This window comes from Lolium rigidum, chromosome 1 (genome assembly GCF_022539505.1).
Source record: "Lolium rigidum isolate FL_2022 chromosome 1, APGP_CSIRO_Lrig_0.1, whole genome shotgun sequence".
NCBI lineage: Eukaryota > Viridiplantae > Streptophyta > Magnoliopsida > Poales > Poaceae > Lolium > Lolium rigidum.
The window spans coordinates 233,610,859-233,682,947 of NC_061508.1; the positions used below are offsets into that span (position 1 = coordinate 233,610,859).

Sequence of the window (72,089 nt, forward strand, 5' to 3'; positions counted from 1 at the left end):
TTCACCTTCGTAATCGGCTAAAACGAGGCTGTCATCATTCTCATTCTTCTCTTCATCATCGGTGTCATCAAATCCGGCACCAAAAGCAATATCTTCCATGTATTGATCGTCCATTGCACTGCTTATCGCATCGATCTACCAATTCAGGAAACATCAACTCATCCTCATCATCTTGAGGAGACCGATCCTCAATGTCCGCATCGTCCTCCACATCGACCGTACGAACGATCCGGCTACCACTAGCACCGGGGGCAGATGGTGCTGCTGTGGACCTACAAGGAGCGCCACGGCGCACACTATTAGCAGAGGCAGCAGCAGTAGAGAGACATGATGCCCGACCACCTGATGATGCCCCAACACCAGATGATGCCTGGCCCCTGTCCACATGGATACGAATTTTACCGAACCGGCAAGAAGCATTCAAAGCAAAAAAGAATTCCCAGATCGTCTTCGGAAATTAGTGGAACAAATCTTCCCTCCGGGCTATTGAAATATTCGAAATGAACTGCATCGAAAGAGCTCCAGGTGTACTTATCGTAGATGTTAGCTTTGAAATCCCTTAACGAGATGGTGGTTGCAACCACCGCAGGGAAGTAAAACCCAGTCTTACAGCGTTTAGAATCACGCGTAAAGCTAGAATCCAGCCTAACCACCAGCCGAAAAGCCAGCGCTGGATCCATCCTATTCGAAAAGCAACGCAGTTAGTTGAGCAACAACGATTGGCGCTCAAAAACTGCCTACTGTTAATTCACATAGGCAGACGATGCTTACCCAGATGGAATCCATGCGTTAGATCCCTCCGATTCCCAATCTTCTCCACGGCTGGCAGGAATAGACGGCACACCAGACGGAATTACAAAGAGGACAGGGGTAGATCCGGATCCGGTGGAGGCGGTGCCCGGGGTGGTGGTGGGGGCGGGGCCGGCTCGGCGGCGGACGACGCCATAAGGTAGGTGGGCAGGATGGCGTGGCGGCGGAGGGGCGAGTGTGTGAGCTCCTCCGGTCTCGGGCGGAGGGGAAAGCTTTGGGTTAGCTCTTCCGATCAATAGTCAACACATTTCGAAAGCAACGGTCAAGTCAAAACCACCGCGGCTCCCTAGCCGTCACCGGTAACGGAAGGCCTCTGACCAGACGGCAACCCTCCCGTCCGAGCCTCTGCGAGGGGTTCAAACTAGAGGGAGGGGAAAACTGAGGAAAAGTTAAGAGGCTGGGAAAAACTGAGTACAACTAACGAACCAGGGGCACGAAAATAGAAATCCCTAGATATTTTATGCAAATCGAAGCTGGTACATTACATGCTTATGGCAGATGAACTTGTCAACTGAATTGACTAGCCCTTTCCTCGGTTCTGACTTATGACTGCATTTTCTTGTGCATGAAGCTTGACTATGAGTACCGTTACTAATTCTACCATCCAACAGGAAATCAGTGAGAAAAATAAATTCACCCGTGCTAAGGTCCTGATCCATCCGGCAACCGGATCACGCAGCTATGTCGCGCACTTGGAAAACGTGGTAAGTCACGAACTGTCACAACATAAAACTGTGTTGTGATGAGTATTTCAAGTTTGTTGGTTATATAATTTTTTTGTTGCGCTCAACACACGTGCTAGATGGTGTTCCCTGTTTTTCTTTAGGACGGATTGCATTTTATTTATTTCACAATAACATCATTTACAGAGCAACGTCAGTTGAATTGAATTCCAGCTATGGTAACTATAGTGCACATGGTCGCTAGCGGAACCTGTAGATTTTATGTACACCTGAAACCTTTAAGCTGATCACCTATATATGTTATTTTTTTCAGAAGGAAAAATACAACGGCAAAGAACTTAGTCCTCTGGATATGTTCAAAGAGTGTCACTTGAGCCGACATAACGGCTTCTCCACCCCGACAAAGGATGCAATTGTAAGCCATCTTTCAAAGAGTTGTCAGTAACGTTTATCTTATATCTTGCTGCATCTCCTAACCATGATTCTTCATTGTAAAATAAGGCTGAGATGGAATATGAGTTGTGTGTACCTACAGCAGACGGACAGCGCAGGACTGATGCCCAGGTTGTTTACGAGGTCCTCTCGAGGAAAATTTCAAAGCCTACATTTCTTCAGAATGTAGGGGTCACACATCACTCCTCTCGATCCAGAATGAGCAAGCTTGCTGCAAAACTGAAGAAGGAGAAGTTGGCAAGTGCGGAGCTCTCCAATGTTGCCAAGATCGAGAGGGATCAAATTAATCAGCTGACAACCAATGCAAAGGAAAGATTAGAAAAGCAGGCTGTGATGTCGGCAAAGATTGAAAGGTTTCTCATGCTTAAGTAAAGGTAGACTGCATAACCCCGATAACGTGGTTCACACAAGTCGTGGTATGCTCAACGCCGGAAATGTTTTTTGATGCTGCTCGGAGCTGTTCGGTCATGTTGAAGAGATATCTTGGTGCTACTCTGCATGTTGAACTCTGATATGATGTTATTGCATAACTGTAATTATCTTAGTATGTAAATTATATCCTGAATGTAATAATGTAGCATTTTCAGTTTTAGCATGCTCTTGTGGGCATATTGGTTATACGAAAATTACGAAATTGAAATTTAATGGGTTGCATAAGAGGAAATTTTAAACGGGCCGATCCATCAACTAACGGCCCCCGATGCCTATCAACTAACGGGCTCAAGGCCCACGATCAGAGGAATTCATGGCCCACCAAATATAGGGCCTAAAGGCTCACAAATAATGGGCCCGAAGGTCCATCAAATAATGGCCCAAGGCCCATAAGCTAACGGGTTCAAGACCGACCGACTAACGGGACGTAAGGCCCACCAACTAATCGGCATCCAAGGGCCATCAACCAACGGCCCTCAAGACCCATCAAAAATGGGCCTCAAGGCCCATCGCCTAACAGACCCCAAGGCCCATCGACTAATTGGCTTCAAGGCCCATAGACTAATGGGCCTAAATCCATTGCCTAACGAGCCTGAAGGCCCATCGCCTAATGGGCCTCAAGGCCCACCGACTAACAGGCCCATCGCCTAACGGGCCTCAAGGTCCATTGCCTAACGGGCCTCAAGGCCCATGTCCTATCGGGCCCACCTGCTGTATGCTGCCACGTGTCATGAATCTAGTGGCACATTTGTCGCAACGATGTTAGTTTATTTCACAGCAGATGCTGCCACGTGTCCTCTACGGGGCAAGCCACCGCATCGCTGAGAATATGCTAGGCGACAAAACAATATCACTCAACTGTAATAATGGCCCAATCATTGGCCTCACACATCGGTCGGGTACAGGGGGACCGCCCGACAAGGGGTAAGTTCGTCACAACGGTCCGGGCCGGCTGGGCTTGGGCTTGGACCTACCAATCATGGATCTGTGATGCACTTTCCTAACCGTCAGTCTGGCCATCTGTGACGCGAGATCCGCCACGGTCCTGCAAACTGTCAGGATGAGGCCTCTGTGACGGAGTTTGCACATTCGCTGATGAACTAAAATCGTTATAGACTAGCCAAATGTTACTAGTGAAGCATGGCCGCCTATGGCTTGGTGACGGGTGCGTCGACCTAGCGTGGCGCGCAACTGTGCTCCTGGGAAGCCAGTGGGCTTGCTGTATCTTTCTATGCCGTGGGCTTTGGGGTGAGGGCGCATGGCAAAGGGGGCGACAAGACAAAGGGAAGGCGCACGTTAACGTTTAGGCGCACGGCGAAGCGGGCAATGCACAGCAATGCCAGTGCGCACGACAAAGAAAGATAGCGCACGGAAAAGTCTCCCTGCACACCACAACTTGCGACACACGACAAAGTATTTGTCGTGCAGCAAATGCCAGGCGCACGACAAAGATTGCTTTGCCGTCGATGATGTTTCCTTGCGAATTTTGTTGTACGACGTCGCACGACAAAGCCTTTGCCATGCATATAGGCCCCTTTGCCGTGGAAATTATTGCACGGGACCCGTAGTGCATGTTAAGCAGTTGATGAAAATTTTGTTCGAATCTTAATCTCCAGATAGAATGTTTCTTAGCATCGACTTAGAAATGTCGTAGTTTTAATTTAAATCTAAATTAAACTATGACATTTATTATAGATAGAAGGGAGTAGAGTACTAGAAACAACAAAAACCTAAATCAATTTGTCTAGGTACCGTTGCAACTATTGGATAATTAGGCATAATTTCCATGATTAATTCCATAATATTAAGCATGACGACAGTAACTACTAATATGTTAAACTCGAACATACTAGATGCATTAATCAACATGAATAGTAGCAGGGCAAATGTTACAACATCCATCGCTAAGTAGATCGAGATATGTCGCACGTACCGATCTAGTGGAGGTGGCGGTGTAGCTGATGACATCGCAGCAGTAACGTTGTTTATGACAACGTTGTTGACGACGGGTCGAAGTAGACGGCGTTGAAGACGATGGTAGGCAGCACAACTCGACTTGGACGGAAGGCGACCCATAATGAAGAGCTTGAGCAGTCGCGCAAAGCGCTTCCCAAAAACCTAATTCGCCCTCTCCCGTACATGATCACAAAGGTGAGCGGTTCTGGAGACCTGCTCTCCCGTTCGCCGGCAAGCGGGATGGAGTAGGCTACGATAGCGTCGCACGCAGAGAGAGGTGGAAACCCTAACTAGTGTATTGGATGTGTTTCTATGGTAGTCGGGCAAGAAGTTATATAGGCTCAGGAAACCCTAGGTAACATGGGTCGCGCCCACGTCGCATGAATGTTTCGAGTTGGTTACAGATAGCCCACGATCCGGGAGCGACCCAAACCGACTAACTGTGACGCGTCCGTCTAGGACTCTGTTTGTTTTCCTGAACTGCAAAAAGAAAGAAAAGTCTCGGCTCGAGGCTCAATCCACTCACCATGATCGCGACGCGACGCGCGTCGTGACGTGTCGAGTCGAGTCGAGTCGAGACGAGCGAGGAGGAGGAGGAGCGCGCGTGTACCACTCCTATTCTCACTCACTTACTAGTGGTGGAACAACCCACCTTATAAGGTGGTCTAACTTCCTCCCAACTTTCCATGTGGGACTAAACTTCCCACCTCTTGCCACTCCCTAGTGAGCTGCCACCAACTTGGGCTCAAACTCACATGGGCTATCACAATGTGGGCTTTGAGATTTGTAGGGAAATCTGAAATCTAATGTGGGCCACTAAAAGTGGACCCAATATTTCAATAATCCCTCACCAGATCTCAAATGCCTATTTAGAGATTTACCAATACTCGTTGCTTGTTTATATACCAGTGTTTCAGCAGAGACTGTTAAGTTAAACTTCCGCCTAGAACCTTAAACTACATCCATTCACACTTGAACAATGGACTATGCCTTGAATTGCAAGTTTTACGTGAACAGGGTTTCACTCAAAGTCATAACCAGTACATGGCTGCCAGTAGCCTACTCCGCTGGTGAAGCATATGCGTCATACTTCGTGGTCTCTTCATGAGTTTGCTAGAGAACGTCCAAATCTCATAGATTTCGACGTTTAAAAATCAGACTCATATAGGTGTGTTATTTCAAGAATGCTCTATAGGACAACATCTTTTCTAAAATAGCCAACATAAACACATTAAGGCTTGTTGCCAACCTGCCTTACATCAGTTGAGAGTTGTGCATCTTCATATAGAAATGGTTACATAATAATTTCCTCAATTAAACCACTAGTTTGTTCTTCCCAGGTCCTAATTCACGGGATCTCCGATCACAAAGGTTGGGTTGCCACTATGGTGTAACATCAACGGGTCTCAAACCCATCTCCCTCGATGCACTTTCTATCACATTACGTGATAGTACCTTTGTAAAGGGATCTGCTAGGTTTTTGTCTGTTTGAATATATGTAACAGTTATTACTCCGAGTTTCACAATTTCCTGACAGAATTCAAATGTCTCTTTACATGTCTTGATGACTTCGCGTTATCCTTAGAATTGTTCACTTTGACAATTACAGTTTGATTGTCACAATTCAAAAAGATTACCGGAACAGGTTTTTCTACCATAGGCAAGTCCATCAAGAGCTCACACAACCATTCTGATTCAACAGTGGTTGTGTCTAAAGCAGTTAGTTCTGCTTCCATAGTTGACCTCGTCAATATGGTTCGTTTGCAAGATCTCCATGACATTGCGTCACCTCCAAAGGTAAATACATACCCACTTGTGGCGTACAGATCAGCTACATCAGAGATCCAATTCGAATCACTATATTCTTCAAGCACAGCTGGGTGCCCTGAATAGTGAATCCCATAATTCATTGTACCACATATGTAGCGCATGGCCCTATCAAGTGCATGCCAATGATCAGTACCCGGGTTTGACATGAACCTACTCAACTTGCTAACAACAAAAGAGATGTCTGGTCTAGTCGCGCTTGCTAAGTACATGAGTGAGCCAACGATCTGAAAATATCTCAATTGATCTATGGCAATCCTCTGGTTCTTGCGTAGTGTCACACTGGAATCATAAGGTGTTGGAGAAGACTTGCTATCAATATAGCCGAACCAGCTCAAAATCTTCTCAACATAATGGGATTGCGTTAGAGTAATCACACTCTCGTTCTTAATCAGCTTGATGTTCATAATCACATCAGCTTCTCCCAGATCTTTCATATCAATGCTCTTTGCAAAGAAAGACTTGACCTCGTGTATTACTTTCATGTTTGTACCAAAGATCAGAATATCATCCTCATACAAACATAGTATAACACTGATACGTCCAAATCGTATCTACTTTCCCGAACACTTTTGCTATTGTTTTGCCTCTAATTTGTGTATTTTGGATGCAACTAACACGGACTAACGCTGTTTTCAGCAGAACTGTTCTGGTGTCTCGTTTTTGTGCGTAAATCCAACTTTCGAGAAAAACCTCGGGATTTTGACGAAGGCCCTATTTTCCCTGAATACCGACGGAGCCAGAAGGACAAATCAAGTGGAGGCCCGAGGGCCCCACACCATAATAAGGCGGCGCGGCCTAGGGGGGGGCCGCGCGGCCCTATGGTGTGGCCCCCTCGGCCGGCCTCCGACGCCCTCCTTCGGACTATATATCGGCCTCGACCTAAAAACGCACGGGGAGAAGTCGAAGTCGCCAGAAACCCTCCAGAACGCCGCCACATCACGAAACTCCGTCTCGGGAGCCAGAAGTCTCCGTTCTGGCACTCCGCCGGGACGGGGAATTGGAGGAGATCATCGCCATCATCACCGCCAACGCCTCTCCATCGACCAGCCATGCTTCCCCCATCCATGTGTGAGTAATTCCCCCGCTGTAGGCTGAACGGGATGGTAGGGATTGGATGAGATTGGTCATGTAATAGCATAAGATTGTTAGGGCATAGTGCCTAGTGTCCGTAATTGGTACTTTGATGATATTGTTGCAACTTGTTATGCTTAATGCTTGTCACTAGGGCCCGAGTGCCATGATCTCAGATCTGAACATGTTATTGTTTCATCATGATATTCATTGTTTATGGTCTTACCTGCAAGTTGTATACACATGTCGCTGTCCGGAACCAATGGCCCCGAAGTGACGAAATCGGGACAACCGGAGGGAATGGTAGTGATGTGAGGATCACATGTGTTCACGGAGTGTTAATGCTTTGCTCCGGTACTCTATTAAAAGGAGTACCTTAATATCCAAGAAGTTTCCCTAGAGGCCCGGCTGCCACCGGCTGGTAGGACAAAAGATGTTGTGCAAGTTTCTCATTGCGAGCACGTACGACTATAATTGGAACACATGCCTATTGATTGCTTTGTACTTAGACACCGTTTTATTATTATCTGCAAATACCCTGCTATGATTGTTACATGAGTTTCTCTCATCCATGCAACGCCCGACATCCGTCCCCGTGCCTACAGTATTTTAATCCTGATGTTTACTAAAATCACTACTGCTGTCTTTGTTACTCTGCTGCTGTTATTTTACTACTGCTACTACTATAAAACTGCATTACTCGATAAACTCTTGCGAGTAAGTCTCGTTTCCAGTGTGCAGCTGAATTGACAACTCCGCTCGTTAAGGCTTTCAAGTATTCTTTGTCTCCCCTTGTGTCGAATCAATAAATTGGGTTTTACTTCCCTCGAAGATCGTTGCGATCCCCTATACTTGTGGGTCATCAAGACTATTTTCCGGCGCCGTTGCCGGGGAGCATAGCTTTATTTGGAAGTTCACTTGGATTGATATTGTTCGCTGCAAATTCTCCATCATGGGTAAACCTCGCGATACTAAGGTCGCCATATTACCATCCACTACAAGAAAAGGTACAACTCGAGTACCTCCGTCGCTCTTGATTCACCATCCGTGATAAGTAAACTTGTCTCACCACCACAAGCTTCAAATGCTCGGTACTTCGCTGAATCTGAAAATTCCTCTTATAATATTGATGATGCTTCAGCTGCGCTTGATGATAGTGGTTCATTGGGAACTTTTCTAGATGCTACAATTGCTAGGTCTAGACAAATTGAAAATACCGAAACTCCTGATGTTACTACACCCGTTAATTCACCCGAACTTGAATACTCTAGTGATGATCTTGATGAAGATTATGTGGAACTTGATGATGATTTTATTGAAAAATGCAATGCTACTACTGATGCAAGAAAAATTAAAAAGTTGCTTGCGTAACATGCTCGTTAGATATAAACCGTCTCCGATCCTAAATTTGCCACATCTCCTATAAACATTAAGGATAAAGATTATGATTTTTCTCTTGATCTATCTCATATAGCTATTGTTGAGAAAACACCTTTTTGTGGTACTGAAAAAGAAAGTGCTCGTTGAACACATGATTGAGTTATCTACTCGAGTAGCTTGTTTTCTCGATGATGTTAAGAAGCGTACTTACTTTGTTGCTAAAATCTTTCCATTCTCATTAAAGGATGACGCTAAAACTTGGTATAATAGTTTGCCACCTAATTCTATTAAAAGTCCAAAAGAATTGCTTGATGTTTTCTTCCGGAAATACTTTCCTGCTAGTGCTCAACATGTTGCTTTGCAGAGAATTTATAATTTTGACCGGGAAGATGGAGAGAAATTGCCTCGAGGCTTGGGCGAGATTTTGCTCTCTTATTAGAGCTCGACTCGACCATGATTTGGAAAAGCATGATTTACTTGATATATTTTATAGTGGACTAACCATTGAGTCTAGGGCATACCCGGATAGTTGTGCTGGTTGTGTTTTCGAGAAAAGAACTCCGGACGACGCTGAAGAATTATTGGCTAAAATAGGCCGGAATCATGATGATTGGACTACGCCAGAACCAACTCCAACGCCAATATTGAAGAAGAGGGGTTTAATTAAATTGAATGATGAAGATATGAGGGAAGCCAAGAAGTCTCTCAAGGAGAAAGGTATTAAATCTAAAGATGTGAAGAATCTTCCTCCCATAGAAGATATATGTGAGATAATTCCCCCTTCATCCATGATTGAGGTAAATTCCCTTCAACGCTTTACTAGAGAAGATATTCCGTATTCAAAACCTCCCGCACAATGCTTAGATGAGTTTGATAATTATATTGTTAAGCAAGAAAATTTTAATATGAGAGTAGAGAATCATCTAATGGAAAATTCTCAAGCTATTAGTGAATTGCATGATATTGTGGAGAGAACCTCCAATGATGTTAAGATGCTTGTTAAACATTTTCATATGGTTCAAACTCAAATTGATCAACTTACTAAAGTGCAAAATGACTTGTTGGGAAATAATTCTAAACAAAAACATGCTTATGAAGTAACAACTAGAGGTGGTGTTTCTACTCAGGATCCTCTATATCCTGAAGGACATCCCAAAAGAGTTGAACAAGATTCTCAACGAACTAAAACCAGTGCTCCATCTAAGAAAAAGAAAAAGAAACATAAGAATGTTGTAGAATCCTCTGAACCCGCTAATGATCCTAATAGTATTTCTATTTCTGATGCTGAAACTGAAAGTGGTAATGAACATGATAATGATAATTATAAAAATGATACTCCTGATAAAGAAGAGGTTGAAGAAGAACCTGAAAAGCATGCTAAAAATAAAAAGTATACTAAAGAAGATTTTATTGCTGAGAAACATGGTAATGAAAGAGAACCTTGGGTGCAAAAGAAAATGCCTTTTCCTGCTAAGAAACTAAAATCAAAGGAAGAAGAACACTATAATAAATTTTGTGATTGGATGAAACCTTTATTCTTGCAAATCCCTTTGACTCGATGCTATTAAATTGCCTCCTTATTCAAAGTATATGAAAGATATTGTTACTAACAAAAGGAAAATCCCCAATGAGGAAATTTCCACTATGCTTGCTAATTACTCTTTCAATGGCAAAGTTCCAAAGAAGTTGGGCGACCTGTATACCTACTATTCCTTGTTCTATTAAGAATAATTATGTTAAAACTGCTCTATGTGACTTGGGAGCCGGTGTTAGTGTTATGCCTTTTTCTCTTTATAAGAGACTTTACTTAGATAAGTTGTTACCTACCGATATATCTTTGCAAATGGCTGATAAATCTACCGCTATTCCCGTTGGTATATGTGAGGATGTTCCTGTTCAAGTTACTAATAACCGCTTGATATTAACCGATTTTGTTGTGTTGGAAATGCCCGAAGATGATAATATGTCTATTATTCTTGGGAGACCTTTTCTTAACACCGCAGGGGCTGTTATTGATTGCAATAAAGGAAAGGTTACTTTCAATGTTGATGATAAGGAGCACACCGTCTATTTCCCCAAGAGGATTGAAAAAGCGTGCGGAGTTAATACTATTTCTAATGTGAAAACTATCAAAGTTGGAACTATCGATTGTCCTATATATGAGCCTAAAGAAGAATATCAAACTCTTGTGATTGGATCCATATCAATACAATTCAAGGTAACATGATTGATTTGAGGTTTATATCTTCATATGCTATGTAAAATTTATTTGGTGGCAAGACTTGATCAACCTTGTTAACAAATACATTTTATATGCATAGAGGAGGTAAACAACATCTCTTTCTTCCTCCACTTGCTCTAGTTGCTGTAGCACTTTTATTTTTCAAAGTTCCTTAGTTAATTGGAGGTTTCAAAAATTTTCCTGGCCAGTAATAATAAACTTAATACCCAGAAATGTGCATTTTTCAAAGTTTTCAAAAATTCGCGAAAATTACACCGTTGGTCCTATTTTTCGACGAGGCACCTGGGAGTACCAGAGGATGACCTGTGGGGCACCACAGGGTGCCACACCACCAGCCGGCGCGGCCAAGGAGGTGGGCGCGCCACCCTGTGGTGTGGGCCCCTCCTTGCCCCACTATTTCATCTCTTTCTCCCAAAGATCTTCTCTCTCCCGAAAAACTCGAACCAGCTTTCTCTCACTCGCGTTTTTGCTCAAGAGCTCGAGATTTTTCGATCTCTTTGCTCAGCCCGCATTTCGTCTTGAAATTTGGCACATTTGCTCTCCGGTATGTGACTCTTCCGCCTATCCAAGTAGAATTTTGTTTGGTTGAGTATATCTTGAATATTTTGCTGCTGTAGGTAACATGTTTAGTGAGCTTGCATGCTTGTTCTAAGTGGTAGAAATTAGTTTTGATGCATGATTAGTACTCTAGCAAGTTCCTATGGTAGTTTCCCTCAATTATATGTCACCAAATCAAGTTTTATATTGTTTGTTGAAAAATTTCAGAAAATGGAAGGGAGTAGGCACCAACTTAACCAACAAGAATTAGAGGTGCAACAGGTCATGAGAGTTCACCGAGAAGAAGGAGTATATCCCACTTACTATCCGTGCGTGGATTTCATGAGAAGTGCAGTGGATCTTGCAGACGTTCAAAGTTTAATCTCTCGTGCAGTGGTTGGATGATTTTGTTGATGGGGAACCATGCCAATATGTAAAACTGATTATGTCGGTAGTGCAGGATTTTAAATTCAATTGGTCACGATCTAATCCCATGGTTCAAGTACAAAATTTATAATAAAACCGTCAACTTGCCATTCAATGATTTTTGTGCAGCAATCGTAGTGCCGCAGTGGGGATCATGCGAGAAGATAAAGGGATCACCGCAAGAGTTCTTGGACCTCTTCAAGATGATTTGTCATGGAAGAAGTTTCTCGGAGGATGGTGGTAAAATCAGTAGCATTCATTTCCCAGCTATTCGTTACTTTGCTTATTTCATTACCAAGTGCGTTCTAGCAAGAAAGAATGGAAGTAAAGTAACTATCCAGGATCTAGCCTTTCTAGCTGCTGCATTACAAGGTAATAGGACTTATAACTTGGGAGCTTTGATAGCCAACAGACTTGCTACTAACCGTGAGAGGGGAGGAATTTGTGGAGGTCTCATCGCCTCTCGCTTATTATCTATGCATAATGTAGGACCTCACCGTCTTGATATTCAGCTCCCCATAGAGAAACTTGACATAGCCTCCATGATTAAGCATGAATTTGTTTCTGATTCGTCTAATTTGAGAAACCTGTCTTACAGAATAACATTTTACAAGAAATCTTGGACAATGACTAAGAAAGTTGAAAATTAGTAGGATTGCCTGCACCTTCTCTGTTTAACCTTGATTCCAGGGAGGATTGGTCAGTCACGGAAAGTGCAGTTAAAGCATACATAGAGGGAGGAAGCCATCGTGCAAGAGATAATACGGATGAGGTCGAGGAACACCTCGACTCGTCGTCAGATGCAGCAAGCTCTTCGCATCAACACATTGGGCATGAGGAGCCTCCACGCTTTTCTTCTGCATCGGTACCTTATTATGACTACTCCATGTATGATCCACCGGCGTGGAACCCAGACCCTCGATGGGATTGAACTCCACTTAGGCCAAAAGCCTAAGCTTGGGGGAGGTATACCGGCATCACTCATTCTTTGCATATTATGGTTGCTGGATACTTGTACATACTTGTTTAGTCTCTTTGAGTGGTTTTCTAATGAGAGGGAGATGATATTTGGGGAAGTGCTGCCTGAAAACAGATTCTGGACTGTTACTAGAAAAATTCGTGCACACAGCCAGAACGTTATTTTGAGCTGCCAATTTTTGTGCAGGTTCCCCAGGTTGTTATCTAACTTTCATTAGTTGAACACTTTTCGAGCTGAGCAACGTAAGATTTTTGTAAAAATCGATTTCTGTACTGCTGTCAGGTTTTGGCAGATTTCTGCCATCTCGCTTTTCTGTGTTTTTTTTTTCATTTTCTTGTTCTTGCTTTGTTTCTTTCCTAAAACACAAAAAGACCAAAAATATTTCTGTTGTTTCTCTTCATCACTTGTTTATCTTGGTTTCTTGCATTTGTTTCGCTTTATTTGCTATTGCTAGTTTGCTATAAGAAAACTCAAAAAGATTTTGCTTTGTTTGCTTGTTTCCTTTTGTTCTTGTTCTCAAATTCGAAAACACCAAAAATATTTGCTGTTCTTTTTTGGTTTGTAAAGTTCATTATGAGTTCAATGGTCTTCGGTGGCTGGAGCGTGGTTTTCATTTTATATTATCCAAGCTACACAAGTGAAAGGCAATGATGATGATATTCGACAATCTGATTATGGTGAGAGGCTGGTATGAACTCTATTTGTTTTCATTTTTGTACATATACTCATCCATGTGAGCATGCTTAGTTGGTTCATGTGAGGTATATGTCATTTAAGAAAGTCTAGTAGTTCATGATCTCTCATGTTTAGCTCCAATTTATTAATATGAGTAGCATGTCATGGATGTTTGCTTGCATTGTTTTATTCATAGATAGGTATGATATTGTGGTATCCTCCTCCGAATAATTCATTTATATCGATTTGGCACATGCTCACGCATGCATATGACTGAACAAAAGTCAATTAAGCCTCCATGATTTACATTGCTTCAGAGTTCTTGTATCACTTTTATGCCTCGCTTAATTTATTTTGCCGCAAGCATGATTATGACAGCTTATTGCTCTCTTGATTTGTCGCTCCCTAGTCTTTTGCTAGCCTTCACTTGTACCGAGCGGGAACGCTGCTCGTGCCTCCCAACACATGAAAACCAAGTTATTCCAAAGTGTCCACCATAAATACCTATGCATGGCATTTCGAACCATTCCAAGTAAATTCTCATGCGCTACCTTTAAAACCTTCAAAATGCTTCTCAATTTGTGTTAATGTTTCATAGCTCATGAGGAAGTATGTGGTGTTTAGCTTTCAACCTTGTCATTTACTTTTGACGGACTCTCATATGGACTAGTGGCACATCCGCTTATCCAATAATTTTGCAAAAAGAGCTGGCAATGGGATTCCCGGTCCCGAATTAATTAACTTAAATAGACACTCCTCCATGGTTTGTGATTGTTGGACGGCACCCGAAGGATTCGGCTAGCCATGGCTTGTGTAAGCAAAGGTTGGGGGAGTGTCATCATCATAATAAAACTAAACTAAAAAGGCACTCCTTCATGGTATGTGATTGTTGGCAGTGCACCCGAGGATTCGGTTAGCCATGGTTTGTGTAAGAAAGGTTGGAAGGAGTGCCACATAAAAATGCAAATAATTCATGGGAGCCGCTCTTGAAAGTCCGGTTGGCAAGGTAGTTGGTGTACCCATTACCATTCGTTGACAACAACAAACACCTCTCAAAATAATTTTACTCCTGCTTTACAAATGAAAAGCTCTAGCGCATGTTAATCTCTGCTTCCCTCTGCGAAGGGTCAATCTTTTACTTTTATGTTGTGTCTCCATCCTTTCTTTGAGCACTTTCTTGAGAGCACAACTGTCATTCTTAGTATAATATGCTTGTCTCAAAATATGATTGATTGTGGTATAACTTTGATGCCTTTATCTTTGACAATCACTACTTCTAGTCTTTCTATGAACTCCGCAGGTGCCCGGGCATTTATGTTTTGCCGATCAAATACCAGCAAGCGAGATACCACTTTATCATACTCTCTTATGAACATTGTAATCCTGCTTATATACATGATTCATGATGCTTATTATTAATTGTTGGTACCTCTTCATGATTGACATAGCTGTTGGATGATCTTATTTGCATATATCTTATTATGAACTGCTTAAGTATTAGCCATATCATGAGAATATATACATCATATGAACAAATGTGTTCGTGAAAGTTCTTTTATCGCTCAGTTGTTAACTGAATTGCTTGAGGACAAGCAATAAGCTAAGCTTGGGGGAGTTGATACGTCCAAAACGTATCTACTTTCCCGAACACTTTTGCTATTGTTTTGCCTCTAATTTGTGTATTTTGGATGCAACTAACACGGACTAACGCTGTTTTCAGCAGAACTGTTCTGGTGTCTCGTTTTTGTTCAGAAATCCAACTTTCAGGAAAAACCTCGGGATTTTGACAGAAGGCCCTATTTTCCCAGAATACTGACGGAGCTAGAAGGACAAATCAAGTGGAGGCCCGAGGGCCCCACACCATAAGGCGGTGCGGCCTAGGGGGGGCCCGCGCAGCCCTATGGTGTGCCCCCCTCGGCCGGCCTCCGACGCCCTCCTTCGGACTATATATCGGCCTCGACCTAAAAACGCACGGGGAGAAGTCGAAGTCGCAAGAAACCCTCCAGAACGCCGCCACATCGCGAAACTCCGTCTCGGGAGCCAGAAGTCTCCGTTCTGGCACTCCGCCGGGACGGGGAATTGGAGGAGATCATCGCCATCATCACCGCCAACGCCTCTCCATCGACCAGCCATGCTTCCCCCATCCATGTGTGAGTAATTTCCCCGCTGTAGGCTGAAGGGGATGGTAGGGATTGGATGAGATTGGTCATGTAATAGCATAAGATTGTTAGGGCATAGTGCCTAGTGTCCGTAATTGGTACTTTGATGATATTGTTGCAACTTGTTATGCTTAATGCTTGTCACTAGGGCCCGAGTGCCATGATCTCAGATCTGAACATGTTATTGTTTCATCATGATATTCATTGTTTATGGTCTTACCCGCAAGTTGTATACACATGTCGCTGTCCGGAACCAATGACCCCGAAGTGACGAAATCGGGACAACCGGAGGGAATGGTAGTGATGTGAGGATCACATGTGTTCACGGAGTGTTAATGCTTTGCTCCGGTACTCTATTAAAAGGAGTACCTTAATATCCAGTAGTTTCCCTAGAGGCCCGGCTGCCACCGGCTGGTAGGACAAAAGATATTGTGCAAGTTTCTCATTGCGAGCACGTACGACTATAATTGGAACACATGCCTATTGATTGCTTTGTACTTAGACACCGTTTTATTATTATCTGCAAATGCCCTGCTATGATTGTTACATGAGTTTCTCTCATCCATGCAACGCCCGACATCCGTCCCCGTGCCTACAGTATTTTAATCCTGCTGTTTACTAAAATCACTACTGCTGTCTTTGTTACTCTGCTACTGTTATTTTACTACTGCTACTACTATAAAACTGTTACTACTGATAAACTCTTGCGAGCAAGTCTGCAGGTGCAGCTGAATTGACAACTCCGCTGTTAAGGCTTTCAAGTATTCTTTGTCTCCCCTTGTGTCGAATCAATAAATTGGGTTTTACTTCCCTCGAAGACTGTTGCGATCCCCTATACTTGTGGGTCATCAAACACCTTCGCCCCCACCATGGCAATAGTAAACTCACTTGTCAGCCTCATTAACAACAAAGCCTGCAGAAGTTAAAGTTCTGTCAAACTTCTCATGCCATTGCTTAGGTGCTTGTTTCAAGCCATATAAAGATTTCAGCAACTTGCACACCTTTCTTTCTTCACCTTTACTACGAACCCATCAGTCTGATCCATTTAGATTTCCTCTTTCAACTCTCCATTAAGGAAAGATGTCTTTACGTCCATTTGATGAACGATAAGACCATAGGAGGCAACCATGGACAGTAGTACTCGAATGGTGGTAAGTCTAGCGATAGGTGAATAGGTGTCGAAGTAATCTTCGCCTTTTCTATGTGTGTAGCCTTTCGCTACAAGCCGCGCCATGTACTTTTCAATAGTACCATCATGCCTTAGCTTCTTCTTGAACACCCATTTGCAGCCCACAGACTTGCATCCATGGGTTTGTTCTGATAGTTCCCAAGTTCAATTAGAAAGAATCGAGTCCATCTCATTATGGACAGCTTCTTTCCTGTCATCTGCATTTGGAGATGCATATGCCTCTGCAATGGACGTGGGAGTATCATGCACAATGTACACAATGAAATCATCACCAAAGGATTTTTCAATCCTTTGTCTCTTGCTCCGTATAAGAGCTTCATTGTCATCCTTCTCAGTAACATTATCATGTGATTGCTCAAAATACTCATTAGATGTACTGGATTCAGGAATTATCTCAGTAGAAATTCTAGCAATGCTACGCATATATTTCATAGGAAACATATTCTCAAAAAATGTTGCATCACGAGATTCCATAATAGTATCAACATGCATATCAGGTACCTCATATTGAACTACTAAAAATCTATAGCCTACACTCCGCGAAGCATAAACTAGAAAGATACAATCCACTGTCTTTGGTCCGAGTTTGCGTTTCTTAGTAATTGTAACATTGACTTTGGCAAACATCCCCATGTGCGCAAATACGAAAGTGATGGTTTTCTCCCAACCCACTCCTCGTAAGGGGTTTTATCTTTATTCTTGTTAGGAACTCTATTCAGGACATGACATGAAGTCAACAAAGCCTCCCCCACCGTGCCTTTGATAAACCAGCAGTGGCTAACATGGAATTCACCAAGTCAGTCAGTGTACGGTTTTTCCTCTCGGCAATCCCGCTTGATTGGGGTGAATAGGGAGGCGTCCTCTCATGAATAGTACCATGTTCCTCACAGAATTCATCAAAGATTTTCGGAAAATATTCACCACCATGATCCTACCTAAGAAGCTTGATCTTTCTCTCTAGCTGAATTTCAACTTCGGCCTTATAAATTTTAAAGTAGTCTAAAGCTTCATATTTAGTTCGCAACAAATAAACATAGAAAAATCTAGTCGCATCATCAATCAATGTCATGAAATATCTCTTTCCACCTTTTGTCAACACACCATTCATCTCGCATAGATCAGAATGTATGAGTTCTAGATGTGCCAAGTTTCTCTCCTCGGCCGCCTTTTGAGGCTTCCTAGGTTGCGTTGATTGCACACAACTATGGCACTTAGAACCTTTGGCAATGGTGAAATTCAGAATTAAACTCAAACTGGATAGCCGAGACATTAAACCAAAATTAATGTGACAGAAACGAGAATGCCAAACACTGGTATCATCACTAACATTGCCACATATGGGTCACAAACTTATTACTGAAATCAGAAAGCGAAAAGCGGAACAAGCCTCCGCACTCATAGCCTTTACCAATAAATTGTCCAAACTTGGAAACAACTACTTTATTCGACTCTAAAACAACCTTAAACCCATCTCTGCATAGAAGCTAGGGAGCCGCTAACGAGATTCTTGTTCATAGTAGGGACATGCTGCACGATCTTCCCCGAAGTGAACTTCAGATCTACCGTGCCAACACCACGAACAGAAGCATGTGACCCATTCCCAATCAAGACGGAAGAATCCTGGGCGACTTGGTAAGAAGTGAACATGGATATGTTAGCACACACATGAACATTAGCCCCCGTATCAATCCACCAACATGGAGATTGAAATACCGAAAGAACAGTAAAGAGATTACCGTACCCATCAGCATTGCTAGCGGCCACCATGTTGACTTTCTTGGCCTTTTTCTTGCGGTCTGCCCTCTCTGGACAGTCCTTAGAAAAGTGGCTAGCCTCCCCACAAGTAAAGCAGCTCAAATCTGTTCTTTTATCATCTTCTTCTTCTTGAAGGTTGTAGTCTTCATAGGTTTATTGAAGGATGACTTGTTGTTCCCTTTGTTCTTGCTATAAGGTTTCTTCTGTACCATGTTGGCGCTAGACTGGCCCTCACCGTTCTCCTCAACATCAAGAGACGCTATCATATTTTTAACTGATATCTCTTGTGTCTTGTGTTTGAGAGTTGTGGCAAAGTTCCTCCATGAAGGGGGCAACTTAGCAATAATGCATCCAGCCACAAACTTGTCAGGTAAGGCACACTTAAGGAGTTCAAACTCTTTCGCAATGCACTGTATCTCATTAGCTTGTTCGACTACAGAACGGTTGTTCACCATCATGATGTCATGGAAGCTCTCCATGATGTACAGTTCACTGCCTACATCGGTTGAACCGAATTTAGCACTCAGTGCATCCCAGAGCTCTTTACCGTCTACTATGTGCATATACACATCACATAGAGGATCAACAAGAATACTCAGAAAGCATCCGACGAAGAGAGTATTGTCTTCCTTGAACTTTTTCTGATCTTGCTCAGATATAGTTCCTTCAGGTAAGCCATTACTAACTTCGAACACTTTCAGATGAGTAAGCCAGAGCGCAGCCTTAATCTGACACCTCTTAAAGTGCACACCGGTAAACTTATCCGGTCTCAGTGCATTAGCAAAAGCATCCATTGTTAACTCAGGAAATTGCTAGATTTAGGTTTTTGGATTGTTGGATAATTAGGCACAGTTTTCATGATTAATTCCAGAATATTAAGCATGATGACAGTAACTACTAACATGTGAAACTCAAACATACTACATGCATTAATCAACATGAATAGTAGCAGGGCAAACGGTACAACATCCATCAAATCGAGATATGTCGCACGTACCGTTCTGGTGGAGGTGATGGTGGCGGTGTAGTAGATGACATCGCAGCAGTAACATTTCTTTATGACAACGTTGTTGACAACGGGTCGAAGTAGACGGCGTTGAAGACGACGGTAGGTAGCACCGCCCGATTTGGACAGAAGGCGACCCGTGATGAAGAGCTTGAGCAGTCGCGCAAAGCGCTTCCCAAAAACCTAATTCGCCATCTCCCGTACAGGATCGCAAAGGCGAGCGGCTCCGGAGACCTGCTCTCCCGTTCGCCGGTGCGTGCCGGAAGGCGGGATGGAGTAGGCTACGTTGGCGGCGCAAGCAGAGAGAGGTGGAAACCCTAACTCGTGTATTGGATTTTTTTCTGCAGTAGCCGGCCAAGAGATTATATAGGCTCAGGAAACCCTAGGAAACGTGGGCCATGCGCACGTCGCACGTACGTTTCGAGTTGGTTACAGATAGCCCACGATCCGGGAGCGACCCACGTTTGTCTAGGACTCTGTTCGTTTTTCTGAACTGCAAAAAGAAAGGAAAGTCTCGGCTCGAGGCTCAATCCACTCACCACGATCGCGACGCTTGACGAGTCAAGACGAGCGAGGTGGAGGAGGAGGAGCGCACGTGTATCACTCCAATTCTCACTCACTTACTAGTGGTGAAACAACCCACCTTATAAGATGGTCTAACTTCTTCATAACTTTCAATGTGAGACTAAACTTCCCACCTCTTTTCACTCCCTAGTGAGCTGCCACTAACTTGGGCTCAAACTCACATGTACTGCCACATTTTGGACTTTAAAATTTATATAAAAATGTGAAATCTAATGTGAGCCACTAAAAGTGAACCTAATATTTAGCTTGAGCTTCTACCTCCCCTCCATCTTGGCTACTTTCCTTCGCACATCCTCTTCTCTGGCGGCCATCCTCGTGACCTCCTCGGCCGTGAACGGCGGCGGCAACGTGCAGGGCTCATAGGTGGCGACGTACCTCTCCCTGGACTGCATCATAAACTCCCTGTCCCGACCTTGGGCGGGGCATGCCATGGACTCGGGGCAGAGCTCCACGGCCTTCTCCGGCACGGTGGGCGTATACCGGAGCAGGGCGGCGTACTGCTTGAGCACGTGCAGCATGTAGTCGTACACGTAGTCAATGCTCATCTCCTCCCTGGCGAACCCGCTTCCCTCCTGGCCGATCCGCCTCGCCTGCGCCGGGTGCGAGTTCCCCCAGTCGACGGCGAACTTGACGGCGCGGCACTTGTTGGCGGGGTCGATGGGCCAGTAGTGCTTGCCGGCGACGAGCCCTCGGGAGAAGAAGTCCCTGAACGGCGTGTCGATGGCCAGCATAGGCGAGTCGCAGGCGAGGATGTACTTCTCGCTCACCGACCACGACCGGCCCTGCACGTAGATCATGTACCTGTACCGGCACTGCTTCGCCAGGTTGGAGTCCTTGAACCCGTTCCGGATAGCGGCGTCCCAGTCCTGCTTGAACAGCCGCGCGTTCCACTCCTTGCCGGCGGCGGAGTCGTTGTTGCACCGGAAGAGGTCGCGGCGCGCCTCCGACACGTACGGGTTCCCCTTCCAGAACGCGTAGGGCTCCCGGTCCTGCCACGGGAGGCGCGTGTTCTCCTCGCCGACCTCCTCGACGAGCGGCGCCCACGGGCGGATGTTCACCTCGGACCAGCCCCAGAAGGACCAGTCAGGCCACAGGACCTCGAGCGAGGAACCGTCCTTGCAGTAACGGAAGAGCGGCGGCGCGGTCGCAGGGTCCGGGTAGTCGGCGGCGCGGAACTCCGGCATGTCCTCCAGGTTGAACATGACGTCGACGTCCGGGACGCGGCCGGGGTAGCGGGCGAGCAGCTGCAGGATGCCCCACTGCGTGAACACGTCCCGCGTCTGGAACGCACGGTGGTACGTCTCCACGTACGCGCGGCCGGACACCACAGTCAGCCGGAATGCAGCCTTCGGCTGCGCGCGCTCCACCGCCTCCCTCGTGATCCCGGAGACGCGCCACCGCTCGAGGTCAGAGTGGATGTGCCGGAAGTAGTCGGGGCACGACGGCGGCGGCGCCGTGGGCTGTTCGGGCGTTGGGGACGGTGGTGGCATGCCGTGCCGGCATTGTGGCGTGGAGGACGAATTGCCGCAGCTGAATGGTATGGGCACGAGCGGTGATGAGCGGTGGCGGCGAGGAGGATGTCGCCCACGCCGGCTGATGCTGCCGTGGCTGTTGCCCGGCAGGAAGGACTGATCAATCTTCCACGACACATGTACAAGAGCAACACAAATCATCATTAAACATTATAACTAGTACTGTACTAGTATCGTAAGAAGTAAACTTTATTCATTAGCTTAATCTAATTCGTGAACAAGAGCAAAATTTATTCATTTGCTTAATCTACTTCATGTACACGAGCAAAACTTATCCATTTGCAACTATGCAACCAAATAGCTTGATATGTGTATTTGTTTTGCTTCTGACCACGCCATTATTTATCTTCCAATGTGCAAACGTCTTATGCTGGGACATTTGGAAGGTCAGAACTGTCACAGATTTTTTAGCATGCATGTCAGGTCTAGATTTGCTACCTCGAAGGGTCACTTTTTTTTATTTTCGATAAAGAGTATATATTAATATTACAGAGATACCAATTACACCTAGCCTCTGCAACAACGCATTGACCTATCGACATTACATATGCACACAGCCCAAAAAAGAAAGAATATTACAAAAAATAAAAATCCCGCTACAGTAATCTATTCCTTGAAAAACGACACTAACACTACCAAGACAGCACCAGAAGTTCAGCTTCTCCAAAAACGACGCCGCCAAGAAGAAAACAGTGCACAAGCTCCATCGTCGCCCGATCATAAATCTTGGGTTTTCACTCTGAAAAAATCCTCACTCTCAAAAACAATGCATTTCTTCATGATACTACATTGCAGGCTCATAGACTGAAACTTGACCACAAGGAGAAGCTACTGACTTGGATCTCTTCTTTGCCTAGATAGCTTAGATTAGCTTTTGCTTCTTTGCGTGGTTCTAGCCTTAGCTTGTATATAAACGTATCTAAATCTTTTTAATAAAAGTTGGTGGGGCTTTTGCCTCACAGTAAAGGGTCAAAAAATGTGCAAACGTCTTCTTCTGTTGGTCCGCTTGCTCTCATCGTTCTATTTAGGTCAACTTTTCGTTTTGTAGCCCTTAACAACAATGGAGTTATCGTAGGTAGTATCATGCATTCCATACATGTAAATAACCGTGTTACTATAATTGATAATGACAAATATCATAGTGGTATCATATAGCACATATAACTAGAAAATGTCAAACAGATCTTATGCATAATTTTGCTTTGAGATTGTACAAATCAATAAATATAAGGAGACCATGTCACTATTATATGATACTATGCATTATTGATCACTCTTGATTTTTTCTTTCCTTTCTTTGCAGGAAGAAATAGCGTCCTTATTGATCATTAAACGTTCACGTACAGATCCCTATACTATAAGTGAAACTCCCATTGATTGGTTAGTAACTTAGTACACATATCGCTCTCTCCTAGCTCGCGCACCATGACACGGCCATCTCTCGGATAGCAGAAAGTCAAAACAAATGGAGTATTTTGTCAAGTTTCCACGAATGGGCAGGATATTTAATTTTTAGGGTACAGTTATAGAAATCAGAACCGTGCAAATCTAGCTAATGAACCTGCAAGAGAGTTTCTCGATGAGGTCCATGCTAGCTAAGTTAGGATCGAACTGACATTTTAATCCGGAATGGCCACTAGTCGACTTTACCTATTATCAGACTTAGCCGCTTAGCCATCAGCTGATGTTTGAAATGTCGTCGGAACAGAGAAGATTTGGCTGGGTCACGCATGAACAACTCTACACGTACTTGTCTACTTATTCTTGGCCGACATGATATTACGCAAGCAGAGATGAGTTAACAAAGGCTTCAGCTTATTCGTCTCAAATGGAAAATTAGACACCTCAGTGTGCATGTCGTCACTTCCGTCCTGATTGACGATTGGCTCGTCTAATCTACTCCAATTATATCTGATCAGGTCTGTGGGCAGGCAGCGGGCTTCGTACGTTCCGTTCCACTTGCCACTTGGCGCTAGCTTTCCCTGCTTCTCCATGGATCATCGGTCAGCGCATCGCTCTCAGCGAGGGCGCGCCGGCCAAGTGCTGCTCAAAGCGTCAAAACAATGGAGTATTTGGGAGGAACTCGGGGAAGCCACCGCTCTGGGGAGGTCCGGCGTGGGGCACTCTCGCGTTGACGTCGCGTCGCTAGGAGGGAGGCCGGTTTTCAGTGGATTTTTCCGTTTCTCTCTTCGAGAGCAGATTTTCGGAACCCGGCTATATATCGATTTTTAGTATTTTGGTAGTGGGTTTAAGAAAGATCAGTTGTGGATTAGTTGATTCGAAATTTGGGGAGGGAGTTTCATTTTTTCATTTGTTTGAAAAAACCTTAGCAACTGGTCATGATCTGTTTGACAAAAATCATGATAATTATTAATTCAATATGAATATGTATAATTGTTAAGGTTTATGGAGCTTAATATATTTGTGTTTGCTAAGATTTTGAAAGTGTGCAGCGAAAACTATCTTGTCGGAAGCTATCTTATTTTATTTATTTTGCATGAATATACAAAGGGTGATTGGACAAGATCTTGACTCTTAGTGTCTCTATGTCTAGATTCACATTTCTCTGCTCATTTGCTCGTTTCATTACTTTTGTTCTGCTTTTAGTGAACTTTCTGTTCAGATTTTGGCAAAAAAACGAACAGATTAAAACAAATAGTGTGTCCATGCAATATTTAGTGTTGCCACCAAGTCACCACTTGCACTGTTTTCACTTTGTTTTCCGCACATCTACAATTTTATATCTAAATACTCCCTCCGTGCAGTTATGTAAGATGTTTTAAACTTCTAAGAGCAAGTACAATAAGTCCTAGTCAGCTGGCTACAAGCATTAAAATAATATATTTGTGTCTAGTTGGAGGAGAGAGAAGAGGTGAGAGAATGTAAGTGGGCTCTTATGCAAGAGCTAGCTCTAGCACGTGCTCCTAGACAAGTTGTGTCAATGAAAGGTGGGCTCGAGCAAGTATAATAAGGCTGACTCAGCAGGCTATAAGAATTAAAATAGTGTTGTTTTGCTTAGGTGGATGAGAGAGAAGTGGAGAGAGAAGAGAGATGGGCTCTCATGCAAGAGCCAGCTCTTGCACGTGCTCCTAGGCACTTTGTGAGTATGTGTGGTGGGCCTTTTATACATAAAGTTATCCATCCTTAAAGCCAACTATTGTACAAGTTAGCTATAAGCTGACTATAGCTGACCTTATAGCCAGCATCCGGCTGCACTATTAGAATTGTTCTTATTGCATTCTTATAGCCAACTATTGTACTTGTTGGCTACAAGTTGACTATAAATGACATGATATTTTTCTTATAGCCAACAACCGGCTACACTATTGGAGTTGCTCTAAAGTAGACTAGATACAAATCAAGGGGAGTGAATCTACACACTAAGAATAGGCTAGATATACACAAAAGCGAGTGAACCTTCAAAAGACCTTAAACATCTTATAAAACCAACCAAACAGAGGGGGTCGATAATTACCGATACACGGACACCTATGGCGCACAACCACGGCACTTACTGTGTAAAACTTGTGCCCACTGCAAAAGTACGCTAAAATACAAAGATCAAAATGATTCGCAAGTTAGATCATTATTACTTAAATTTACTTCACTTTTAGTTATTTGTGTCAACCGCCCTACGTACGTGTCTACCAGGGACTTGCCTTTCCCTAACCTCTAGAAAGGGCAATATCTTTCTAGTGATTCTCCAGGATATTTTGTTCAGTTTCCATACATAATTACATATGCTGATTTTTTCGAAATGACATATGCTGATATGTGCATGGTTAATTAGTTGCAGGAATTTCCATGTTTCTTTTTGACGAAAGGCAAGCTGGTTGAAAATATGGCACCGAGCTAGATGTGCATCATGAATCATGATCAGTACGTCAAGAAGGACGCTGATCGTGTGTATGTATCCCGTGAAGCACTTTACTCATGAATTAACACACGACGAGACACGTACGTATCATCGCCGATTTTCAACGACTTAGCTGTAGTACTGAAACTGATGTTTCCGTGGAAAGTTTTGTTTTTCTCGTCTCTTTTTCTACATGCACGATCTGTTTTTCTTCGTTCAAAGTCCAAAGTCTATATAGTGCATATTACATATCCTTGGATCGTAGCATCGCTGGCTTCTCGTCATTGGTCCAGAGAGGTAGCGTGCGAAGGAGCAGATAGCTAGAGAACACTAGAAACCTCAGAGGGGATTGGTCACTCTACTTGACTTTGGAACGGGTCCACCAGATACAATAGTACCAGTACCCCTTCCATCTCTAAACATAATACAAAGCACTCTTATAACTTTAGCTATGGTTTGTATTTATAATGTCCATGAAATTTGTGTAAATGTATACGAGATGAAAAAGATTTGCAAGACAAATGTAGTGATACCATTTATACATCTGAATCCATATAATTTGGTTATACTAGTGGTCAAAGTTATACTATAATAAAACCCTGCTAAAAGGTGTGTCTTATTTTTTGGGACGGGACGGATGAAGCATATCGTATGATGATTTTCCATTTTTCTTGCATTAATTTGGCTTAATGAATACCATATTATCGCTACGTAGGGCTTAGATTAGTCACAATGCATAGTATCATATAGAAGTATCATGCGTATGATACTACTACATGTTGCTATCTTCACAATGCATGGTATCATATACTAGTATCATAATCTTCATATATTAATTGTTTTGTAGAATCTCAATGCAAATATATGTACAAGATTTAGTTGACATTAATTTTTCTAGTAGTATGTGGTATGATACAGTATCTACCTATGATACTAATACCCTCTCTCTCATCCTTAATTACACTGCTACATCAGCATTTAGCATGCATGAAATGCATGATACTACCTGTGATACTTCCATTGTGGGTAGTCTTAATTCATGTTAATAATTCATGAACTCGTAGCTGGTCGATCGTGAATTGCGATACACCATTGCATAATAACACGATTAATAAAGGAAATAAATGATATGCATTCACTACGTAATTGATTCGCGTTACTCATTAATTTGCAGCTTGGTGGTGATCGAATTGTAATGCAGTCTAAGATTTTCTTCCAACAGTGTGATGCAGGTCAAAGATACCAGTAACACGCGCGGTTGAAACGATAACTCAATCGAAAGGAGAGAGAAAAAATGGCATGCACATGTGTATATACTTACAGCGTCCAGGTCGATCCATGTGGTGCCGACGAGCATCGCCAGCACCACGAGGCCGCCGATGACCATCCCGACGGCGCCCCTGGTCGGCGACACAAGCGCCGTCCACCACCACGTTTTCTTCGTTCTTGCTGGTGAAGAGGAGGATGACGAAGACTGCCGCTCTACACCCAGAGCAGTGTTGTCGTCGTCGACAACCTTGCACGGGGCCGCGCCGGCTGCTGGAGGCGGCACCAAGGCCGCCCCCTCCTCCTCGTCGGCCGCAGGGATCAAGCTGCTCTTCATCTTTGAGTTGAGAGAGCAGGCGTCAGCACGCGCTAGTGTTGGAGCTGTGGAGCTGCAACTCTGGCTCCCTTTCTCTCTCTCTCTCACTATATATGCGGTAGAACCGCCCTGCCGATTGCTGGTATATATGTCCAGAATAATTATAATAAATAAATGAGCTTTTTAAGGTTCCCTATACCGCTAACTCTGGGGTGGGGATGGGGCGGTATATATACATCTAGAAATTTTAACATACACAGTATTTTCTAAATTTTCATCTACTTGGCTTAGTCTAGACTATACGCTGGGTCTATAAACGAAAATCTGGATAATCTTCAGAAAAGAAAGAAAAATTAATCGTGGGAGGTACTGTGCGTTCGGCCGAAGCAATAGGTATCTATCCCAGGCTATACTCTATCGCTCCATTTCCCATCGCAAGGTGTGACAGATTGGCAAGCAGAAAAAAATACACTACTATGTACGTGGCTGCGTCAGCACTGAGAGTGTGATACTGGCTAGCTACAGCCTAGGCACGCCACCAGTAGTTTGTTGGCTACCTACTGATCGACAATGAACGACGGCTAATATAAAGAATCTGTCGTTGGAGCCGTAGGTTCAGAGATGCTTCCGGCGCTAATTATTTTCACCTTTCTCCTAAACTAGAACAAATGCCCGTGCGTTGCCACGGGATAACGGAAAAATTAACCCACCGCTAAATAATTATTTCAGTCCATAATTATATGTGAAACATAAGTAATATGGTTCCCGTTCATATATGGATGAATATCAACTCTCTCCTTCTTAAATGTCATGTCTAGTAGCCTCTTCTTCCACTTCACCCCCTTCATTTGCCCTTGGTTTAGCATTGCCATCGCTTTAAAAGTATGCCATCTCACATAACCTGATAGAACATCAAAAAGTGATGTCAAATTTTGTGACGTACTAACCAAATCTACGTAGGTTTAGTCCAGGGGGAAAAATAATAAGAAGTATACAGTGAAATTTGCACTGCTTCACCTTAGTATATCATTAATAAAAGTGGAGGAAAAGAATGGCGTTAACTATATGTTGCATTGGACAAATTTCTCGTGACATCAATAAATTTAAAATCCTGAAATTGTGAAATACATGAGCATTTCTGCATAATCTTTCATAAAAACCAACTGAAATACTACTCCCTCCGTCACGTTTAGGTGTCGAAGTGTAGTTGAAAACATTTTTTTATCTGCACCATTCCTATTTCGAAAACGCGCCATCATATCCCCGATCAATCGATCTTAACCTCGTGCCGACGGAGTCCCACACTTGCAGCCTCGCGCCGGCGGGCGGCCTCCCACCCTTGGCGCCAGCGACCTCTCGCGGGATATATCCAACCAAAATGAAAATGACATTTGTTTCCTCATAGGTTTGTTGCAAGATATATCCAACCAAAATGAAAGTGCAATTTTTACCACCTCAGGTTTGTCAGCTAGATATTGCACATCTCCTGAGTGGTTGTGTCTGTACCATTTCGCACTCCGTTTCTCCATGAGTTGCCGGCATGGGAAGAACAACACGATCACAACCGATGTGCCACGGCCTCCATCTTTCTCTACACCTCTTGAGTGAATGACACTGTATTAAGCCCCTCTGTTTCTTGATTGATTCCTAGTGAGGGTACTACATAATGCATTAGGATTAAGATTGAACTGAGAGGAGATATACTGGATCTCTACATCTTAGAAATACAGATCTCCATAGTTGATGATTAATGTGTGAAAGGCAAGGAAGAAGAACATGTCAAAATTACATATGCATACATCGGCAATAGCCAAGATTATCAGTACAACTTGGTTTCGATAATCCTCGTAAACAGGCCAAATGTGCCGACTGAATTTATTTTCAGATTAGCATTACATGATGAAGCACCAAACCAAATTAATGGGGCGAATTCCTGAACTGATCTAGTGTCCATACAATCAACAAATCTCAATAAACCAAGTGCATGGCTACCGAATGCTACTTTCACTATATAGGACCAGACCAATTGGCACAAAGATGTAGACAAAGAAGTACATAAAACTGGATCTGCCCATCACCTTCACGCTTCTCAGGGCCTTTTAGAATTTGCTTTTGTTCCTAGACAAATTCTGAACCAATAAAGCATTATGGTTTTGTGGAGAATAATGGATGCTCGCTGCCGCTGTCCAGCGAATCACGACGGTCTCGGCCATGATGACATGAGCTCCGCCGGGGTGGATTTAGAGCAATTACCTTGGATGAAGAAAATACAGACGATCGCTTGGTTAGTCGCTGCTTGCCCGCGCCACCGCGGTATTCCGTCCTCACCGCTCACTGTAGAACACGACCTAATCAGCAGAGGGAATCAACGCACAGACGCGTGATAGACTGGGAATGGAGAGGCCCGCGTCGGGACGACATGGCCTCGTTGCGGCGGTTCCTCGGCCGGCTCCCGCCGAAGCTGCCATTGTCCCTGAAGCTGAATCCCCAGGGCTTGGATGGAGGGGTCATGTGCGGGTCCTCGGGCGCTTGTTTGCTCCTCAACATGGCAGGACTCAGGGGATGGTTTACTGCGGCAGAATTTGGAGAACCGGAAGAAGAGGCCTAGGCAAGGGCAGCGCGTCAGATCGATCGGGTGGAGCATGGGATGGCGCAATTTGTTACTACTTGATTTACGGAAGGGGATGCTGATGCTGACGTTCTAAACCTTCCTCCGAAACCCCCGCGCAATTAATGGCTGCTATTCCTTTTAATTTTTTGAAGAAATTGCGTGGCAAGAGTTTACCTTTTCTGTATGTGTAATTCCTGAAATTATGGTGCATGTATCCCTGTAATTCTTGTTTCCTGAAATTCATAATGGACAACATTTATGATGCGGTGATTGCCTGATGCATTGTTTGATGGTGTGGTGGAAGGGTAAAATGGTCAGCTGAAAAATATGTAGGACGAAATCCTCGACCGGAGGAAACAGAATCAGTTCCTCCTTTTTAGATAGTACAGATAGAGATAGAGATAGAGATAGAGATAAAGATAGAGATAGAGATTAGATAGTAGAGATAGAGATAGTAGAGATAGAGATTGTTGGCCTGCGCAGTTTCCTTTCCGGTGATTTCTTCCAAGTTTTGGCCTCTAGAAACATTTCCCAATCGCTTGAGAAGAAGCAGAGTACTACACGGCTGACGTGTTGACGGAATATACTTGCACAGGCGCCGCCATCAGCAGTGTAGTTCCACCAGGGAAAAAAGGACCGTCCCGTCTCGCTCTCGCCAAGGGCGACCCGGGGCGACTCCTCCCCCTAACCCTAGCGCCGCCGCTGAGGGCGCCTCCTCCCCTGCGCCGCCGCCGGAGGAAGCTGTCGGGCAAAGCCCGGGCAGCCGACAGCGGCGGCCGGGCGTTCCTCGAGGCTTCCCCGGGTCCTAGCGGCAGATTTGGGCGGGGTCTGATTTGGCGCCAGCATACGTGCGGACCTCTGGGCGTGTGGCGTCGCGATCTGGCGAGTGGCGACGACAGCCATGCCGGTGGCGGAGGCGCGGGTTGGGGCGGGCTAGAGGGGTAACCCTAGGTCATCTTCACCTTGCCTCTCCGTGGTGTCGGCTGCGGCCGGGGGAGGGCCGGCTGTTCGGTTGATGTGGTGCCCAGGCGTGGGCAGTGTCTCCGGACTTCCCGGTCGCTTGGTGTCTCCGGCCGGCAACCTTGGCCAGCCTGGGATGGTCGGCGGCATGGGGACCCGACCTGAATAAAGGAGGCGGCCGTAGGGTTCTTCTTGTACGAAGATGAAGACCTTCCTATGGCTTGCCCTTCTTGATGTGGCCGGAGTGTTGAGTTCTGGAAGGCGTCGACGGCGAATGGAATATTGCATCTATTGCCTAGAGTTTGTTAGATCGGGTGGTATTCGGTCGTGAGCTCCCATGTTTTTGTTCCGACCGTTTGGTTCCGGAGGAAGCGGCGTGAAGCTCTATTCTGTGTTCTCATCAAGTGACATTTTGATCTATGGTGAAGTTAGAAGAAGAGAATATCATGAAGGCCGGATTGGAGGACTAGCTAAGGGAGGTTCAAGTCTCTGCGTTGTTGAGGGACTTGCTGTCGCAACAGCGGTATGAAAGTGGGGGCGGCAGCACATGTGAACTTCAGAGTTCTACCTTTCAGGGTGAAAATCCTAGGCCTGGCCTTAATTGGTTGTGTCTGGCAATGATCTTGTTAAAGCCATTGTTTTGAGAGTGGGGACTATCTTGAGGGTGAAAACCTAAGATCTTTGATCGGGCGATGACGTCCCTAGTGCACTGTTTCGCGTCGCTTTCGGAGAGTCTGAAATTCAAGTGTTGTCTTGAGGCTAGGTGTAATGTATCTTTTTAATACTAGTATATTCTCTTTATCGAAAAAAAATTCCCCAATTGTTTTGGAAGCACGACTTCGTTTATTCAGTCTATCTAATAGAAACACTAGTAAAATTGTGGAGACGATCATTCTCGTAAAACATGAAAGATTACACGCTATAAAGTAACAGAGGGAGTAGGCACGTCACATTATTGATCCTAACTTGACATACATAATTTCCGACCCGCCAAACAGTGGAGGGCAGAGGAGGTGGCAAGTCCGGTGGCGCATCTGAGCGGGGAGGTGCGGTGGCGGGTGAGCTTGGCGCGGTGGAGGAGGCAGCAAGACGACGGGATGCGGAACACCGACGGTTGGGCAGCGACAACGCGGCGATCTGGCGGTAGCGCGGGCCCGATCTGGGCCTAGAGGGCCTGGCCGTTCTACTTTGGACCATGCAGCGCTGCCGGGTTCCTGGCTGGGGATCACAACCTGCTGCCGAGTCTTCTTCTCTGCAGTCGCCATGGGCTTGGCGGCGACGGCTTAGCGAGGAATACCTCCTTCGTCGTCGTCGGGCGGCGGATGGCGGCGTGGGGCATGTTCATCCGCGTCGACGAATAAAGGTGGCGGTTCCAGGATTCTTCTCGGACCAAGTTTGAAGATCTGTCAGATGCTTGTTCCAACCAATCTGGGTGGATTGTCGTGTTTCGGAAAGCCCTGCTGGCGAAATTCATTGTGCGAATAATACCTAGAGATTGCTAGATTGGGCGGTTTCGGTCGTGCGCACCCATGTTTTTTATCTAGCCGTTTGGTATCAGAGGGGACGCTTCGAAGCTCTGCTGGCTGTTAATATCATGGAGCTCGTTTTCTTTCCATGATACTAGCGGAGAAGATCATCAAGCCGAGATCGGTGGAATAGCTATGATGGTCGGATCTTGGTGCTGAGGTGGAATTGGCTTGGTGATTCGTGACTTGTAACATCGACTGATATGTGGGGGCGACTGCACAGGAGAAGTTCAGAGTCTTATCTTTCAGGGTGAAAATCCAAGGTCTGGCCTTAATTGGTTATGCCTGGTAATGTTCTTGTTGAAGGCATTGTTTTGAGAGAGATGGCTTTCTTCAGGGTGAAAACCTAATATCTATAATTGGGCGATGATAGCGTTTGTGTACTGTTTTCTTCTTGGAGGCGTCGCTTATGGAAAAATTGAGCTCCTGGTGTTGTCTTAGTGGTGTCAGTGTTGATGTTTCAAGTTATGAATCTCTATAGCGGGACCCTTTTTTCTGTAATTCATTTTCTCTTTTTTAGCTGTGTGCATCATTTATGTCATTAAGGCATGCTGTTGTTGTAGAGGCCGGATGTAATTGTTATCGCGATATTAATGTATGCTTTTTATCGAAAATACATAATTTTTCCTTTCTTAATCAAGGTTCGGGTTGCTGAGTTGCTAACCACGTGTGCCACAGCAGTCACACATATACCGTCTCATGTAAATAATTGTTTAGTAGGTGGATGATTGTTGCTTATGCATTGTTATTTTGTTGATCAGGGTTTGCGTAGCTAACCACATGTGCCACACTGTCATACATTTCTCGTCTAATTAATTAGAGTAATTAATTAAGAAGGTGCCTAATTTTAAATTACGTTGAGTCGATAGAAGGTACCACAGAAATGACACGTATTTTACATGACCATGGCATGAGAAAATGTCAACTGCTTTTGAGGAAATCTTCACCTACAATGCTGGCAAGCTTCCCATGAAGAACCGGGTTTCCCAATAGATGAAAACTAACTGATTGGAGGTCAATTGAAGAGAAGATTGGAAAAAAAAACTATGCCCATGGCAGGGGCAAAATATTGAAACTAACTAATTGGAGGTTGATACAGCTTTGCTCCGTTTATGGTCGCCACTTCATCATTTGAAGGACCGATACCTCTTTACGGGGGTGTCTACATGATTGGAGAATACGGTCAAGAAGTTTATTTTCTAACATAGGTGGTTGCATAGCTGTAGGATCGAAGCCAATACAGTTCTAGACTAGTTGGCTTTTTTTCCTTTTACTGTAACTTTCATTTTTTTACTTCAAACTGGACTTTTGAACGGCTGTGTGCATCCTGGTTATGCAGAGGCTGGGTGTAATTAAAACTTTCTGAGTAATAAAACGTATTTTATAGAGAAAAAAAACTAATTGGAGGCCAACTGATGAGAAGATTGGAAAAAAAATCCTTTGCCCATGGTGGAGGAAAATACTTGTAATTCGGGGAAGGGTAGTTTTGTCAGTTTCTATTTATCCAGCCTCTTTTTATACATACTTTTGTTTTATAGATTGAATGTGGGATCTAGAATGGAAATGGATTTTGATTAGGGCTAATTTCCTGTGGAGTGGAGATAAAGAGAAAAGAAAAATATGAAACCTAGTTAACTAGAGAACCGTATGTTTTGCCAAAATATCAAGGTCGGGGATTTTAGACCTAGAAATCGTGAATATTGCATTCCTATCTAAATTCTTGTGGAAATGGTTCAATGAAAATGATTTATGGGAAGAAATTATAAAATATTTACAACATCACACTCTATGTCAGGTACCTACTATACCTAGGGATTCCCATTCTAACATAGTCTAAAGATGGAAGATTTGAAGCCACCATTTGCCAGCACTGCTCTGGCTCCGTGTGATAAAAAAGAGAGTTGGAAGAGCCCTATTGAGTTTAAACACCTTTTCTAAGCATCATGTTGAAGAACAAAAGTAGATTGTGGAGACAGAACTAGCTTTTGGGAGGATCATTGACACGCTGATAAAAGCTTTTCCCAAAATTTTCCCCGGCTTTTTGTGTATATCAATGTGTAAGGAAATCATTGTGAGTTTATTATAGAGGGATTTTGGATTTAAGGTTTAGGAGAGTTATAGTGGGACCCTAAATGCTAAAATAGCATTTTAACTAGAGATGTGATATTACATAGGGGAGGAGGTGTGAACCTAAATGTTTGTGTTCCGACATAGGAATCTATTCTTGATTTTCTGTTCGTGTGTCCGTATATTTGGAACATGGTTCGTTGGTTATTCCTTTCCTTTCTTATTTTTATTTTTATTTTACCATTTACTTCATTTTTTCCACTGTATTTTTTAATTTTGTTTATTTTAATTTCCCTTTTTACTTGACATTATTATTAAATTTTAATTTTTCACTGTAGAATTAATTAATGCTACACATACACATGAATATTTTTTTGGAGGTTTCAAAAAACAAATTATCTAGATACATGAACTTCATCCGGAAATACATGAATGTTTTGTTACTTATTTTGTTACTTTCAAAGTATTTATTTATTTATTATTTTATGTCAGTACATTACACTTTTTGCAAAAGCATCAAAAGTCATAAATATTTTTGGGTAATATATTTTCATATTTTCTCATCTAGTTATTTAGTAAATGAGCTAACTTTGTTTTCAATTTTGTGTCATAATACATACATATTTTTAAAATAATAGGGATACTTTCCTAGTTGCCATAAAGAACATTTGAATGAGCTGAAATCTTGGTTTCAATGTCATGACTATTTGTGCTGAAAATAATACATATATTTTTTAATGTGTATTATCATAGAAATATTTTTCATATACACAAACAAAATGAAAAAATAATAATAAAGTACAAGAAATTTAACAATAATTAAATGAAAATAAGTGTATACAAGAAAGAAGAGAAAAGGAAAGAAACTTTAAAACAATTAAGGACTATAGATACAACACCCACGTTTGTCGCAAGGTCGAGCAGCCCAAGAAGATTTGTTACCTTTCATTTTCATTGTTAACATTTATCATCGGTTTGGATATGGTTTTATTGTATTATGTTTATGTTTATTTTTTAGTATTAATATTTATTTAATTTTTGCACATTTTCAGTTTAAAAAATATATGCATTCTTATTTTTAAATACGTGAACATTCTTCCGAAATACATAAACTTTTTATTTGATGTATAAATATTATTATGCATATGTATATGAGTTGTGAAAGTTACATTTTATCTATAGAATGAATAAATTTTAAATGCATGAATAATATATGCGAGCAATCGTTACAAACTATATGAACAAAAAAATTAAACTGATTACTTGCCTTTAGGTGAGATTATTAAAATTTAATTTCATAAATAGTCTCTAAAAAAGGTTTTGTTATATTATAAAATTAGATGCGAATTTTAAAATTAAGCAAAAATATAAAAAAAAGAGTGCTAATCGGTTGCACAAAATGCAGCTCATGCTAGGAATTTTAAGGCGCAAAATGTAGGAGCCCCTCATACGTCTGCTAGCGTTGAGACAAGTTCCATTTTTCTTATCTGTTTTTTTTCTCGCTGGCATATTTAAAATGTATAAATACATTTTCAGTTTTTTTTAAAAAAAATTGTCGCAAAAATACTATATGTATGATGAAATTCTATAATTTATTAAGAATTAAAAAACACTGCTAACGTCAATGGGCCGCGCTACATGCGGACCATGTTGGAAACGCTTTCCCGGCCATAGTTGTTTGAAGCTGAACACCTGTTGTAGTAGTTGTATCTTTATAGGCCGGCCTATCTGAGTTATTATCACACGCATAATAATTTTGCAATACGGGCCGAAGCACCTGACCACCCAATACCAGCCCAGTAGCGGCATCACACTTTGTGCTTCTTCTATCTCACACACTGTAAGAACGTATCCATCACCGGCCTGCTCTGCATTGCTATCAATCGCCTGCCTGGGTGCCTTGTTCAACAGGGCGTTCGCGAATTGCGACTGCAGCTGAGCTGAGGTTCGAAAACGGTCACGGTCCATTCGAAAGATGGATCCATGCGTCAACTTGCACATCCAGATCTTAATCGTATCCATCATGCGCATCGTGTGGAGGTACCTCTCTGATTCGATCGGCGAAGCAACCAGCAGTCACACAACACCTATCTTGTCAGATAAACGTTCATTATGAATAAACCTGCATGCTTTGCACGGAGCTTGCGATCCGGCCGAATTTCCAATGCTAAGATATTGTGTGGCCAAGGGGAGGTGTGACGGTGTGAGTGCACTCAACAGTGCCGGTAAAAACTAGTGTAAAACTGTTTTCGCATTAACGGGATCGATCGAACTGTATTTATTATTGGAGTGGAATTGTTCGTATATATTGGGTGAAGTTGTCAAGCTTTAAAAACTCAACAAAAAAAGAGTTGTCAAGCTTTATGTAGAAAGGTCCGGCATCCCAACGAAGTCCTGTATTTCAAACATTGAAGATGTCCGTTTCAGTCCGTTTGCGGTGGCATTGAACCGGCGGAGGCCCATGTCCACGCGGTTGGGAACTTGTAGCTAATTTTATATGTGCATTTCACACCTATAACTAATCCTCCAGTTTTTTTAGACCCTCCTTTGGCTTGGCGAGCGAGCTCGTTGTCGAACAAAGGCCCTTCTTAGATATCTACCGAGGTTGTTTGTGTGTCAACTTGGGTGTCAACTTGGGTTGCATGTTGAGTCTCGGTGCCGCCCCCTTCATTGATCATGGCCTATATGGCGGCGGCCCCATTGAAGAAGGCCCGATACAAATGCCGTCGGGTCATACGCAAGCATGCTAAATCCCTAGACGCAAAGATGGAAGCAAAAGAGATATCATACTAGGTCGGAGGGCAAAGGGGGCCGCGTCGGCATTCCTTCAAATAGCTTGCAGGGAACGGGCACGGCGACGAGGGAAAAGCGCTTTGCGGGCTTCCTTTGCACGCTCGTTGATGAGGCGCTCGTTGGAAAAGACTTACCGACCTCCAACGATGTGTCCCTCGACTACCGGGACGATACCAGTGCGTGCCCTGACGAGCTTGGGGGGCTTGTTGGTGGACGAGTGCTAGCTCGTCGCTAGGGCGTTGGTCAGCATCTGACCGTTGATCATGAGCGCAACTTGGGCGGCCATGGCCTCGGTCTTAGCATGGGCATGAACTTGGCAGGCAAATGCCAATGCATCGGTCCTTTCTTGGGCCGTAGTGGTAGTGGCAAGCTTGTTCTTCACATTGTCTTTGTGGCCAACTCACTTCGTCGACTCCGCCACCCTCTCCTCCTTCAAGAGCTCTTTCTTTGTCTTGACCAAACCGGGCACGACGACCTTTTTGGGCGACCGCGGCAGGGATCTAGTACCGTCACATAGGGAATAATGACCGAGGCGGCGGGCGAGGCAGTGGGGGGTGGGGTGGGGTGGGGTGGGTGGGGTGGGGAGGGACACAGTGACCACCATGGATCAAACTAGGGAAGGACGACTGCACGGGTGGCGGATGGGTGAGAGAATGGAGGGGATGAGAGCGGCTGGCTGCAGTGACCGAGGCGAACAAAATGGTAGCATGACCTAGTGTCGTCGTGGTGGAACGGCAGACAAGTGGGCTATTTGTTGGACCGCAAAATCCAAATTTGGGTTGGGAATGTGGCAAAACGACTCTGTCTGTGGGACACGGTCCGTTTGCGGGTAGATATTGGGATTCGTCCTTAGACCGCGCGGACAACAACGAACATCATTTGTCCATTTGCTTGCCTCCATTGGATATGCGGTAACCAATGTGCCAAATGTATAAACTGATAAAAAAACTCGGCAAATTGTGCAATATTGGAGTTGAACTTATAACTCTAGTCTCTAATACTCCCTTCGTTACAAAAATAATAATAATGTTGTATATTCGTCTAAATTTGGATGTATCGAGACATGACTAGAACTTAGAACTCTAGTCTCTAGTACTCCGTCGTCTCAAAAAGTATGTATAGTAGAATTTTCTAAATTTAAATTAATTTATATAGTAAATAACGTTAAATACATCTAAATTTAGAGTGTCATATCAAATTCTTGCATGCAACAGACACCAGTAATCAAAAAGTCCGAAGTTATAAAGATGACTAAGCAATCCACTTTTACACAGTCGACAAAAATGAAATCTCACCCGGCGTATAAACTGATGACGCGGATGTGACGGCGTAGCAACGTAGCATCGAGAGATTGAAGGTGAAGCCCGTCCGATCATAAATATGATGTTACCAGCGACGCGCGGGAGGCGACGCTGTCTGTGGTTCAGCTGAACCAGCCAGTCGATCGCTGAATCGCCTGGCCTGCCGTGGTGGCTTCCCCGATGGCCGATGGGATGAACATGAGACGCAGTCGACGACGATGACACATCACACATTCACAAAGATCAAAAGGAAACAAAGCAGTCCAGCTACAAAAAGATCGGTCGAATCCTCCCCCGTTCCATGCGTGGTCGTGGCGGCAAGAGCAACCACGTCCATATAAACGTAACCGCCGACTGCTCCACTGGCCATCGATCCAACCTACTACGTGCACCTCCGACCGTCGTTTCAGTGTCATTCAGTTACGAACCCAGTGTCAGTCCTCCGTCCAAGAACGATGAAACCAGCGGGGTCATCGCCGGCGCCCATCGGCAAGGCGGCGGGCGCGCGGACGCTGGCGGTGCACCTCCTGGCGGCGGCGGCCACGGCGCTGGTCCTGCTCTGGTGCATCGGCTTCCGCGGCGGCCTGGCCTTCCGCTCCAGCAACAAGCAGCAGATCTTCAACGTCCACCCGCCGCTCATGCTCATCGGCTTCATCGTCATCGGCGGGGAGGCCATCCTCGCCTACCGCGCCCCCCTCCGCTCCACGGTCACTCGGGACGCCAGGAAGAAGGCGCACCTGGCGCTGCACACCGTGGCGCTCGCCCTGGCCTCCGTCGGCATCTACGCGGTCTTCAAGTACCACGCCGAGGCCGACATCCCGAACCTCTACTCGCTGCACGCCTGGCTCGGCATCGCCACCTTCGCGCTCTACGCGGCGCAGTGGCTCGCCGGCTTCCTCGCCTTCTTCTTCCCGGGCGCCAAGCCGGAGACCAGGCGCTCAGCGGTGCCGTGGCACGCCGTGCTGGGCCTCGTCGTGTTCGCGCTCGCCGTCGGCACCGCGCAGCTCGGCTTCCTCGAGAAGATGACCTTCCTGCAGGCAGCGCCCTTGCGACTCGTCGCCAAGTACGGCGCCGAGGCGCTGCTCGTCAACTTCACCGCTATCGTCGTGCTCCTCCTCGGCGTCGCCGTAGTGCTCGCCACCGTCGACTTCGACGCGAGCAGATATGATGCCAAGTGACCCTGGGACGATCGATCCATCATCGATCCAGGTTAACTGTGTGTCACAACGCTATACTGTCCGCACCTGCTTATATCAATCCCACGCACGCACGTGTTACTCAAGTACTGTGCAGACTGTTAATTAAATTTCTGAATTTGTCGTGTGCTGCGTATGTAGAACTGGAGACTAAAGTATGGATGCATATTTTGAGCATGAGTTTATGTTATCTTTAATTCCCTGTGAGAGTATTTGTGTTTTTATATTTAATTATTAATTCATTTGTGTCGACTTTGCTGGGTAGGAAGCACATGAGCAAACGTGTGCTTGTTTTTGTCGATGCAAAAAACAATCGATTACGGAGGATCCAAGCAAATTTTTTTAGGCAGATCAGTGGATTTCCCTGCTGTGTATATTTATAATTTTTAAAAAGTTACATGATACAAAGGGCTGTTGTTAGAGGATAGCAACAAGAAACTATCTAGAAGACCATAGGCCTAGAAACGAGAGAAAAGAAAACAGAGTTACCAGATTATCTAAATCTCTCAACCTAATTCTTGAGCCCTGCATAAGACTTCCTAGAAGCCTTATGAACAAGAAGAGCCAGCTCTTTCTTGAATCTTTATCCCGCATCTATAGAGATTGGGGGTGATGCTCTTAAAAATAAAACCATGTCTGGTCATCCAAATAGCTCATGCAGTAAACATAATTAATTCCATGGGCATTTTCAATTCATTTTTGACACTGGCAATGATACTCTGAATGTCATTCTGGTGAGGAGGTGTCCAAGAGAGGCAGAGATATTGCCAACACAACTTAGCAAGACAATGGAAAAAACAGATAATTTCTAGATTCCAGCTCATCATGATCACACATAATGCAGGAGTAGCTATCCAAAAAGAAATTCTTCCTTTGCAGCATTGCTCTGGTGTTCAGGCGATTATGGACCAGGAGCCAAAAGAAGACTTTATGTTTTTGCTGATAGCAGCCTTGCCACATCCATATTTCAAAGCAGAAATTGTGCCCCCAAAATCCTTCAAGGAGCTATAAACATAGGAATCCTTTGTTGTCACTATATTACCAAAAACTATCTAAGTGTCAGTGCCCATAGTTGGCTCAAGGTCTACGAGTAAAGCCTGAAAGAGGTGAAACTGTAGCAATGCTTCCTCAGATAAGGACAAATAAAATAGATCAGAGGCCTCTGGCACAAGTAAAACTTGCTTGATGGAAATTCCTTCATCCTTGCAGAATGAATAGAGATGTGGCCAAGTATCCTTAAGTGGTAGAGCATACCATTTATCTTGCCCTAGTAAGATGGAGTTTTCTTGAATGAAATCACACTGTGCTACCTCCTTGAAAGCTGGCAACAATTTTAAGCAGTCTCTCCACTAGAAAGAAATCTCTCTTGATCTTGTAGGAGGTAAAGAGGTAGAGAAATATAATTACCAAGACCCAGGAAAAATCAGCTTTATTATAAAATTTATGCAGATGTTTCATTAACAGAATGTCATTTAGGACTGAGAGATTCAAGACCCCTAACCCTCCTTGATCCTTTGGCCTACATACAACACTACTAGGAAACTGCATATCTATGGCGCACGTTTTTTATTTTCTGTGGCGCATATTCTGTGCGCCACAGAAGTCACGCCACTAAATTTTATTTTTGTGGCACATATCTACATGCGCCATAGAATTATCAAACTTCTGTGGCACACCAGGCAGGCATGTGCCACCGAAAGTTTTATGTGGCGCACCCAGCGGTGGTGCACCACATAGTTTTTTTTTTATTTTTAAAAAATGGCGGCCAGATTTAGATCTGGGGCGGTCGCCGGAATTTTGCCGGATATTTTTTTTGAAATTTGCCGGAGGTGCGTGCGGTGGGTGGAGGAGGTGGAGGAGGAGGCCGAGGAGGTCGGCCGGAGGTTATGGGTGGGTGGGTGGAGGAGGGGGAGGAGGAGGAGGCCGATCGGAGGGGGTCGCCGAAGGTGGGGGAGGGGGTCGCCGCAGGAGGAGGAGGTCGTCGGGTGGTGGAGGAGGCCGGGTGTGGAGGAGGAGGGAGAATGTTGTGGGTATACTTCATGGGTGTACCATCGACATTGCCTAGATCCGGCAAGCCCGGGTGGCCCACAGACGGTGATGTGGCATGTGGCCCATCGGGCGGCCCAGTTGCTGTAGATCATAAAGGATGAAGTCCAGCCCAGGATAGGGAAGCCGGATCCCAACCGACCTTCGGAGGAGGCCGGATCCGTGAAAGCCCATGAGGAACCCGAATCCAGTACGACGTAGATGGAAGGCGGATCCTTGACGTACACGACAAGATATTGTACCGTAGTTAGGCAACCTGTAATCCGGCTAGGACCCTCCATGTAAACCCTAGATCCGTGCGCCTATATAAGCCGGATCCCGGGAGCCCTAGAGGGACAACCACAACTCATTGTAACAACGCGAAAGCGCCCAGATAATTCCAGACAAGCAGCAGTAGGCCTTGCCATCGTGCATGTGATTGATACGTCTCCAACGTATCTATAATTTCTGATGTTCCATGCTAGTTTTATGACAATACCTACATGTTTTGTTCACACTTTATATCGTTTTGATGCATTTTCCGGAACTAACCTATTAACGAGATGCCGAAGTGCCGGCTTCGTTTTCTGCTGTTTTTGGTTCCAGAAATCTTACACAGGAAATATTCTCGGAATTGTAAAAGCCATACTTCCTATTTTCCACGGAAGGTTCCAGAGCACCGAAGAGGGACCAGAGGGGAGCCAAGGGGGCCCCACCCCACATGGCGGCGCGGCCAAGGGGGGCGCGCCCCCCTATGGTGTGGGTCCCCCAGGACCCCTCCGAGGCTGCCCTTCCGCCTATAAAGTCTCTCCGTCGCGAAAACCCTAAAGAGATAAGCCACGATACGAGAAAAGTTACGCAGCCGCCGCCATCGCGAAGCCAAGTTCGGGGGACAGAAGTCTCTGTTCCGGCACGCCGCCGGGACGGGGAAGTGCCCCCGGAAGCCATCTCCATCGACGCCACCGCCATCTTCGTCACCATCGCTGTCTCCCATGATGAGGAGGGAGTAGTTCTCCCCCGAGGCTAAGGGCTCTACCGTAGCTATGTGGTTCATCTCTCTCCCATGTGATCTTTATGTGATCATGAGCTTTGTATCACTATTACTATGTGCTACTCTAGTGATGTTATTAAAGTAGTCTATTCCTCCTTCATGATGTAATGTTGACAGTGTGTGCATCATGTAGTACTTGGCGTAGGTTATGATTGTGATCTCTTGTAGATTATGTAGTTAACTATTACTATGCACTCTAGAGGTTACTTTAATATGAACTCCGGATTCACTCTCCACGGTGTGATGGTGACAGTGTGTGCATCGTGTGTGTTTCCTTTATGACGTTGTGGAGCTTGTTTACCCCGGTTTGAGGGAGCTCTTGTAGCCCTACACAATGAATGGTGTTTATTATCCAACAAAAGAGTGTTAGAAAGTAGTACAAGAGAAGAGAAGTTATTTATTTATGTGATCATTGTTGAGAGTGTCCACTAGTGAAAGTATGATCTCTAGGCCTTGTTTCTAAGCATTGAAACACCGTTTCCAACAAGTTCTGTTACATGTTTACTTGCTGCCATATTTATTTCAGATTGTTATTACCACTCATATTCATCAATATCACTTGCATCTTACTATCTCTTCGCCGAACTAGTGCACCTATACATCCGACAAGTGTATTAGGTGTGTTGGGGACACAAGAGACTTCTTGTATCGTAATTGCAGGGTTGCTTGAGAGGGATATCTTTGACCTCTACCTCCCTGAGTTCGATAAACATTGGGTGATTCACTTAAGGGAAACTTGCTGTTGTTCTACAAACCTCTGCTCTTGGAGGCCTGTAACATCCCAAATTTCAAATAAAGGAAGAAGAACATTTCCAAGTATCCAAAATTTAGAACCAACAAAAACTTTTACTTTGCATATAGTACCCTGCATAGGACTTGTGCATTTTGAGTGATATGCCATGATGATTGTTACTTTGTATATGTGATGAACTCCAAAACCCTAGAATGATCTAGTGATCATCATAAACCAAATTCATCAAAAAGAGAAAGAAATCCAATATTAGAAAAACCCTAAAAACCCTAACATACGGCTTATGCCATTTTTGGTAAATTTGATCCTAGACCCATTTGATCTTCACCAATAGTTGTGTTATGTTATTAAAGAGTAATTACAACTTTGGGAATCAAAGATTTACACTTCAAACCAATTTCAAATTTGAAAACATGATCACATGAGATAATGGTCATTTCTGACTTTTACAATCTGGTCACCACTTTGAGCCTCTCTATTTCAAATTTTTCAAACCAAACAAATCCAACTCTTGGCATGTCATCCAAGTACACAACAAGGTGAACAACTTTTGTGTAGATCATCTTATCCAAATCTTTACTGGATCAAGAGATAGGATCAAGCAAAGATGAGACATTGAAACAGATTCAACAATCCCCATTTTCAAATTTCGATCAAACCTTGTTGCTCCTCGACCATTTCTTTGCTCAACCAAGTCCCCTGGACATTCCTCTACCTAGCCCATGCCGAGCACGCCATGGACACGACCAAATCATGGCCAGCCATGGCCATGCCGGCCACGTCGCCCTCGACACGCCTCCCCCTTTCTCTCTTCACCATCGCCACGGCCACCATGTCCAACACGTAGCCCACACCATGCTGAGATCGCCCGTACTCGCCGTCGATCGTGAGGACGCCGACAAGCCCCGGACGACGCGCGCCCAGGTACGCCCAGGTACGCCGCGAGCGGCATGGGCGACGTCACTGGCGCACGGACGCGCGCGACCCGGCCACGCGGCGCCCGCCAAATCTCGCCGTACCCCGACCATATCCGCGCGCCGTGGTACCCTTCTCGCCACGCGGAGCTCGCCGGACACGCCGACGTCATGCCTTGGCGACCACGGCCGCCGGAGAGGACGAACGCGCCCGCCACGGCCGCGACAGTACGCACACCCGCCCGACCACCGTACGCCACCGTTTACCGCGCCGTTGACGCTCCAAGGACCGCGGTGATGTCGTGAACACGACCCCGTCGTCGCCTAGCCCTCTAGCTCACCGGAGAGGCCGCGCCCTTGTCGACTTGCCACCGCACCCACGGTGCCCTCTCCCGCCTATAAATAGAGCACTCCCCTCGACAATCCAAGCACACCACCATGATCACCACTCACCACCACCTCGCTCAGCACCAGTAGCCACCTCAATCGTCGCCGGAGCAAGGCCAATCGACGCCTCACTGCCGCGGAAGCTCTGCAGCAATCGCCGTCGATCCAGGCCTCCCCAAGCGACGCCGCTGCTACAGGCTGCTTCGCCGTCGTCTACAACGTCCCCAAGCACACTGACCAACCCTAGCTGGAGCCACGGTGAGCCTCCGACCCCCTACCTCCGCCGTGCCAGAGCTCCCCTCTCGCCGTCGACGACGATGAACGTGCACCGTTAGATCTCGTTCTAATCCAACGCGTCTCATTGATCCATACCGCTTCGGCTATTATGAGTCGCTGACGGGTGGAGCCCACTGTCAGGCGGCCCGCGCGTGCACAGATGCGTGGTGGGCTGGCCTTGGGCCGTTTTTAAACGTTTGGGCCAAGTTAGCTTTCCCGCGTAGCCCAGTAATTCAAATTCGAATTTTCCAAATCCATTTAATTTCAATACTGGCTCCAACTTTGAAAATCCATAGAAACTGTTTGGCTTGGCCAAATTTAACAAACTTTATATTGTTAGAAAGCTATGGAAAAGTTCTACAATTTGCCACTGGTCTCACCTTGAGATCTGTTGTAGAAATAATGTGACAAAAAGATCAAGCCAGAGACTTTTGCACATTCAATTAATTCTTAAAAATCAACCAAAATAGATATTAAGTTAAGGGATTTCTAGTTTCGTGCCCCTGGTTCGTTAGTTGTACTCAGTTTTCCCCAGCCTCTTAACTTTTCCTCAGTTTTCCCCTCCCTCTAGTTTGAAACCCCTTCCAGAGGCTCGGACGGGAGGGTTGCCGTCCGTTCGGAGGCCTTCCGTTACCGGTGACGGCTAGGGAGCCGCGGTGGTTTTGACTTGACCGTTGCTTTCGAAATGTGTTGACTATTGACTGGAAGAGCTGACCCAAAGCTTTCCCCTCCGTCCGAGACCGGAGGAGCTCACACACCGCCCCTCCGCCGCCACGCCATCCTCGCCCACCTACCTTATGGCGTCGTCCGCCGCCGAGCCGGACCCGCCCCCACCACCACCCCGGGCTCCGCCTCCACCGGATCCGGATCTACCCCTGTCCTCTTTGTAATTCCGTCCGGTGCGCGGACTATTCCCGCCGGCCGTGGAGAAGATTGGGAATCGGAGGGATCTAACGCATGGATTCCATCCGGGTAAGCATCGTCTCGCCTATCCCATGTGAATTAACGAGTAGGCAGTTTTTGAGCGCCAATCGTTGTTGCTCAACTAAGCTGCGTTGCTTTTCGAATAGGATGGATCCGGCGGCGGCTTTTCGGCTGGTGGTTAGGCTGGATTCTAGCTTTACGCGTGATTCTAAACGTTGTAAGGCTGGGTTTAACTTCCCTGCGGTGGTTGCAACCACCATCTCGTTAACGGATTTCAAAGCTAACATCTACGATAACTACACCTGGAGCTCTCTCGATGCGGTTCATTTCGAATATTTCAACAGCTCGGAGGGAAGATTTGTTCCACTAATTTCCGAAGACGATCTGGGATTTCTTTTTTGCTTTGAATGCTTCTTGCCGGTTCGGTAAAATTCGTATCCATGTGGACAGGGGCCAGGCATCATCTGGTGCTGGGGCATCATCAGGTGGTCGGGCATCATGTCTCTCTACTGCTGCTGCCTCTGCTAATAGTGTGCGCCGTGGCGCTCCTTGTAGGTCCACGGCGGCACCATCTGTCCCCGGTGCTAGTGGTAGCCGGATCGTTCGTACGGTCGATGTGGAGGACGATGCGGACATTGAGGATCAGCCTCCTCAAGATGATGAGGATGAGTTGATGTTTCCCGAATTGGTAGATCGATGCGGTAAGCGAGGCAATGGAGGATCAATACATGGAAGATATGGCTTTTGGTGCCGGATTTGATGACACCGATGATGAAGAGAAGAATGAGAATGATGACAGCCTCGTTTTAGCCGATTACGAAGGTGAAGACTTGCCAACAATTGAGTGGAACAGGGAGAAACCCCGGCTTGTAGAAGGCACCGTGTTTCAAACGATGATGGACTGCCGTAATGCAATTACTACATATCACATTCTCACTAAGAATAATTTCGAGGTTATTAAAAGTGAGCCAGGTAGGTTCACAATTAAATGCCCATACCCAAGGTGTAGGTTTAGGCTGCATGCATCCACAATGCGCGAAGCGGTTTGGTTCGGGTACTACGCCAACCGATTGTGTATTTAGATCACGGTGTAAAATTTGTTATCTATTACCGACATCCCTTATCATTATGTTTCAGATAAAGAAGAATAATGAGATCCATAGGTGTCCACCTCTAGGGGAGAGCCGAGCTGAAAACAAAGCTAGCGAAGACTAGGTGGTTGGCGAGATGTAATCCTAGATTGGTTGAGAGAAGATCCTTCACTTGGTCCAACGGCACTCGTAAAAAGGTGGTTGAGAAGTATAAAATGAAGGTACCTTACATGAGAATGTTCTATGCAAAGGAAATGGCTCTTGACAAGATCAATGGTCCATGGAATGAAAGCTTTCGGTTGCTTTACACTTTCAAAGCTGAAGTGGAGATGGCTAGTCCGAGGCAGTGTTGTAGCGATAGACAAGCATACGAGTTCCCTACAAATTGAAAAGCGGGAAGGTAATGCACAAGGAATGTTTCGGAAGGGCTTTTGTTTGTTTCAAAGCTTGCTGGAAAGGCTTTTTGGACGGTTGCGGGCCTTATTTGGCCGTGGATGCATCAGCTCTTCATGGCAGGTTTAAAGGACAGCTAGTTGCGCTACTCTGCAGTTGATGGACATAATTGGATGTTCCCTGTTGCTTATGGGGTTTTGGAGGTTGAGTCACGGGAAAGTTGGACTTGGTTTCTGCAGAATTTGCGCGACCTTATAGGTCATCCAACAGGACTTGTTATCCACACGGACGCTTGCAAAGGTTTGGAGGCTGCGGTAGAAGCGAGTATTCCCCGGAGTGGAGCATAGGGAATGTATGCGACACTTGGTACAGAATTTTACAAAGAAATTCAAGGGTAAAGTTTTTACTCGACAACCTATGGCCAGCTTCATACACATGCAGCTCTAGGAAGCATCTGTTTCATTTGGATGTGTTGTATAAACAAAAACACTGGGGTGAAGGAGTACTTGGATGAACATCATGGTAGGGTGTGGTCAAGAAGCCAATTCAATGAAATTTGCAAGGTAGACTATGTAACAAGTAACCTTGCGGAGAGTTTCAATTCAAAGGTCAAGTCATTGAAAGGGCTTATGTTGTGGCAAATATTTGATAAGATTAGGCAGATGATCATGATAAAGATCGATCTGCGTCAAAGAATTGCATCCACAAATTATGTTGGCCATCTCATGCTCCCGTCTTTGATTAAGTCTTTGCATGCCAGGGCAAAACAATTGAGGATGCGGTGCGTCGGAAAAGGAATGGAGGCTGAGGTAACCTACACCGACAAAGAAAACAGGCGGTGGAGGTATCCAAGTGAGTTTGGTTGATAGGACATGCCATTGTAGGGGATGGCAGATCCGTGGGATACCCCGCATACACGCATTGTTTTTCATGAGTGTTATAGGGGGTGAAGATGGTGAAGTTGATCAGTATGTGTCAGAGTACTTCTCTGTTGCCAAATTTAGGGCTGCATATGCTATGAATGTTCCTACCTTGTTGGGAAAAGACCAATGGATGAAAGTCGATCCAGGCTTCAAACTCGTACTCTCGAGTATTGACTAGACCGGCGGGTAGGCCGAGGAAGAATAGGATCGGAGCTAGTGCGAGAGGGTGGTGCACCGATTCGAAAACGTAAGTGCAAACGTTGTGGAATCCCTGGACACATTGCTAGGCTTTGTAAAAATGGAGTTGACCCAGCTTTTGGAATGGAAGATCGGGCGGGAGCAGAAAATGCGAGAGGAGAATGAAGCAGCAATTCAACTTGAGATTGAAGCAGCAGTTCAACATGATGTGATTGAAGCAACAAATGCGAGAGGAGATTGAAGCAGCGAGTTCAACATGAGGAGATTGAAGCGAGCAAATGCGAGAGGAGATTGAAGCAGCAGTTCAACATGAGGAGATTGAACCGATGGATCGAGAGCGGGGGAACGGATGGATGTAGAGCTGCTTGAACCATTGGATGGAGAGCGAGAGGGAAAAGATGGATATAGAATGGCTTCAACCGATGAGTCTAGAGGAGAGGGAACAAGTATAGTCGAGAATGCCACGAAAGTGGTAAGGCCATGATACAAGCTAACTTCGAAGAGTGCATGGCGGAAGAAAAAGCACAAGCTTTGCGGAAGAAGAAGAACAAGAAAGAGGGCAAAAGGAAGGTAGACACCGGTAATATCCCCGTTAGGGTTACCCGGAGTAAGGTGGTGGCCCCGGCGAGTCACACCAGGAGCAAGAGAAAGATTTTATTCTGAACAACTAATTTGAATTTGTATGAACAATTTGTATTGGGGTTCCCTTTGTATTGGCGATCCCTTTGTGTTGAACAATTTGTATTGGGGATGCCTTTGTGTTGAACAATTTGAATTTGTATGAACAATTTGTATTGTGGTTCCCTTTGTATTGGGGATCCCTTTGTGTTGAACAATTTGAATTTGTATGAACAATTTGTATGCCACATTTAAGCCACATTTATCATTTTAGGTTTTTAGGGTTTTAGGGTTTTAGGGTTTTAGGGTTCAATTCAAAATAATTCAAAACATGGTGGAACCTTCCCATGGAGCCTTATTATGTTACCTACAACCTAGAGAAATAATAATGGAAAAGGAAATATAGAGATATGAAGTTTTTATGCCAAAAGCTTCAAAACCACTTCCTAGTCCATGAGCTACTAGATATGAAGATGCGGGGCTTTCTGCTCAATACACCTCCCAAATACCCACTATGCTTACAAACTTTGTCCAAATGAGTCCAAATTCGTCACACTTGTGTATCTTTGAGTTGCAAACAATATCTAGTCGGCCAAAATGTAATATATTGTTCAAATAACACAATTTTACAATTTTTATGCCAAAAGCTTCAATTTCCCTTAGTCCGTTTATTATTTGGGTGCCCCTGTTTTACTTAGTGTTACTCGGTTTTCCCCTCCGGGCCCACTTGTTTTACTCGGTCATACTCGGTTTTGCCCTTCCGATAAACATTTCCTCACTTTTCCCCTCTTAGTTCTACTCGAGTTTTCCTAACTTGTACTCACGGGCTGATCTCTGATTGGTCGAGATGTATGTCACACGGATCTTGGTTAGTTGAAAGCTCAACGAACGCTTGCACCGTTCGATCATTTATGATCGGACGGCCTGTATCTCTCTCTCTACCACGATGGACGCATACGGAGATAAGAGCAGAGCACATACCTACCAACCACGGCGGTCGCATATTCCAGTCGCATCCTCCTCTCTCGTATTTCCTCTCTTACTACGGCGGTCGCGGCGGCGCGGATCTAACCGTGCGTGCGGTGGCGTGCGGCGGCGCAGATCTAACCGTGCGTGCGGCGGCGTGCGGCGGCGCGGATCTAACCGTGCGTGCGGCGGCGCGGATCTAACCGTGCGTGCGGCGGCGTGCGGCGGCGCGGATCTAACCGTGCGTGCGTCGGCGTGCGGCGGCGCGGATCTAACCGTGCGTGCGGCGGCGTGCATCTAACCGTGCGTGCGCCGTGGATCTAAGAGTGCCGGTGAGGATCTAACCGTCCGAAATAGTTGAAATGTCTCTCTCTGTCTCACTTTCGATTCTATTCTCAGATCTGTTGAATGATGAAGAACACCAAGACGGCGGCCGTGCCGACGGTGGTCATCGATGCCACGAACATTGAAGCCATCGCCTACAACATCGCTTCGACGGCGCGGACCCAGCCTTCAATGTCGGAGCTCGTTGATGTCTCACTTCCGGTGCCGAGAGTGCGAATCGATGCCAAGACGATTGAAGCCATCGTCTACAACCGCGCTCGCAAAGCCGCCGATCCAGCCCTCCGCAGATCCGTCGGCCGATGAAGAACACCAAGACAGCGGCGGTTCCGACACTCGGTCATCGATGCCACGAACATTGAAGCCATCGCCGATAACATCGCTTCAACGTTTGATGGCGCGGATGACCACCCCTCAGCCGCCCGTCGTCCCGGCCTTTCTTGCCCATCGCTGCGCGACCGTGTTCGACGCCGCAAATTGGGATAAATTATTATAAATTTGTATTTTTCAATTTCCAAATGGGATAAAATTGTTCGAACTACTACCTCCGTCTCAAAAAAAGCTTCTTCACGTTCTTGATGTGTCCATGTACATCCGTATGTATGATTTGAATTCTATCCCAACTTGATTGGGAAGATATTGATATGTATTTGATCCGGAGGCTGGTACATGCTTTCACTTTTGGGATCCCTTGCTAAAATTATCGTGCACATTACTTAGCACAAGTAGGAAATTGTACACCGAAATACGAGTGCTTAGAGCCACAACAAAATACGAGTGGTTAGAGCCATCTACCGAATAACAATTCTATACTAAATCGTCTACCAGAACCACATAACTGCTAGGACAGGGGATGACACCTAATAAAACTGCACGAGATGAATCTACTTTTCTCCTCTCCCATCACTTTTAGTTCATGTTCTAGATTTTCTACCACTTGATCAAATACGGCAAGATCTGTCTCAACTCTCAACTTCTCCTTGCGAATAAGCTCTGAATTCTTCTTTTCTTCATCCACAATACGCTTCAGCTCGAATATCATCGAGTTTTTACGGGCCAATTCATCACCTAAATTGGCCACCTTCTCCTCCAAATCCATCCTCTGGCTACACCACCGGGTTGATTCATCTTGGTATGCAATGTACCATGGATCATCGGCTTGCCCGGCTAACTCGTAACAATAATGGAAAAAAGAACAACCGAAATCACCCCAACGAGGCCATGGCGGAACTTCAAATTCAACGGTAGTACAGAGAGCTGAAGCTATATACCCGCACTTCCGACGAGGTAGGAGAAGTAGAACGTGGCCACGACATGATCGAATCCCCACCCTCGCCGGTGTACCCGCTACGACGAGACATTGAGGACTATTTCGTACCTGCAAACTCCAATAAATTACGGGAACCGAATCGATTAGGGGGCGGGGAGGCGAAGCGGAGGTCTACCAATTGGTGCGCGGAACAAATCCCGGTCGTCGTGGGCGGCGGATCTGCTTGCGGCGGACTTTCCCGCGGTGGGTACAATGCGTGCGGACGAAACAAGTGCCGGAGCCGTGGTTGACGTGCAGCGCCGCAGCTTGTCCGACGCCGCCGGGGGACGGAGCCGGCGGCGCGACGAGGCGCCGGCGCGCCGCCGGCGATGGCTGCTCCGTCCGACGGTGGGGAACGAGCTGCCGGCGGTTCTCCGGTCTAGCTTAAGAATAATTAATTAGCGAACTTGTTGCTTCTCTCTATGATATTCTCTAAAGACATATATCAGAGCGGCAAGATATGATTTTTTCTCTCTAAATAAATAGACGACCCCACTGGTCATTGGCTGCGGCAGCCCCACAGAGCGGCAATATATGAGTTTCTCTAAATAAATAGACGACCCCACGGGTCATTGGCTGCGGCAGCCCCACAGAGCGGCAATATATGTCTTTTCCTGAAAAATAGACGACCCCACTGGTCATTGGCTGCGGAGGCCCCAAAGAGCGGCAATATATGAGTTTCTCTAAATAAATAGACGACCCCACTGGTCATTGGCTGCGGCAGCCCCACAGAGCGGCAATATATGTCTTTTCCTAAAAAATAGACGACCCCACTGGTCATTGGCTGCGGAGGCCCCACAGAGCGGCAATATATGAGTTTCCCTAAATAAATAGACGACCCCACTGGTCATTGGCTGCGACAGCCCCACAGAGCGGCAATATATGTCTTTTACTCGAAAAATATACGACCCCACTGGTCATTGGCTGCGGCAGCCCTATAGAGCGGCCCCATTTGTCATTGGCAGCACCGCGTATAAAATCATGAAATAAAACGGCCCACACGTCGGCGATAGATGGATGGCTGCTCCGACGTGTCTCCCGACCCTACCCGTCGGCACGAGACGGTCGGGGAGGAGCTGCCCCTGTGCGGCCCCACCCGGTCGGACTAACGGTCAAGGCCTCGACCTGACGGCTACCGGCCGTTCCAGCACTTGTGCGTGTTTCAAACTAGAGGAGGGGAAAACTGAGGAAAAACTAAGGGACTGGGGAAAACTGAGTACAACTAACGAACCAGGGGCACGAAACTAGAAATCCCTTAAGTTAATTCCAACTCCTATAGCTCACATTTGACTTACACTAATTGTTTCTGCAAGAAAATGGTGTGGTCACTTTGCATGATCATGCCCTAGTTTAATTAATGGACAATATGGTTAGTTTAGTAAGTGATATTGTCCAAAACTATTATGTAAATTTTATGAAGTATTTGTACTTCATTTAAATCTTTGTCTCAAATGAGTTCATGTGATGTTTGCACCCCTGGTCCAAACTCTCCTATATGAACATTTGGAGATTTAAATCATTTGTAGAGTTTTTAAATAGTATGAGGTGGTCTACCTCATTTAAATCATTTTCTCCAATAATGATGATGAATGTTTGACCTAGGTCAATATGAATTCATGTATGATTATGGTTGAGAAATTAAATCTTAAGAAGATTTCAATGAGAGGAAATTAATCCTCAAGCACCATATGAAAGTTAATTGTCACATATGAATGAGAGGAAATTATTTTCCTCAAGTCACTCAACCAATGCACCTACTTATTTTATGTGTGTGCTTAGTATAGTTTGTGTGAAGTAATGATGTGTTTAGTATAGCCTTTGAGCTTGTTTGGTGATTATACTTCGTATTCAAATTTAGACGCTAGCACCGGAGATTATCAAGAGGAAGGAGAATTCTACCCTGAAGAAGAAGGAGAAAACCTAGAGAACTACCAAGGCAAGATAATACTCTTGCAAAGTGCAAATCTCTCCTTGAGCAAGGCACCATGATTCTTACCTTTCCTCATACAAGCCTATTTTATGTGTACATCACAAGTTATACTTGTTGTGTTTTCCAAGGATGGACTAAAATTGGTATAGAGAACAAGATTACTAGATGAGTAAAGATAGCAAAGCAAAGTAGCACCCCTCATGATTAGTGCTAGTGCTAAAATACTAAAATTTGACTACTTTAGATGGGAACATGTGAATGGTTGAATTTGAAACCTTGGAATGATGAAGCATTCCATTGAAGAGTTTGAAGTTGATTGTGAACAAGAGAAGATGGTGATTTTTGATAAAAACCTGATATTGGTTTGAATGCGATACCTTTCCAATTCTTGAGTACCCCCACAATACCTGATTATGGGTAGGGCTTAACTGGAAGTTTATAGATTTTAGTATGAGTTCCCTCTGAACACACATCATAGGGGTTATGTTGAGGCTGCCTCCGTTGTTAAGAAAGGATGTGAATTGAGGTGAAATTGTACGGCCAAGCCTCGTGCGGTTCCCGGGTTAACGGTTGGTTCTCACTCGGGAGGCCAAGCTCATGGGGAGAGGTGCTCATACTAGGATGTGTAAGTGAAAGGTTATGGTTGATGATCCGCGTATCGTGTTACGGTGACTCGGAGTTATTCCGACGGATGAAATCAAATGTTGTGGCACAAGTGTGCAACCTCTCGCAGAGTGTTAAATCTATTCGAATAGCCGTGTCCACGAGCTACGGACGGTTGGAAGGGCCATACAGTTTCCGGTGTCAGATTTTTGAAAGCTTTAGTAATGTGAATGGTGAATTGGTGACTCTTTGGGTATTGAACCCATGATGTGGGAATGACACTAATGTTCCCACTTAAGTTAGTTAGTACATGATCCAAGCTTGTGAACTAAAATTTGGCTTATGCAAGTTAAACTAGAGCTTAGTACTTTTAGTTGGCATTTTACAATAGTATTAGTTTGCAAGTACTTGAAGTACTTACGGCTTTGTCCCTGGCTATTCAAATGGCCAGAGTACGATGATGAACAGAACTATCACGAGGATGACCAGCAAGACGCCTACGACAACTAGGGGTTTCTGACGTCAAATGTTGGCCTGTGGACTAGAGAGTCCATTTACTATTACGCTTCCGCTATGTATGAACTTGTGTATGTTGTTGATTGAACGATCAACTATTTGTGTAAGATGAATCATGTGATTCAAGATTGTAAGACATTATGGCTTGTAATAAATAATGACTGTGATATTCGACTATTATGCCTCGCAACAACATTATCCTGGGATTGCGATGAATGACATAATAGGCATCTGGACTTAAAAATCCGGGTGTTGACAAGTTGGTATCAGAGCGTTGTTTGATTCCGGAGCATCTCATTCTTTTGTCACTGAAGACTTTGCATCAACAAGTAAAATTCAACCTCTCAGTTTGAAACATGTCATGATAGTTCAAATCCCCGGATCAACCACTAAAGCCGTGAAAATTTTGTAAAAATGTACCCATCAGAATACATGAAGTAGAGTTCTATGCCAACCTGATAATTTTGGGAACCAAGGGTTTGGAAGTAGTACTGGGAATGGATTGGATGGCAAAACATCATGGAATGATTGACTGTGCCAAGAAAGCCATCACCATGACCAGTAGCACCGGTATCATAGTAGAACATGTCTCTGAACTGCTACCCAGAAAATTTACACCGCAACCGAGCATAGCCAAGCCAACTCTGGATCAAATCGAGGTCGTTTGTCGATATCCTGATGTGTTTCTGGATGGTTTACCCGGTATGCCCCCAGACCGGGATATCGAGTTTATCATCGAGTTAATCCCCGGAACCGGACCTATAGCCCAGAGAGCTTACAGCATGAACCCAGCAGAGCTTGTGGAGTTGAAGAAGCAACTAGATGAACTGTTAGCCAAAGGTCTGATTAGACCAAGTGCGTCACCTTGGAGATCCCCCGTTTTGTTTGTGGATAAGAAGGATGGTGCCAGTCGTTTATGTACGGACTATCGTAAACTTAACGATGTCACCATCAAGAACAAATACCCCTTGCCAAAGATAGAAGATTTGTTTGACCAGACTGACCGGTGCCCTAGTTTTCTCAAAGATTGACCTCGGGATCGGATATCACCAGCTGAAAATCCGAGCATCGGACATTCCCAAAACTGCCTTTACCACCAGATATGGATTGTACGAGTACAATGTCATGTCATTTGGATTGACCAATGCCCCCGCTTACTTCATGAATCTCATGAATAAGATCTTCATGAACTTTCTGGATAAGTTTGTTGTCGTTTTCATCGATGACATTCTAATCTACTCCAAGTCTGAGGAAGAGCCACTAGTAGGAAAACCCTTATAGGCGAAGCTTAGTTCTGTGGCGCACCGTTTTGAATGCGCCACAGAAACTTATTTTGTGGCGCACGAGACTGTGTGCGCCACAAAACTAGCTTATTTTTGTGGCGCATTGCTGAACCTTGCGCCTACGTAAACTATGTGGGGCCCACATCCCGGCACTCCCAATTATTAGCGTAGGTATTTGCGTGGCGCACACGGCTCGCCGCGCCACAGAAATAACTATTTCGTGGCACACTTGCTCCGGTGCGCCACGAAGTTGTTGATTCCGTGGCGCACTTGAGCCGGTGCGCCACGGAAATATGGGAACTTATATTATCCCCGTACCCCTCCCCGCGCCCTCATCCCCTCTACCGCCGCGCCGCCTCTCTCCCTTCTCCCCTCCGATCCGTACCAAGGCGCGCCGCCATGGTCGTCGCCGTCGCCATCGCCGTCGCCGCCGCCTTCCTCCGCGAGGGGCGCATGCCCCCACGCTCCACCCATCCCCGCCACCAGCAGCACATGCCACTGCGGCGTGGAGGAGGAGGGGCCAAGGCGTGCAGGAGGAGGGTCCGGCGCCGCCGCATCAAGGAGGAGGCCGAGCCGCCGCGTCCTCCACCTCCTCCACCCCTGCCATCATCGTCAAACTCCTCCTCCACCCCTGTTTTCGGTGAGCTCCACCTCTGCCCTCCCCTCCCTCTTCCTCTCCCGCGCGAGCAAGGTGCTCGATGAAATGCTCGGATGCTTGTTTCTCGGCATCTCCTCTATGCGAGAGAGGGGAGAACTCTCTCCCCTCCTTTGCTGGCTTGGTTTGTTACTCAAGTATCTCCTCTATGCAGCCAAGTGAAGCTATCTGCTACTTTGATTGTCTTGCTATGGTAACTGAATCCATGCAATTGCTTGGTTCTGGACATTGGGTGATTCAATCTTCACCTGTGCCAGGTTGCAATTGATGTCTAATGCAATTGTAATTAACTTCTTATCACCTTGTATGTGCACAGGGATTGAATTATGATCCCATTGCTTGCAGTTGTTGCTCGTCAAGAACTGCATGAAAGCCTTGATTGCTTTACTCGAAGCTTTGGCTTTAGTAAAGTGTCATGTGCAGAGTCATGCTGCTATTGCTTGATTAATTGCTGCTATGCTTGTTACTGATGGAGCTATAGTTGATTAATTGGTGCTATGTTTGTTACTGATGTTGCTATATTGCTTGATTAATTGGTGCTATGCTTGTCACTTCTTATTAATGAACCATGTGTTGGTGATGATTCAGTTAAACTAAATGGATTTGATTTGTTTTCCAACCTTTGTTGGAAACAAATCCAAAGTTTGAACTCTGTATAAGGTGATGAGGACTTGTTTACTTGGTGTGGATTGCTTATGTTATCCAAATAGAGATATTCACGTAGGGAATCATGTAAATGAATGCCACTATGGTATCCTTTGAAGAAAATGGGAAGTTTCGATGGTTTAAAAGACTAGGTGATGCTAGGTTATTCAGGTTGGCTCGTCAAGGTTGGTTTTATCTCGGTTAACATGGATTGGCTATGTGCTCTTGCTTACTTATGCATATCCATCTCTACTGGATTGACTAGCTCAGGCTTGGCCTCTCTCTTGCCAGCATCACTTTGTTACTACCAAGTGATGAGTAATCCCTTATGGACCCTAGCTTTGTTTTGAACTCAACTGAGTAATGATATATTTATTTTTCTTGTTGGCTTTGATGAAATTAGAGATATCCACAGTAGGGGATCATGTAAATGAATGCCACCGTGGTATCCTTTGAAGAAAAAGGACTGTTTCGATGGTTTTAAAAGGCTAGGTGGTGCTAGGTGATTCAGTTGGTCGTCAAGGTTGGTTTTATCTCGGTTAACTTGGATAGGCTATGTGTTCTTGCTTACTTATGCATATCCATCTCTACTGGATTGACTAGCTCGGGCTTGGCCTCTCTCTTGCCGGCATCACTTGGTTACTACCAAGTGATGAATAATCCCTTTGGAGCATCTCGCTCCATGCATGCTATGTGTGTTTGAGCATCTTGACTTATGTCACCATGGTTGCTCGGTTTGGTGGTGTTTTTGTACTTGTCGATGATTAGATGGTTGGTTGATCACTCGTACACTCCGGGTGTCGCTAGTGAGCCCGGTGTGATGGCACAAATATCAACCTCTTGTGCATCCTACCCGGCCTCACCGACGCCATCCCGGGATGTTCATATTTGTTTCGACCAACAAAGTATGAGGCATTCCATTTAGTTCATACTAGCTACTTCTTAATTGCATTGGCCTTTCTTCCATTCTAGTGCCGATGATTAAATTGTTTGGTCACTTGTACACTCCGGGGTGGGGCCACCGAGCTCGGTGCGATGGCACAAATATCAATCTCTTGTGCATCCTACTCCGGCCTCGCCGACCCCATCCCCGAATGTTAATATTTCTTTCGACCAACAAAGTATGAGGCATATGATATCTAGTTGAGATACCACTTGGCTCTTTCTTCCATTTTAGTGCCGATGATTAGAATGTTTGGTCACCTATACGCCGCAATATACTTTGTAGACGAGCCCCCCTTCCTCGGCCGCCGTTCCGTGAACGAGTCCTTGATGAGACAACAACGCCGACATGCCTCTCCGGCGCAGCACCACTTTTCTTCTCTCGCCGTCCGGTACGTGAACGAGTCCTTAATGCCAAGACGGTGCCAGCCTCCTAGCATCATGCCGACCCTCGTTGTCGCGCTTCGGCCGTGTCGATCACGCGCCCTGCACTCTTCGCCTTTTGCCCGGTGAACGAATAGACTAATCGTTGGAATAAGGAAGCCGATGACGGCCGATCGCAATTTAATCTTGCGACCGGCTGTCATCGGTTTCCTTATTCCAACGATCAGCCTATTGGTTCACCGGGCAAGAAGGCGAACGATGCGGGCGCGGGACACACGGCTTGAAGCGCGGCAACACGGCCCGGCATAATGCCGGGCAGGCCGGCACGGTCTTTGCATCAAGGACTCGTTCACTCGGACAGCGAGGGACCGGCGTGGTTCTCGCGCCGGAGATGCGGATCGGCGTTGTTGTGTCGTCAAGCACCCGTTGACGGAACGCCGACCGGGGAAAGGGGGCCCTTCCGCAAAGTATACGGCGGTGTATACTGCAACTATGGTTTTTGACCATAGTATTTGTGTTGACCAACAATGTATGAGGCACATATTCTATTTTGTCATTCCATTTGCTTTGAGATTTTCAAAATGCCGATGATTAAAATGTTTGGTCACCGTACACTCGGGGGTGGCGTAAGTGAGCCTCGTAAGATAGCACAAATATCAATCTCTTGTGCATCCTACTCGGCCTCGCTTACACCATCCCTAAATGTTAATATTTGTGTTGACCAACAATGTATGAGGCACTTATTCCATTTTGTCATTCCATTTTCTTTGAGATTTTCAAAATGCCGATGATTAAAATGTTTGGTCACCGTACACTTGGGGGTGGCGTAAGTGAGCTCGGTAAGATAGCACAAATATCAATCTCTTGTGCATCGGACTTGGTCTCACTTACGCCATCCCTGAATGTTAATATTTGTGTTGACCAACAATGTATGAGGCACTTATTCCATTTTTTCATTCCATTTGCTTTGAGATTTTCAAAATGCCGATGATTAAAATGTTTGGTCACCGTACACTCGGGGGTGGCGTAAGTGAGCCTGGTAAGATAGCACAAATATCAATCTCTTGTGCATCGGACTTGGTCTCACTTACACCGTCCCCGAATGTTAATATTGCGTTGACCAACAATGTATGAGGCATTTATTCCATTTCTCTTGTGCATCGGACTTGTTGGTCTCACTTTCTTCCATTTTCATCATAGTAGGAACTGGATGAAGGACCCCGATGCAAGCGAGCCTGGTGGGTAGAGATGACGGAGCAAAGGAGGAACCGGATGAAGACTACTTTGTATCTCGAAATTGTGAATTTTGTATGAATTAAGAGTTGTATGCAAAACATTTGACACTTGCCACTATATATGTATCTCGATCGGGCTCTAAGTAATGTGATGATGATGTCTATGTTATATCTCGTGCAATGTACATGATATTTATATTATATCTGAATGTTGCCGTATATAACCTGTGTATTCGTGTATCCGTATTGCTGTCTATAAACCGCATGTGTATAGCAGAGCAGCACAAAATCGTGTATAATACAAGCAAATTCCGTGGCGCACTAAAAACCAATTCCGTGGCGCACGCTTTTCGTGGCGCACCTAAGAACAAGTGCGCCACGTAAACCTTAATTCTCGTGGCGCATGGGCAGGTGCGCCACAGAAACCTTATTTTTGTGGCGACGTTTCTGTGGCGCACCTCCCATGCGCCACAGAATCCATTTTTGGTGCGCCACTGATGAGGCTTTTCCTACTAGTGAGCATGAACAACACCTAGAAGCTGTCCTGGAGACCCTTAGAGAGCATAAGCTGTATGCTAAGTTCAGCAAATGTGAGTTTTGGTTAAAGGAAGTTGGATTCCCGGGACATATCTTGTCCGTGAGGAGGAATTGCTGTAGATCCCGCCAAGATCAAGACTGTTGCAGAATGGAAAGCCCCAACCACCCAGACCGAGGTCCGCCCTTTTCTTGGATTAGCCGGATATTACCGCAGATTTGTAGAAGGATTTTCGAGTATCGCACGACCAATGACCCAATTACTGAAGAAGGATAAGAAGTTCGAATGGACAGACAAATGTGAGGAGAGTTTCCAACAACTCAAGCTTAGACTGACCTCAGCCCCAATTCTGATCATGCCGGACATCACCAAACCCTTTGACGTTTACTGCGATGCATCCAAGATTGGTCTCGGATGTGTGCTTATGCAAGAAGGCAAAGTGATCTCTTATCCGTCCCGGCAACCGAAGCGAAGCATGAGCGGAACTACCCCACCCATGACCTCGAGCTCGCAGCTGTAGTTTTAGCACCGAAGGTGTGGCGTCATTATCTCATGGGTAATCGCCGCGAGATCTATTCGGATCACAAGAGCTCGAAGTATATCTTTACCCGTAAGGAACTAAACATGAGGCAAAGAAGATGGTTAGAACTGATTAAGGATTATGATATGGAGATCCACTACCACCCCGGCAAGGCCAACGTGGTAGCGGATGCGTTGAGTAGACTGCCGTGTCAGTTGAACTCAATGATAGCAGAAGAACAACCCAGCTTGTACCAGGAGTTTGAACAGTTTAGAATGGAATTAGTCGATGAAGGATTCCTAGCCAGCATGGAGCTACAACCCACCTTGAATGGTCGGATCAAGGAAGCTCGAAGGGAAATGCCGACATTGACGGAATCAAGACCCGGATAGTCGCAGGAAAAGCACCAGGATTCACCGTAGATGAAGCCGGAGTTCTTTGGTATAAAGGACGTCTCGCGTACCATCGGACTCAGTACCTAAAGCAAGTCATTCTCGAAGGAAGCCCATGACACCTTATACTCTATTCACCCCGGAGGTACCAAGATGTACCAAGATCCGAAGGAACAATTTTGGTGGCATGAAATGAAGAGGGAGATCGGAAGCTACATCGCCAAGTGTGATATCCGTCGACGAGTCAAGGCGTAACATCAGCGACCCGCAGGACTGCTGCAACCCTTACAGATTCCGGAATGGAAGTGGGACCCGGTAGGAATGGACTTTATCACAGGTTTGCCCAAATCCAGCAAAGGCAACGATTCTATATGGGTAGTGGTGAATAGGTTGACCAAGGTAGCCCATTTCATCGCCGTCAAGACCACCTACCAAGGACCGAAGTTAGCTGAACTGTACATCTCCCGTAATAGTCGCCCCGCACGGAACCCCGAAGTCGATAGTGTCGGATAGAGGATCACAATTCACCTCACGATTCCGGCGAAGGTGCATGAAGGACCGGGGACCCGTCCGAATTTCAGCACCGCCTATCACCCGCGACCGATGGACGGACCGAGAGAGTCAACCAGATATTGGAGGACATGTTGAGAGCATGTGTACTGGAGTACGGATCCAAGTGGGAAGATTGCCTGCCTTACGCAGAATTCTCCTACAACAACAGTTACCAAGCCAGCCTGCAGATGGCCCCCTTTGAAGCTTTGTACGGAAGAAAGTGCCGTACCCCCCTGAACTGGTCGGAAGTCGGAGAAAGACAAGTATTTGGACCTGATGTTCTTCGTGAAGCCGAAGAGAAAGTGCACAAGATCCGCGAGTACCTCAAGACGGCGCAATCAAGGCAGAAGAGTTACACCGACAAGAGACGCCGAGAGATGACCTTCGAGATCGGAGATTTTGTCTATCTCAAGGTATCCCCCCTGAAAGGAATGCAGAGATTTCAGCTGAAAGGAAAGCTTGCACCCCGATATGTCGGACCCTTCAAAGTTCTCAGCCGCAGAGGCGAAGTATCCTATCAATTGGAGTTACCTGAAGAAATGTCGGCTGTGCACGACGTATTTCACATCTCACTCCTTCGGAAGTGCCTGGAAGTCCCCGAGAAGACGGAAGTGTTCAAGAACATCGATCACCGTTCGGTGGATATCAATCAAGACCCGACATACCGCGAAGTGCCGATTCGCATCTTGGAAGAAGCATACGGAACCACCCGCACCCGAAGCATCAAGTTTCGAAGATACAGTGGAGCAATCATACCGAAGATGAAGCCACTTGGGAGCGAGAGGAAGACATGAAGAAGGAGTACCCAGATCTCTTTAGTACCTAATTTTTCTTTAAGATCTCGGGACAAGATCTTTTGTAAGGGGGAAGGGTTTGTAACATCCCAAATTTCAAATAAAGGAAGAAGAACATTTCCAAGTATCCAAAATTTAGAACCAACAAAAACTTTACTTTGCATATAGTACCCTGCATAGGACTTGTGCATTTTGAGTGATATGCCATGATGATTGTTACTTTGTATATGTGATGAACTCCAAAACCCTAGAATGATCTAGTGATCATCATAAACCAAATTCATCAAAAAGAGAAAGAAATCCAATATTAGAAAAACCCTAAAAACCCTAACATCTGGCTTATGCCATTTTTGGTAAATTTGATCCTAGACCCATTTGATCTTCACCAATAGTTGTGTTATGTTATTAAAGAGTAATTACAACTTTGGGAATCAAAGATTTACACTTCAAACCAATTTCAAATTTGAAAACATGATCACATGAGATAATGGTCATTTCTGACTTTTACAATCTGGTCACCACTTTGAGCCTCTCTATTTCAAATTTTTCAAACCAAACAAATCCAACTCTTGGCATGTCATCCAAGTACACAACAAGGTGAACAACTTTTGTGTAGATCATCTTATCCAAATCTTTCTGGATCAAGAGATAGGATCAAGCAAAGATGAGACATTGAAACAGATTCAACAATCCCCATTTTCAAATTTCGATCAAACCTTGTTGCTCCTCGACCATTTCTTTGCTCAACCAAGTCCCCTGGACATTCCTCTACCTAGCCCATGCCAGAGCACGCCATGGACACGACCAAATCATGGCCAGCCATGGCCATGCCGGCCACGTCGCCCTCGACACGCCTCCCCCTTTCTCTCTTCACCATCGCCACGGCCACCATGTCCAACACGTAGCCTACACCATGCTGAGATCGCCCGTACTCGCCGTCGATCGTGAGGACGCCGACAAGCCCCGGACGACGCGCGCCCGTGTACGCCCAGTGCACGCCGCGAGCGGCATGGGCGACGCCACTGGCGCACGGACGCGCGCGACCCGGCCACGCGGCGCCCGCCAAATCTCGCCGTACCCCGACCATATCCGCGCGCCGTGGTACCCTTCTCGCCACGCGGAGCTCGCCGGACACGCCGACGTCATGCCTTGGCGACCACGGCCGCCGGAGAGGACGAACGCGCCCGCCACGGCCGCAACAGTACGCACACCAGCCCGACCACCGTACGCCACCATTTACCGCGCCGTTGACGCTCCAAGGACCGCGGTGACGTCGTGAACACGACCCCGTCGTCGCCTAGCCCTCTAGCTCACCGGAGAGGCCGCGCCCTTGTCGACTTGCCACCGCACCCACGGTGCCCTCTCCCGCCTATAAATAGAGCACTCCCCTCGACAATCCAAGCACACCACCATGATCACCACTCACCACCGCCTCGCTCAGCACCAGTAGCCACCTCAATCAACGCCGGAGCAAGGCCAATCGACGCCTCACTGCCGCGGAAGCTCTGCAGCAATCGCCGTCGATCCAGGCCTCCCCAAGCGACGCCGCTGCTACAGGCTGCTTCTCCGTCGTCTACAACGTCCCCAAGCACACTGACCAACCCTAGCCGGAGCCACGGTGAGCCTCCGACCCCTACCGCCGCCGTGCCAGAGCTCCCCTCTCGCCGTCGACGACGATGAACGTGCACCGTTAGATCCTGTTCTAATCCAACGCGTCTCATTGATCCATACCGCTTCGGCTATTATGAGTCGCTGACGGGTGGAGCCCACTATCAGGCGGCCCGCGCGTGCACAGATGCGTGGTGGGCTGGCCTTGGGCCGTTTTTAAACGTTTGGGCCCAGTTAGCTTTCCCGCGTAGCCCAGTAATTCAAATTCGAATTTTCCAAATCCATTTAATTTCAATACTGGCTCCAACTTTGAAAATCCATAGAAACTGTTTGGCTTGGCCAAATTTAACAAACTTTATATTGTTAGAAAGCTATGGAAAAGTTCTACAATTTGCCACTGGTCTCACCTTGAGATCTGTTGTAGAAATAATGTGACAAAAAGATCAAGCCAGAGACTTTTGCACATTCAATTAATTCTTAAAAATCAACCAAAATAGAGATTAAGTTAATTCCAACTCCTATAGCTCACATTTGACTTACACTAATTGTTTCTGCAAGAAAATGGTGTGGTCACTTTGCATGATCATGCCCTAGTTTAATTAATGGACAATATGGTTAGTTTAGTAAGTGATATTGTCCAAAACTATTATGTAAATCTTATGAAGTATTTGTACTTCATTTAAATCTTTGTCTCAAATGAGTTCATGTGATGTTTGCACCCCTGGTGCAAACTCTCCTATATGAACATTTGGAGATTTAAATCATTTGTAGAGTTTTTAAATAGTATGAGGTGGTCTACCTCATTTAAATCATTTTCTCCAATAATGATGATGAATGTTTGACCTAGGTCAATATGAATTCATGTATGATTATGGTTGAGAAATTAAATCTTAAGAAGATTTCAATGAGAGGAAATTAATCCTCAAGCACCATATGAAAGTTAAATGTCACATATGAATGAGAGGAAATTATTTTCCTCAAGTCACTCAACCAATGCACCTACTTATTTTTTTTATGTGTGTGCTTAGTATAGTTTGTGTGAAGTAATGATGTGTTTAGTATAGCCTTTGAGCTTGTTTGGTGATTATACTTCGTATTCAAATTTAGACGCTAGCACCGGAGATTATCAAGAGGAAGGAGAATTCTACCCTGAAGAAGAAGGAGAAAACCTAGAGAACTACCAAGGCAAGATAATACTCTTGCAAAGTGCAAAGCTCTCCTTGAGCAAGGCACCATGATTCTTACCTTTCCTCATACAAGCCTATTTTATGTGTACATCACAAGTTATACTTGTTGTGTTTTCCAAGGATGGACTAAAATTGGTATAGAGAACAAGATTACTAGATGAGTAAAGATAGCAAAGCAAAGTAGCACCCCTCATGATTAGTGCTAGTGCTAAAATACTAAAATTTGACTACTTTAGATGGGAACATGTGAATGGTTGAATTTGAAACCTTGGAATGATGAAGCATTCCATTGAAGAGTTTGAAGTTGATTGTGAACAAGAGAAGATGGTGATTTTTGATAAAAACCTGATATTGGTTTGAATGCGATACCTTTCCAATTCTTGAGTACCCCCACAATACCTGATTATAGGTAGGGCTTAACTGGAAGTTTATAGATTTTAGTATGAGTTCCCTCTGAACACACATCATAGGGGTTATGCTGAGGCTGCCTCCGTTGTTAAGAAAGGATGTGAATTGAGGTGAAATTGTACGGCCAAGCCCTGTGCAGTTCCCAGGTTAACAGTTGGTTCTCACTAGGAGGCCAAGCTCATGGGGAGAGGTGCTCATACTAGGATGTGTAAGTGAAAGGTTATGGTTGATGATCCGCGTACTGTGTTACGGTGACTCGGAGTTATTCCGACGGATGAAATCAAATGTTGTGGCACAAGTGTGCAACCTCTGCAGAGTGTTAAATCTATTCGAATAGCCGTGTCCACGGTTACGGACGGTTGGAAGGGCCATACAGTTTCCGGTGTCAGATTTTTGAAAGCTTTAGTAATGTGAATGGTGAATTGGTGACTCTTTGGGTATTGAACCCATGATGTGGGAATGACACTAATGTTCCCACTTATGTTAGTTAGTACATGATCCAAGCTTGTGAACTAAAATTTGGCTTATGCAAGTTAAACTAGAGCTTAGTACTTTTAGTTGGCATTTTACAATAGTATTAGTTTGCAAGTACTTGAAGTACTTACGGCTTTGTCCCTGGCTATTCAAATGGCCAGAGTACGATGATGAACTAGAACTATCACGAGGATGACCGAGCAAGACGCCTACGACAACTAGGGGTTTCGACGTCAAATGTTGGCCTGTGGACTAGAGAGTCCATTTACTATTACGCTTCCGCTATGTATGCACTTGTGTATGTTGTTGATTGAAAGATCAACTATTTGTGTAAGATGAATCATGTGATTCAAGATTGTAAGACATTATGGCTTGTAATAAATAATGACTGTGATATTCGACTATTATGCCTCGCAACAACATTATCCTGGGATTGCGATGAATGACATAATAGGCATATGGACTTAAAAATCCGGGTGTTGACAAGGCCCAACACTGTCTACAGGAATAGAAGCGTGCGTAGACATCAAGCTATTTTATGGCGCCGTTGCCGGGGAGGTAAGGTAAAAGGTATTCACATCCTCCGACTACTAAGCTATTTCCTAGCACTCGTTGCTCGTGTGTGAGTGCTCGAAGCTATTTCCTTTAGATTCTCGCAATTATATCTTTTTGTTTCTTGTTTTTATTTCACTAGTTAGGCTTAATGGAAAACAACAAAAAAATTAGAGATCTTTATGAACTTTATATTGAATTAGGACATGATGTGTTTGAAGAGAGAATTAAAAAACCCATGGAACTTTGTTTGCAAAATAGTTGTAGCAATGTTATTAGCATGAACTCTTTGAACACAATTATTGCTAATGCTATGGAAGAATTTAAGCTTGGGGAAGCTGGTTGTGATATTTTTAGTCCCCCAAGCATGAAGGAGAAAATTTACTTTGACGATACTTTGCCTCCCATTTATGATGATTATAATGATCGGATGAAGCTCGCTACCCACGGGGTAGCTGCGCACCCCTTTCGCGTATGACACCTGTCCATTTGGTCAAACCTCATTACCCCATCCCGCCTGTTACTATATCCGTTTTTAACAGTTAAGCCATCTAGCACTTTAATTAGTGGTTGAACCGGATAGGAAAATTCCCCACCTAACCCCGAACGACTAGACCTCGTCTCCTTCCTCCGCCTCCGACCAGCGGGGCGCCTCGCATTGTCCCTGACCGCTAAACGCCATCGCCTGGTGTAAGCCCCAGGAGTAGGGAACGTAAGAGCGCGCAGGTATGAGGAGTTTTTATGTATGAGGTCACTACAAGGGACTGTGAGGTCGCCTCGCATTCCCAAGCTTATGGGTAGGCCAAGCAAAGCTCGACACGCCCATACACAATACCGACCTCATAGGCTCACGGTTAGTCCCAGGCCTGAGTGCTTCACCTTCCTGTGCACTTCAAACAAACACGCACGGTGCACAGGGTACAAGGGTGAAATACAGCATATAGTATCACAACAATAACGTCTATGACACAAAAGATGGAAATAAGTTTATATAGCAACGCTCTAATGAGCAAGATAGCAAATGACACTCATGGGATACATATCCCAACAATACATCATACATCATGCGGAAGCGAATATAGAGTCTGAGTACAGACAAGATGCAAATAGGCATAAGATGCCAAGAACATAAATCAGACGATGCCCATATCCACGGATCTCAGGTCGCTGCTAAGGAACTCTCACTGCGGACCGGAAACATCCTCATCATCGTACTCCACGTAGTATCCTCCTGTCGGATACTCGCAAGGAAACGTACCTGCAAGTCGGGCCAACGGTTGCCGAAAGATAGATAGAAAGCAGAGCGTGAGTACCAAAGCACGTGTACTCAGCGAGACTGGAACTAGGCTATGCTCGCCGGGCTATATGGTGGGTTTAGCGGCAGCAAAACTTGTACTAATAATTATAGAGACACGCTACAACTTCCGTCTATTTAGAGAAGGTAAGAGAGCGCATACAAGGATCCAACTATATACTACTACAAGCATAACCCAACCAAATACACATATCCCCTTCAACAAGGCGAAGAGGCAATGTAAAAGGCACTCAATCGGTTGACAAATTTTATAGGTATTGGTTGTAGTAATGCTATATTACTACGCAAGTTATTAGCAAATTATTAGCAAGTATAAGGTGTAAGTTGTTCTATGATCAAGCCATACAATTCCAAGTCGTCCATAACCGCGGACACGGCTTATCGATAAGATGTACACCCTGCAGGGGTTGCCCAAATGTAACCATACGCACGCTCGACCCTGGTGTCAAAACCAGAGGCTCACGACAAGACCATTCCCAAAGCTACAAGCAAGTTTATTGGGAGCCACCCAACTAAGCTACCCGTGACGAAGTTCGGCCGTACTCCGATACGGACCCAGAAGTTTGTGCCAACGGCTAAGCTAAGTGTGAACAACTCGCCTTCGCTAATCGTTCCACGAGAGATGCAAGATACAGATACATAATATAAACACCCGAAGGCAACAGGAAGTAAATCGTGCATATCGTGCATATGAGCAAATAAAACCAAGGTTGTGGCTCCCGCTAAACAGACTCGAGGTAAGGTAGTAGGTGATGGAGGTCCCACTCCCCCACGTACGGGTAGAGCGCTCAGTCTCGGAACAGATAACAAGAACTCGGGGTCCTAGGGGACACAAGTGGTTGACAAAGGTGTCGTCCACCGATGCCTCTGCATTAATAGTTATCCCACCTCAATTTTTTTTAGTTGCAACAAGTATCATGATTAAGCTCACCAACATTATCCATAGATAAGACATGTAACAACCCCAACATATCTCGATAACATATCGAGATAAACAACAAGACCCTAAGCACGCATACGACTCGCAAGGCTTATCAAACATCAAACAACAGCTGATAGGTAATGGAAGGGAAACACGGCTCATTATGGTAAACAAGTGGAATAGGACACGTGACTCGAAAGAATCGCAATATAAGGGTAGCAATAGATAGCAAGAGCTGAAATGTAAAATAGGTGAAGGAGGGAGGGCTCGCCTGCAGGATCGGCGGTAGAGGCACAAGCGATATCCTCCTCGGGGTAGCACGCAAACTCCTCGTGGCACTCCTCGGTACCGGCGTCTATCGCGAAGAAGCAAATCACATACAAAGAAATAAAGTGCGCAAATCAATACAAGAAGTGCAATGCGCAATATGATGTATGGCATGTGGTATGCAAGGGGTTCATGCTTGGCAAAATTAAGTGGGGCATCTAAATAGCAAGATATAAGAGTAAACCCTCACATAACATTTAATCTGATTAGTAATTTCCATTTGGCCGAGACATGGAATGGTCAATGATGCATGACAATTTAATATTCAGATTCCTTGCATTTTTCTAGTACAAAATAGACATAACAATTTGTTTCATTTAGAATTGTAGAAGTTGAGATATGAAATTCCAGGTTTCAATGATTATGCACATTTTGATAAACCGAAATACAAAACAGAAGTAAGAAAAAGGGGTTTTCTTTCAAAACGGAGGCTACAGGAATTTGATCCCTGAACATTGTGATGTATACACAGGAAGTAACCAAACAGTCTAGTTTAGGTTTTGAAAATACTACAGAGCCCAGACGTACTGAAGCAAACACTAGGGAAAACTGAACCTTAGCCAAACAAAAGGAACCGGTGTTAACTGAACCTGATACAACTGATCCTGATACAGAGAGAAAACGCCGGCATGAACAAAAAGGAAAACTGGCTCGCTGGAATTGAACTCAAATTCTCCCGAGTAAGATCTGATGTAGCTTGCCACTGGGCTGGTGATCGATTTGTGATAGAAACTTAGAGCGAATGTTTTTGAACAGATCTACGCTACAGCTTATGATACTGCTATGACTGTAACAGACTGTACGCTGAAAACTGGAACGAAAGACAGGAAGAAAGGATGACGTTTGCATCTCTTGTGATTTGATCCTTGTACTTCAAAGTAGAAAAAAAAATAAACAGAGCACCAGCCAGTGAAGCTAGGATGTGTTGGTGATATGATCTGGGTGCCTGTAGTTTTGGAAAATTCAGACATGGTTTGCCAGTTTACTGAAACAGCACACGAACAGGTGCCAGAACTGCAACGAAAACAAAGGATAAAACTTTGGCATCGTTTTTCATGGAATTTGAACCTGGCATGTCATGAAGCGCTGCAAGAACCCAACCACTACGATGCAGCTACGGATTTATTTTCAGGGAGCAGAAAGGTAACCAACATGTGGAGATAACTGAATATATACACGGAAACTGAATTTTGCAGCAATACGCACAGGTCTGGACCACGAAACATGGTGACCATGCGCTCACCTCTCGACAGGGAAGACTACTGCGACGGAACGAAACAGGGAGAGAGCGGAGGCAAGACGGTTCTCACCCAGGTCGAAGATGGCGATGCACTCAAGCTCGTGGACGGCGGAGTCGTCCGGAAGAGGAAGAAAACGTGCTGGCTCCGGGAAGAGGACGAGGTCGAAGAAGACGCTCGGAGCTGCTCCGGCTCCGTGAACTCAGCGAGGTGGAAGACGAGACAACGGGGGCTCCATCCCCGCGCTCAGTACAGCGGACGACGGCGAGGAACGGCGGCGCTGCGTGGATCTTTCTCCGGCGAACTCGGTGACTGAAAATTCTGAATTCTCCCTGGGTGTTCCTCTCTGAAGCCTTTGTGGAGGAGGGGATAGAAGATGGGGCGACGGCGGCAGCAAGAGAGAGTAGGGAGCTAGGGTTGGGGATTGCTTGGAGGGGAAAAGTGGAGGAGGGCTGCCCAGGCTCTCCTCGTGCTTCACCTCACGAAGGACAGCTACGGGAAGAGGCTAACACTCACGCCCAGGTTTGGCTTGGGCTGGATTAGGTTCAGCTTAGGATAGGATCCTCTTAGCATTTTTTTTCTTCTTTTGTTTAATTCCTGTTTTGAAACAAAAATATTTAAACTATTTTGAAAATGGATCCTGCAACTTTAATTCAAATAAAACAAGGTACATGTGTTCCCAAAATTATTTGCTTCATATTAAAATAATTGTAAAATAAGAGGAGATTTAGGAGGGCTTTAATATTAAACCCAAGTAAGAAATTTTGGCATGACCTATATGAAAAGTAGATCAAGTTATGGTGATGGTTTGGCCTTGATTGGAACATCACAAGTGATGTAGAGAGAACAAGAGAGAGGAAGAAACCCAACAAGCAAATAAAAGGTGGCACATAAAACTAAATGCAATTTGATAAAAAAAACAAAGGTGACATGTATGACATGCATGAATGCAAAGATGATGCACAAAACATGGTAAGGTAAAGATGGTAGCTCACTTGGGATGTTACAACTCGCCCCCCCTAAGAGGAATCGCGCCCCGAGATTCCTAAGGAGATGTGAAAAGAGTGGGATACTCGGATCTAAGAAGATCTTCGCGTTCCCAAGTTGCCTCTTTATCGGAGTGGTTTGACCATTGAACTTTGAAGAACTTGACAGATTTGTTTCTGGTCTTTCTCTCAGCTTCATCAAGGATGCGAATCGGATGCTCTTGATAAGATAGATCTTCACGGAGATCGATTGTCTCGTGATCCACTGCACGGCCGGGATCTTTGAAACACTTCTTGAGCTGGGAAACGTGGAAAACATCATGCAC

General features: G+C 45.2%; 2 protein-coding genes across 2 annotated transcripts; one reads left to right on the forward strand and one right to left on the reverse strand.

The window, feature by feature from the left end:
* Positions 1-20,245: 20,245 nt before the first annotated feature.
* LOC124656105 (protein O-glucosyltransferase 1-like) lies at positions 20,246-27,159 on the reverse strand. The gene is made up of 2 exons (XM_047194913.1): positions 26,878-27,159; positions 20,246-21,796 (listed from the first exon to the last, which is right to left on the reverse strand). Exons 1-2 carry the CDS (start codon positions 27,157-27,159, stop codon positions 20,423-20,425), a joined length of 1,656 nt encoding a protein of 551 aa, XP_047050869.1. The 3' UTR covers positions 20,246-20,422.
* An 11,385-nt stretch (positions 27,160-38,544) lies between these two features.
* On the forward strand, positions 38,545-39,789 carry LOC124691449 (probable ascorbate-specific transmembrane electron transporter 2). The gene has a single exon (XM_047224731.1). The coding sequence runs from the start codon at positions 38,852-38,854 to the stop codon at positions 39,572-39,574; it is 723 nt and encodes a 240-aa protein (XP_047080687.1). The 5' UTR covers positions 38,545-38,851; the 3' UTR covers positions 39,575-39,789.
* Positions 39,790-72,089: the final 32,300 nt, after the last annotated feature.

Excerpts from the sequence above, each read along its gene's own strand:
- LOC124656105 (XM_047194913.1), bottom strand. The coding sequence starts at position 27,159 with ATGAAGAGCAGCTTGATCCCTGCGGCCGACGAGGAGGAGGGGGCGGCC. Across the intron at positions 21,797-26,877 it reads CATGGATCGACCTGGACGCT|TCCTTCCTGCCGGGCAACAG; the intron begins GTAAGTATATAC and ends AAGATTGATCAG.
- LOC124691449 (XM_047224731.1), top strand. The coding sequence starts at position 38,852 with ATGAAACCAGCGGGGTCATCGCCGGCGCCCATCGGCAAGGCGGCGGGC.